We start from the raw sequence: 72,089 nt of genomic DNA, 5'->3' as shown, positions 1-72,089 counted from the left end.
GTACGTTATTACACTGACATATCAGAATTTATAAAGATAATTAATACGTACAACAGATTCACAAATTTACATATTTCTTATACTCGTGAGAGTAATACCTGTTTTATACGAGGTCTTCATAAAGACATAGATGTAGACGTTGCATTTTCACCAAGTGTTAATGCGATGTTGGGATTTGATCCAAACGTTGATTTAAAGGATATGCAACAATGCCAAAGCATTCTAAATTTACGTTTAGGACTTCCATCTACAATGTAGGTGTATTGTGATACAATTCAACCTGTATTTGTTGGAGATACAGTAGCACCATTATTACGTAATATAAATATGAATCCTGTGAATCATACATTTGGAAGTAGTGTTATAGAAATTTTTAATCTTCTACATTATGTACCTATAGAAAAGATGCATTTGAACACATCAAAATAGATATAAGAGATAGTACAGGCTCTCCGCTGGCATTCACTTTCGGAACTATATGCGTTAGACTACATTTTCTACTAGTGCGTCAACATCAACAAATATGAATAATCCATATTTACAACATTATCAAGCTCTTTCTGCAAATGGAAGGGTTTATGTTGGATCCCGTTTTCAAGTTGGACATGGTATTGCAAGTTTCCTGGAGGATTATTTCGCTCTGTCTTGCCATTAGTAAAACAAGGAGCTAAAACAGTAGGAAAGGAATTATTAAAATCTGGAACAAACGTTATTACTGACGTCATCGTCGATAAACAACCTATTAACGAATCCTTTCATCAACGAATAGTTGAAGCGAGATTCGTCTTGCAAGACAAAGAAAAAATATCTCTGACTGAAATCTATGCTAGGATCTGGATATCAACGAAGCAAAAGAAGAATTACACATCTCTCCATCTTTAACCCTTTGTCATTACACATCATCAAGCGCAAGAAGAAGGGAACGAGGAAACGTACACAGAAAACAAAAAAATCAGTCTTATAAGAAGTGGAAAGTATCACAGGATATCTTTGATTAAATCATCATCATCATGGCTTCTTACATCATCAATCCTGCGAGTGTGTAAAAAGTGAACTAGATATTTTTTCTACAAAACCAACGCAAACCAGTATATAGGATAATCATGTTGATATATACAAACCAATCAGTTCACTAGCTGGTATGCTTCCATAGAATTTGTCATCCCAGGAACAAGTGATGAATACATAGATCTACCACATACTCTTCTTTACATCGAAGCTCAAACCGTTAAGTCTGATGGATCAGCATTTGTTGAAAGTGATAAAGCTGTGGTTCATATTAATGACTTATTAAATTCTATGTTTAGTGAAGTGGAAGTGTATTTAAATAACAAACTGATTTCATTTCCATCTCATAATCATCCATATCGACCATACATTGAAAAAGCGTTAAATTATGATGATTCTCCTAAAAATACTCATCTTCAATGTGCGTTCTGGTTTCAAGATAAAGCTGGACATATGGATGCAACATCTAGTGGTAATAGAGGGTTTCAACAACGTTATGAATTAACAAAAAAAGGGCAAAATTCGACATGCTTGGACATCTTCATTGTGATATTTTTAATCAAGAAAAGTTTCTAATCAAAGGAGTAGAATTACGCATCAAGTTAATTCCTGCAAAGCCAAACTTTTGTCTCATCGCTAGTGATTCGTCTGTTGAGGCTAAAGTGAATATTTTAGACGCTGCTTTACATATTAAAAATATTAATGTTAGTCCTACAATAAAAGTAGCACATAACAAGCTTCTACAATCAACAACAACCAAATATACTCTCACAAGAGTGCAAATGAAGTCATTCGTCATTCCAAAGGATCTTCAATCAAAAACAATTGATAATTTACTTATGGGAGAATTACCAATTCGAGTGATTGTTGCGTTTACACAAAATGATGATTATACAGGAACAATAACTTCAAATCCATTTCATTTCAAACATTTTGACATCAATTTCTTCTTTCTATACATTGATGGAAAACCTGTACCTTCAAAACCATTACAACCAAATTTCGGAAACAACCTCTATGTTTCCTCATATTATACCTCATTCTGTGGGTCAGGTATTCACTTTTCCGATCATGGCAACAATATCCATCGTCTTGCCTTTCCTCAAGGATACACTATCTTTGTTTTCGACGTTACTCAAGATGGAGAAGCCAGCGCTGTACAGCATTGGAATTTAATCAAACATGGATGTGTTCGTCTGGAAGTTCATTTTAAGAATCTTCTACCAGCACCTGTCTCATGCATCACATATGACGAGTTCCAATCTCTCTTAGAAGTAGATCATCAGTGGAACATCATCATGGATTTTTAAAGGTACGTTATTTAAATACCATACCATATATGTACATGTCTGCATATTTATACATGATGTCCTCTACACTAGATTTATTGAATAGGTTTGTATTTATTCATGGTTATAGATAAAATAAATTTTAACTTACGTTTTTCAATTTTTTTAATTTCAGAGAGTAAAAGATCGTAACCGTGTGTATGGACATCATCATTATACATAATGTTTATCTACGTTTCATCACCATCAACAGCAATAGTATCATCTTTGAACTTATCATTAATTGAACTGTGTAAAAAAAGACAACACAACTGTGTACGTGTGTATGGACAACATCAGTGACCAGTATATGGCAAGTGTGGAGTTATCATCAACGGGGCAATGAAAAAAATCTAACGTACTGTCTTTTAAAAATGTATAATACTTACCGCCGCTTTAATTCTGTAAATATCATCAACATCAATAAATACGTTGTATTCTTCTTTCTTCTCTTTGAAAACAAATGTTTTATATTTATATTTCCATTTCCTAATAAATCTGTTTTATGATCAATTATGTAATTAAATACACATATCATAGAACATATTTTTTTAACTCATTGAATTAAAGAATTTCATACTGTTCTTTTTAAAAATATTCTAAAACTGAATTTTAATCCAATGATGTAATCACATATGTACATATTAATAATAATAATAATGAATTCATATACTTAATCAGTTATTCTTTCGTAAACTAAACCAAGTATGTGAATTCAATATTACTCTGATAGGACTTTTGTTTTTAAAAATTTAATATTAATTATTTTAGTTCCTTTTTTTAAAAATAGAAAAGTCCTATCATACTTAAGACAGAGTTGTATAATAATAATAATAATATGAAATACTAACTTTTATGTTAACATTAATTTCAAGAATTCGAATTCATTATTAATATTATTATTATTATTATTATTATTATTATTATTATTATTATTATTATTATTATACATATCACTTATAGTATACGAGAAAAATATGTTAGGATTTTTTATCATAAAAAAATAGTAAACTAATTAAAAGCATTATCATATTGTGGTGTATGGAACGAACACAAAACACACACAAATAAAACATTTCACTTTCACTATATATTTTATTACATTTGATATTACGTTGTTTAGTATACATGAAAAAACAAATCAATTTTCTTCTTCTTTGTGAAGAGACGTTCACTTGATCCATACCCTCCGAAGGTTGAGTATCGGTTTCCCCCCACCATGGCTGTGTCGGTACACTATGAAATAAATCAGCCATAATTGAATCTATGAGTTTTTCTTTGCAAAATACTTTCATTTCCAATTTTAATCGTTCACCATCAATGTTCACATCACTGTTCTTGTCAAGAGAGACACTTGGAAAACTGATGTTCATACCATTAATAATACTCTGTTCATCTATACAGGTATGGATTCCGGTAAGTCCTCTGCATGTAAGACACTGCGATTGTACATTATTACGAATAGTATCTGTACACAAGTCAAAATATTCAGTAGTACAACACTTCAAACTTTACTGTTTTTCACAGCATGTTCAATACACGGCAATATTTCCAAGAAATAAAGCCAATCACTTGAAGTTAAGTACACAGTGTTTTGAGTGCATAAAGTTTTCATTTCTTCTCTAACATCACTAACTTTTCACCCTTTAGTTTTCGCACCACCAGTTCGTTTTTTCGACCAAGTGATTTTATAAATGTAATTTCCACTTGAGAATTTAAATAGTCCATGACAAATGGGGTGAAATGTACAAGTTTCTCCCACTCTGCCACATTTAGCTCCACTCCAAACACAAGTCCTTTGCCAAGAAGAATCACTGGTTCAAATGAATCACTATCCAGTCCAATACAATTAATTTCGTTTTCATTGAATTAAGTCCATTTAACAAGAACTCCTTTTTGGTGTCCATAGTTGATGCACAAGCAGTCAAAGACATGTTACTGCTCAACACAGAATAACGACACTATGCATACAGATGCCTGTGTATGCATGAAGAGGAAGGGCGTACAGGAAAATTCATGTTTCATCTTGTTTGTACGTGCTACCATACACTTGCGATGAGAATGCCAGTTTAGTAAATACAAGATCGTGCATGTTACGCCCAGATACATTAATCTTCATTCCTTTATATATTAAACAGACATTCCCACTTTGTAAATACGTTAATAATGCACCATTATCTGCTTCCAATTTTTCAGTACGACGTCCTGGTAAAATCATTTTTCGCCTTCTTCAAATGTCACACATGCTTTCCTACCATATACCGTTGTAATTATCTCACAGTTTGCAATACGAAATGGTACTCCAATCTCCAAATCTCGCATTTTTGTAAAGGGTACCATTGACGGCTTATTAAGCTTATCTAATAAACTCATTGACAATGATATTTTTAAATTTGACGTTTTTCCTTTTTTTAACAGCTGCTAACAGAATGATCTACACAAGCACATACGTTTCCCTTACGTTCTTCGCAGGATGGGTGGGGGTTTGGGGATTCAAATTATTAGACAATACACGACAAGAACATGGAAAAGGCATGTTTCATCTTGTTTCTACATCTGGTAGGCGTCCAAGACTATGAGCATACGTATACCAACTTAGCAACAGCGTCCAGGAAACGTTAAAATGGGAAGAATTTTGAAAATTTTTCCACGCCTAACCGAAGTGAATTATTCACTACTATGATATCCACTGACAGAAATTACTTATATTCACACTCTGCTTCTTTTAAGAAAAGTGTTTCAGAATGGATTTTACTTGTAAATTTTGTTTTCGGTAGAACCGTCTAATCGAGTGAACCCAAATAGCTATAATTAATTATATCGAGTGGCACACCAAAAGTAAAACTCCAACCAGAATCATTATGACCCGTCATCAAAATGGTAATGTACGCACTTTTACCCTTTGGAAGCATCCCCTCGCTTCCGCTCGGCCCCCACCTTCGCCCTGACTTGACTCGCTTAGATGCATTGGTACTTTTTAATAGCCACCTGGTTCAGGTTGGTTTGTATATTTTACACCGTAGCTTTTATGCCATACATTGTCCCCGGATATATATATATATATATACGCAAATCATAAAAGATAATTGTAATTAATCGACAATTACCAGCGATGACCCGCTTGAGTTTTATTTATGCCATGTAAGATATTTCTAGTCGCCTACCGCAAATCATTTAGGAGACAAGTAGAAGGAAATCTGTAAAAGAATCATAATTTTCCAGCAATTAATTAGAGTGGTGACCTAAAAGAAAACCAGCACGAAATTTTATGTATACAGAAAAAGATAGAAATTTAAAAACTATAGGCATTTTATTCGAATTGAGAAGTCCCCCTCATATGGACAAGAAGAGATAGAATACTTTTCTAAATATGCAGCACCTTTCAAACAAGTTCAATATTTAATTCACACGCTATTCGCAGTACTATTACTGTATGGATAAAACACATGCACTCATTCATTTGTATCGCGGAGTTAAGCTAAACTAAACTATGACCTCGATACTTACCGAGCTTCCAATTTACGTTCTGTTAGCTTTTTTCTTTCTTCTTCACTAACTATTAATAAATTCAAAAGAATGTCCACGCTCTTTAAAAGTTTGTATCACACTAAAAATTGATTAAAAATAACATTTGCAGAAAAATAAAGATGTATTAAACTGGAGTTCGAGGGCATTTTCGCCGATCCCAAGAGGTTCATCCAATACATGGCTGAAGTAGCATGCTTATTGGCCACATACGGACGACGTCACAAGGATTCAAGTTCAACTTGCTACTATGCGTGTTGCTTTCCTTTGTCTGAATTTTCTACGTGCGTGTTTAAAAACAGAGAAAGAGATTATCAATATTATTACTGGTGAAATACATTGCATTATAATTCTTGATTTATGTTCACTTCTTACACGGTACAAATAAATTATCCTTAAATAAGTCTTCGTCCAAATAAAAGTGTTATAAAACGCACTGCACACGAATGTTATTATTGACTGTAATTTTAACATTTTCATTAAATCATAGAGACAATATTAAAAATGAAATCTTTAAGTTTTACGTCCCACGTCTATGCCGGTTAGGCTAAAGGAGACGGTGGTGATGAGAGATAAGTGAAATGGTGAAAATGAAGAAAGTGGGAGGAAACGGGAGAACCCCGAGAAAACCCACGAGCACGGTGTTTGTCCACCACAAAGTTCACTTGGAGGGGGCTGGGATCGAACCCGGGACCCCGGGCACCAGAGTTGAACGCTCTACCACTGAGCCAGAGACAATATTAGTTGATGGTGCTCACAATGAATACACTGGCTTTTGCAGAAATCGTGCACCTTGTTATGCCGCACCTTGTTTTGATTTGAAATTTACGTACAAAACTTGGGTTTCACTCACTTGCTGGTGTAAAATTGAAAACGTCTTGGCTTTGTTAATTTTACCATCTACGGAAATGTTTCTATGATTAACTTTACATTACACGCTCCAATTCGTCTATATTTCCGTCCAAAAATAGGTCTGGTTTAGAAGTATTTTGCCGCAAATAACGTGGTAGTGTCGTCTTTGATAAGTTATGATCGATTCTATTGCAAGAGAAATGCTCACCAACTTGAACTAATATTGTCATTATTAGCTAGAATTTTTTTTATGAACCACATAAGGCTACTGGAACATACAATGTAAATTGCATCATATTTCGTTGGAATTTAGCATCCCTTTCAACACCAAAGTTATAATGAGACATGGACCTATTGATTCACGTGGAATCCGAACCACATGGGATTACGCTGGGAATCGAATCCGGATCTCCTAGGCCAAAGACGCGTTTTAACGATATAGTCACAATATAGTTCCACATAATGTAAAGCTAAGCCTGCTTTTCTTTATAATGAATATACCAGGGTCAACTTTACATCGCCTTAGACTTTGAATCTGTGGTTTCCAAGGGCCAGCCTCCTGAAGGGGACTTGAAGAACAAGCAAGGGATTACAAACTGACTACCGAAATATACTATAAACTTGTCAAAAAGCTTAACAGATGTTACGTGTTTGATATTTTGTCTTTCTTATACCATTCGAGACTTTTAAGTAATTAAACACTTAACGAATATAAGCAGATGAAAAGGAGCAGGGCCGTGTCGTGGGGGGTGAGCGGGGCGACGGCCCCGGCCGCCGAATAAGGGGGCGAAAAAATCGGGGGGAAAATGTTCAGAAGAAAGGAAAAATTACTTGGAATATATGTATGCGGGCGCCGTGGTATACTCTCGCCCCGAACACTGATTTTCTACGGGACCCTGGTTTGCAGTCCCGTTCAGCAGCAAAGCTATATGAGACGTTAAACTACAGTTTAATGTAAAATCTTTACTACATAAGTTATCGCCGAAAATCAAACTTAGATCTCTCGCGTGAAAGACGTCTATGCTAATCATGTAGCTACGAGGAAACTAAAGATGAAAATATAGTTATGATTGCATTATCTGTATTATTATTATTATTATTATTATTATTATTATTATTGAAAACTTGAGATTTCAATGATGAATCTGAAATCAGTCAAAAAACACATATGGCCAATGAGTGGGAGGGAGCTTAGCGAGAAGTATACAGGGTTTAAGAAGGAGGCGCCAGGTAAACGGTTGGGAACCACTGCTTTAAACATTATCACTGACACTTTATAAGCTCGCATTTGTGCTTCCTGCTTTGCCCTGCTCTTGTGCGGATTTGATGTAAAACTAGCTTGTAGAGACCAGTCTTTTTTTTAGCATCTTTTCAGCATTTCATCGCTCAAATGCTGACGTTAAGGCAACTAACAGCAAAATATATTTAGAAAATTTATCCTGTAAGATGAAAGTTATTGCATTGTACATTCTAAGGTATAAGTATATACAAAACAAAATAATAGGTTCGAAATCGGTCTATATTTCAGTTTGACGGTAGCAAAATTATTAATATGACTTAATATTAAAATGAGTTGGAAGGAAGGTAATTAAATGATAGAGCTTACCTTTGCCCTGTGGACGTCGTTGCTTCGTTCCTTACCCAAGTAAATTTGTGATGAACAGCATCGTGTTTGTGGGTTTTCCGTTAGTGCTTCCGTACGTTTCTACGTCCGTTTGTAGAATGCTCAAATGTATTCGTTCACTTTTAAGTTGTACAAGAAGCGGTATGTACTTAAAGTGAGACGCAAACTAAGCGAAATATAGAACTTCAAAAGTAACTTGTTTGGTGATGTGCAATGCATACCATTATCGTATTACAGTGAACTGTATGTAACGTTTTGATAGACCTTTGTTACTATTTTAATGCAAGAATTGCCTCAAGCGATATGGAGACCATGTCGAAAATAAAAATGTATACATTATCTCTTCGCTTTCTTTATTGATTGTTCTTTATATGCATGTTTCTCGATTGCTATTTTTCTAGATAGTGTGCATACAAGGGGTTTGAAAGTAATTATTCTTTAAAAGTAAAGAAACCACCATGTATTTTCTCAGGTGGTAATAATGACTCGTTGAGGAATTTTTGTAGAGTGAAGCAGCGCTCCTCACCCATTGCTGGAAAGTAATTACCTTCAAATCGGAAGTCTAACATTGACCGAATCGAATGACTTCATTAAAAGTTTGAGATCTATTGTACACGTTCATCATCGCCATCTTTAAACACCGCAAGTTTCTATTTTAAAGAATGTACTCCTAACGTATGAAGATAAATATTAAATCGCTTGTGAAGACAAACACCAACAAAAGTGAGAAGCGAAAACTATGAACACATTAAGTGACATAATGCTGAACAGCAAAAGAGAAAATATATCTGAGGAAAGTAACACTGACCTATCCTATATACAGAAGATAACTTACATTCAAAGAAATACTGTCGCAAAAGCCAATGCAGATATATTGAATATATGTACAAATTTCTGATTCATTATCAATTTTTCTTTGATAACTCTAGAAGAATTAGACTAGACTACATGAGACGTAACTGAAACTACAGCTTAAAGTGAAATTGGAACTACATGCTATCTACAAATTTCTGATTTCATTATCAATTTTCCTCTGAAAAATCTGGTCTAAAAGGATTAAGCAAGGCAATGTGAGACGTGAATCTAGAGCCTAACGTTAAATTCAAACTACATGATTTATTGTCAGGAGTCGAACTCAAATCTCCCGCAACGTAGGCACGTATATTCGCCACAAGTGAAATAATTAATTCCCATATCAACACGATTAACGATACAACTAACTACATTACGAAAACAAGATTTAAGAAAGCACCGAAATAATAATCATTACTATACTTATAAAATTACCTCATTACGTAAAACCATACAACAAGAAATAAATCCCTACATATACTAATAGTAATAGTAACCTAATTAACTAGCTATAATATATGATAATAATAAAACAACAATGTTAAGTCTTATATTCAAGTATGTTACATTAAAATCAAAATATTTCCGAGGTTATATGAGACACTTATCTACAGCTTAACGTGGAATCCGACTCAAGCTTCCCACAACATAGACACGTAGACCCATATCCACGAAAACGAGATATTTCTGGTTTATTATCTATTTTGCATTGAAAAATCTAGTCTAGAAGGATTAGGCTTGGCTATATGAGACGTAAGTGAATCTACAGCGTTCGAAATTCGAACTACATGATATATGACGATGGGGCATCTCTGTACTTTCATCTTGCTAGTTTTCCCCATATATTGGAGAACTGCTCTCTCTAACACGTAGCGGTTGTCACAAGAGAAAAATATTGATATACACCAAGAGTTACTTGGGAATAATAGAAACTTAAGTCTAAGAGTTGAACAAAGGTTCTTGTTTACATTAATGGGACTTTATTTACATGATCGATTAGTAAACATACAGCTCGTTACTGTGAAAGTTAATGAGTATTTACTAGAATATTTATTATCTACATTTCTCAAATGATAGAAGAAAGCGAGGTGCTATTATACGACTGTTAATCTTAATCGTGAGAACTTTATCGTAGGGGACAAAACATAGTTGAATCTGGTATGGCATCCTCGATACAAGAAAATGATACTATAAGAATGTTTGTTACGTACTTGGCTGAATTCTCGTAAAGTTGAGTGAGTCGTTACTCCGATGGTCGTCGCACCGACTATGGAACACCTGATTTCTGACTCTCGAATGCCTCCAGGCTGGGGCCCCTAAGGCTTTTAAGTATATTGGGTCACACCCAAATCTAGTGGTGATCAGACCATAATTTGCGTCAGATTCCTAAATATGGAAACCTATTGTCCTTTTAGCCTTCAAATTGGTTGTAACCAACTGCCGCACCCAGGATACGATACTGATGACACATATACACGTGTACAATATCCGACGCATGATTCAATGTCACGCGTTCTAAAACTTTCCACGCATCCAGAAGCACTGACAAAATTTTCTACATTACTGCGTGCGAAGCTCCAGGGGCTTAGGAGATACAGCTACCAGAACATCACATGGAAGTACAGAATAATCTTCATAAAGTTGGAGGTAAAAGCTCTGTAAGACCTCTTGTATCGAAAAAAAAGTGAATAAAAAATGTATGGGTACATATTAGGACTAGGAGGAAGCCATATAGTAAGGGTATACCTCACGGCGGCCATCTTGAAATCCGCCATTTTGAATTAAGGTTAAGTTTTTAAAATAGGAATAGGGTCATGTGATACATGATTTAAGGCGCAAATTTAATCAGAAGAACAATTGTGACGTGAATGTTTATTTACGTGCGATTGGTAAAAAGTTAGAGGGAAATTAAATATTGTTGCAGCATATGTATTATTCCTTTACCCCACCTTGTAAATTTTGTGTTAATGATAATAATTAAATAAAAAGCAGGTGGATAAATGTTAGGCCTATGGTAACAGTTGTCTTGATGGCGGCCATGTTGAAATCCGCCATTTTGAATCAGACAAAAGTTTTAAACAAAACGCATAACAGTAACACCTTATTAATAGCAAATTTTACCATAACTCCAAAGGTATAACCAGTTCTGCTTTATCATTAACCAGAATTTGTTATCGCATAAATAAGTTGGTAATTTAAGCAAAAATGACCAAAGTGGAATTGAGTCATAATTGAACTTGGGTCTTTCTTCTAGAAAAGTCCTCAATTAGTACAATCAATATGTATTTCACAAAAGAGTGCATGACTTGCACAAATGCTTGCTCACAGTGAGCACAAATGACAAAGGCAATCGAGTTACACTTGACACATTTGTCGTTAACAATTCCGTCAAAGCAGTAGTCGTAAGGAGCGATCCATTTAATTTTGTGCTGGTTAATGATAAAGCAAAAATGGTTATACCTTTGGAGTTATGGTTAAATTTGCTATTAATAAAGTGTCACTGTTGTGCGTTTTGTTTAAAACTTTTGTCTGATTCAAAATGGCGGATTTGAACATGGCCGCCATCAAGGCAACTCTTACCATAGACCTAATATTTATCCATCTTCTTTTTATTTAATTATTATCATTAACACAAAATTTACAAGGTGGGGTAAAGGAATAATACATATGCTGCAACAATATTTAATTTCTCTGTAACTTTTTACTAATTGCGCGTAAATCAAAATTAAGGTCACCATTGTTCTTCTGATCAAATTTGCGCCTTAAATCATGTATCACATGACCCTATTCCTATTTTAAAAGCTTAACCTTAATTCAAAATGGCGGATTTCAAGATGGCCCCGTCAGGTATATCTTACTATATGACTTCCCCCTAGTCCTAATATGTATCCATATATTTGTTATTTATCTTTTGTCGTTACAAGAGGTCTTACAGGGCTTTTACCTCCAACTGTATGAAGAATATTCTGTACTTATATGTGATGTTCTGGTAGCTGTATCTCCTAAGCCCCTGGAGCTTCGCCCCTACAACTTCACTGAAATACTGACGAAATTTAGTACTACTTTCTCATATGTGTCTCAGTCAGCAAATCGATTCTCCCAAACGTAAGGTTTACTTGGGAGAGAATTAAAGGGTCTGAATAAACCCATCAACTCAACTTCACTCATTTAAGGGCAAAAGATAGCCATATTTTAAAGTATATCGCCACATTCTCACTCCTTCATAATTTTCGACTCTGATAATTACCAAGAAGTGAGCGCGATGCATAGTCTGAACATGGGGAACTTACTTTGTGAGTGACCCTCGTACGTGAGAATCTTACTACTATGTCGCTAATAATATGGATTGAAAAAGGGGGGATTCAATTGGTAAGCGCATATGATCATATAGTAAGGTAAAAGAACTTTACAGTTAAACCTAACATACGTATGGTTGCATGTCGTCCTTGCTAAAAGAACGATTAATATGTTTGTAAATCATATTTTCCAGACATATGAATGACATAATGACTCCTTAAATCTTAAGTACAAGTCATAACACACCGAATAAGACACAGGTGAAACACATTGAGGCACAGTTGAAACACTTTAAAAAATTCCGGTATAGTGAATGAAAGTTAAAGTTGAGAAAACTACACTGGTTTGTTAGTACATGAATTTGCACAAAGCAAAATAATCGCTATACGTAAGACTTCAGTATGCAGTAAGTAAAATCATAACAATACTCAATTGTAGTCATTTGTTATCATCAATTAGAAGTACTCATCATTAGTAGAATTTATGCAGAAAATTAAAATAACCCTTCAACAATTGAACATACCTATATTTACAAATGAGAATAAACCTCTATACAAACGTGACAGATCCATATGCATAACTAAAATTTGTCTAAATATGACTCAAGTCTAAATATAAACCATATTGTCTAAATATAATACAATAATTAATTGCTGCAAATATCGAACCTTTTCATGCTTTATTTATGAATTTTATTTTGGATAGTTACAATCTGAAACAGAGATTTTACAAGACTGGAGCACTGAATTAATTTGCCACATTAAATATTTACTTCACTCATTCAAATGTTATTACAGTTATACTACACTAATGATTTGAGTCTACATAAATCACAATAATTATTTTCAATGGTTTAAGGACAAGGTCGTATGATCAACAGCTATATGGAATGTTTGAACATTAAGAAGGTCGAATATCCAACGTCTAAATAATGTAGAGATTTGTTTCAAAGCATACGGTTTCATGTCGAAAGTGAAGATGTCACTTCTGTTGACCCTTAAGTGTTTAGGCTCAAAGAAAAAGCAATTCCGAAAAGAGTTTATATTATCCTTTTACTTTAGAAAAATTTTCTAGACAAAAACAAGGGAATTCTGCTGTTACCTTTGCATGGTCATTGAACAACACATATTTGTAATGATTATCGAAAGAAATAGATATCTCTGGCAAATTTAAGGTACAATCACCGGCCTCCGAATCGAGAGGGCGGTATTTCGCCTTCGAAAGGGTCTGCTGTTCATTTAGAATCTGGAAATCTATATGTAAATATAGTGACAGTTAATATTTATCGCTGAAACGTGTAACAGTAACATTTAGTTCCAATATATTCTTTTACATCCTCATAAGGTGTGTCTACAAATAACACAATGTCGTATTAATACACCACAGCGTGCACAAAAAGCCAAGTGGTTACAGGGTATCACGAATATATTTAGTTCATTCTGTAAACAAACCTTACATTTTAACCTATCAAAGTTGACATCTCTAATGATTCTAGTGATAACTTTTGTGTTGAAAGGGATGCTAAAATCCAACGAAATGTGATGCAATTCACATTGTATGTTCCAATTGGTAACCTTATGTGGTTCATAAAAAATATGCTAGCTAATAATGGCCATCTAGTTCAAGTTGGTGAGCATTTCTCGTGCAATTGAATCGATCATAACTTATCAATGACGACACCACCACGTTATTTGCCGCAAAATACTTCTAAACCAGCTATCAGAATCGTCATCGCTGCTAATTGTCGATTAATTACAATTATTCTTTTTATACTTTGCGTATATATATACGAGGCCAATGTATGGCATAAAAGCTATGGTGTAAGATATACAAACCAACCCGAACTAGGTGGCTATTAAAAAGTACCAACGCATCTAAGCGAGTCAGGTCAGGGCGAAGGTGGGGGCCGAGCGGAAGCGAGGGGATGCTTCCAAAGGGAAAAAGTGCGTACATTACCATTTTGATGACGGGTTATAATCATTCTGGTTGGAGTTTTACTTTTAGTGTGCCACTCGATATAATTAATTAAGTATTATAGATATTTGGGTTCGCTCGATTAGACAGTTCTACCGAGAACAAAATTTATAAGTAAAATCCAATGTCAAACACTTTTCGTAAAAGAAGCAGAGTGTGAATATAAGTAATTTCTGTCAGTGGACATCATATGGAAATACATTTTGAATCGTAGTGAACGTATTCTAAATGTAACTATATATTTACTGAAGCGGAAGGCGGAAGAATACAAAAATGCAAATAGGATAGAAGCAAACGCTGGGAATTTCCGGTTCATATGTCACTTATGGAGATATCCGACGGATGTAATGTTAACACTTTTTTTTCAGAAAAAAATATGTGAAAAAGAGAGAACGATTAACAAGTTTCTGTAGAGTCATGGTGTGAGAGAGCGTAAAATCAGCTGTGGAAAGTATGGAAAATAAGTGATTTACTATTTTCTGCCGTAGCCATGTTTCGTCTCCTTAAAATATTATTTCTCTATAATATTTTCTTTTTGTTTTTGTGAATGAAAGGGACGAGATATGTTAACAGATTTATTAGATAGATAATATACAAAGTCACATTCTGCTTCTTCGCTATTACCGGCACAGTTATGGAGAATACTTAATTAGTTATATATGTGCCATTAGCATTAGCAGATATCTTTTTAAAGAAACACATTAATAAATGGAAGCCAACTGAGATTTGCATTCTCAAAACAAATGTACTAGTCAATCATGATAATTACATAAATTATAAATTGGAATGCTCAGTAGTATAAGTGAAGCCTGTTGTTCGAAGACCTTCCAAAAATCTGGCATAGCTAATGTTATCACAACAATAAGCAGTTAGAAGAGAAACGACAACTTACTGGCCAGGAGAGTGTGCTGCCATCCTCGAAGAACCTATTCAAGATCTTGGTAGTTGAATTAACTCAAATTTTTAAATCATAACCTGTTGTTAAAGGTGAGTCCTTTTATATGATTGTGGCAGAACACTTTCCCTTTCACCAGAAGTTGTTTACAATGTTTTGTACGTCTGATGAAATACTTCTTTTCTAAAGAGTGTTCATATTGCCTTTATATTAAAAATTAATTTTTAAAAGTTTTAATTAAACTCAATATCATTACTAAATTTATATTAAACAACACATTAGCATTTAGGGCCAAATCCAGCCCGAGCTCGTGTGATAATAAAATGAGACCGAAGTAAGCTGGAATTACAAAAACTTATTAACACTAAACTGATTTTTGCTTACAGCAATTAGATGCATAATTTTGCAGTTGTTCTTTAAAATTTCTTCATAAAAAATGGTCTAATAAATATCGTTGTATAGTATATTTACAAAGTTAATACCGAGAAGTATAGTTGTATACTTAAAAATTGTGCGAGCCCGACCCAGACACGGAGTGATAAGAATTTTCAAGGTAAGAATTGTTACAAATATTTTAAATGTATTTCCACCATCCTCGTTTATAAGAATATCCCCCTCGCTGACATGCGTGCTACCTACGGTATTTTACGCTCGGGCCCCTCTGCTACGCTCCTGTCTTGACTCGTTTACAAAGCATTCGTGCTTTTTGGCTCGTTCGTGGTTTATGCACTGTAGACTCTAGAGATCCTCATTTAGTGCACGTTGTGCAAAATGAAACGGAAAAGTGCAAGAAATGTGTTAAAAAATTCGCAGAATCTTTTGGTCAAGTAATGCCAATTTCTGCGTGCAGGTCTACATTTGGCGTGCCGCTGGAAATAATTGTTGGAAAATTATAATAATTTCATTACTTTCCTTCTCATTGTCTCTTCAATGATTAGCGCTAGGCAACATGTAAATATTTTACCTGACATACATACAATTTAAGGTTTCCATTAGAAGAGATCGCCGAAAAATGACAAGTATTCTGTCCCGATTGTCTATATATGAAGTCCGGATATATGGCATAAAAGTACAGTGAACAAAATAAATAAACGTGTTCTAGGTGGCCACTGAAAAGCACCAACGCCATCTAATCGTGTCAACGCAGGGCGAAGGTGGAGTGACCAGGCTGGGGCGATGGAATGCTTTCAAAGGGAAAAGGTGCGTACATTATCATTTTACTGACGGGTTATAGTAATTCTGCGTTCAGTTTACTTTTGGCATGCCACTTCATAAAATTAATGAAGTATTATAATTATTTGTGTTGAATCGAGCAGATGGTTCTACCGTTAACAAATGGTATAGAAGTAAAGGGCGGAAACATCCGGTTTATACGTAAGTTGTGGATCTGCGATGGATGTAATACTGACGTACTTTTTTGAAAAAAAAAATGTTTGATAAAGATAGAAGGATTATAAAGTTTCTGCTGAGTCATGATATGATGAAGCGTATAATCAATTGTGGAAAGTGTTGGAAAGAGGGAAAAAATAAGCACAGAGGCAATAATCCTACACTCTCTATTTTCTGTCGTAAATATAAGAAAGGAAGACAGTGTAACATTTTAGTGGCAGCTGTGAAAGATATTTTGAATATCGAAATTAAGTATTTTTGAAGATAAGAATCGTTGCAGACATTTTAAGTGTTTTTCACCGTCCTTGTTTATGTGTATACCGCCGTCGCTGACGTGCATCCTCCCTACGGACGCACCCTCTCCCTGCCGCTCGGACACTCTGCTGTTCTCCTGCGTAGGCTCGGTTAGATAGCATTCGTGGTTTTTAGATGGTTTGAGGTTTATGCACTGTAGTCTTTAGGATTTCTCATTACTGCATGTTGCGCAAAAAGAAATCGGGAAGTGCAAGAGATATGTCAACATTTGTTAGTTCGTTTGCTTATAGTTATTCCAATATGTGGTGCGCCGAATGTGAACCAGCACCTGAAATTCAAAGTTCTGAGTGACGACTTAGTGATCCTCGCAGAAGCCGAAACGCTGAAATTAAAAACTTGAAAATTGGACAATACATAGGAGGTGCCACTAAGGAAGGATTACTGGAAATTCTAGAGGAAAGGTTGAATAAGGGATGGAAAAATATTTGGACACGTATTTCAGTATGTTTACATACAATCTGGAATGGAAGAAAAGGGGAGGGGACAGGGAAAGAGGTGAGAAGTATTTTAATAAGATTTCCGTATCTCTGAATCCCTTAAACTTAGAAAGTTCATTTTTTTGTATTTAGGCTCCGAATTTAAATTTATTTGAACGTGTTTAATTTTTTTTATATTTTAGTGAAAATCGGAAGAAAAGAGGGGAGAGGCAAAAATGATTTGGTTTGAATGTTAGAAATGTGGAATTTTATTGGACTTCTCAATTAAATGACTTGATACGTAATTAAGTGTTCTTCTTTAAATATGTCCTAGAAGGGAAGAAAAAGGGAGCTGAAGGTGATGAAGAGAAAAGAGGTGGTAAAATTAGCAGACACGTATTCGAGTTTTTAAAACTTCCGTCTCTTAGGATGAAAGGGGCTCAATTGTTGGTCGAACACAGCGAAGAGGGTATTTTCAGCTAGTTCTAAATGTTACCCTGATGGGCGCTTGGCCGAATAGTTGATTATAGATTCATAATAACCAACAGGGCATACGTTATGCAAATAAGTTTAATGTAAACGGCTCACTCAATTTTTGCTTTAAGTATTCTCTTGAATTAACCTGCTACTGTGGCCAGCACGGGACACTGGCAGAAGAACTGTATTCGAAATGAAGTGAAATGACACATAATTTACTAAGTTTGTTTTAGTTATTCTGTGTCACTCCAAGTCATATAAGGTGAAGTCATTATAACCAGTGGTGTTATTCAGCTGGTTCGTTAGAACCGGTTAAAATATTTCGAGTTCGCAGAAACTTCTTAATAATGGAAACCAATGGGTCATGAATTTATCTCCGTTACAGAGCGGTTACAGAAATTTAATTTTTCACAACGGTAATTATATGTAGTAATATACAGTAAATACATTATATATGAACGTCAAAACGTAAAAACGAATATGAAAATAGTCGGTTTACTACGTATTTAAATTGCTGGATTGTTAAAGGAGAATTTCATATGTGTTAAATAATATTATTGCTGGAGTATGTGTTTATAAATTCGTTCTTATACAGCATATCAACTGGTGGAAAATATCCAAACATTTTTGGGATATTTTTCTTCAATATGGAAGGAAAAATGCGGGAGGGAACGTGGTTTTCATTTATTTCAAATTCTCAGAACATTCGGAAAAGAGGAGTTCGAGAAAGATGCAAAGTACAGAGGAAGAAGGACTAAATTTGCTGGGGAAGGAAAGCTTTTTCACATAAAATCCTTGGCCATACAATTGACCCTACATGTGTGTTACTGGTTATTGAAGGTTTGTTAGAATGTTCATTAGAAGGCAGTTTATTGGCCAAGAAGAAAGAATCTCAAGTTCAGTTCGAAGCTGTTGTGTGTGATGGTTCACCAGATCTAGACTCAAATACACTTGTCGGGAGGATACTTTTCTATAAACTGTAATATGTCGCAGAACCAAGAATAATTCCTAAGGGTTTTGTTCCGTAGAACATATATTTTTGCCGGGACAATAAATCTGTCCGTATTATAGTGGTGCCCGTTAAGGTAGGTTTCACTCAACTACCAAATAATAGAAAATTTTGCTCACTTATACCAAGAAAGAATAAATTTTAGTTGAAATATATTAGTTTTTAGAAATCCATACAGGGGCCGCGGTTTCTCAGTAGTAGACGGTTGATCTGGAAGTTTCAAAGATCCCTCTATCACTCTATGCCTAAAGGGTTTGTCTGGTAAATATAGCTGTGCAGTTGGTAACATAAAATGAAAAGCATATGTAAAGTAGAATTACAAACTAAACCGACCTTCTTTATTAGCAGTAAAACTATCAAAAGGACCTGAAGGCTAAATATGACAGTTAATGAGTAAAGTTTTGACATCGATACAAGTTACCTGCGATTGTCAACAGCATACACAGGAAGCTTTATTTGCTCTTTCCGTTAAAAAAAGTTACTTCCATATTTTAGAGAATAAAATTGTTTTGTTTGTGTACATACTGTAGTACTTCTATGACATTTGGACGGATAATTTCAGATTGTGGATCATTCGTTCACGCCTAAAGTACATTTCAGCCCTTTACTGAACTGTTCTCCCATGTTAGTAGTTTTCTTGAGCATTCATTATTTATTCCTAAACTCGCGATTTCTTGTGTTCTTTGCAATGCAGCCTTATCAAAATTATTCATTTGTATAAGGCAAAGCATTATGTATGGCCTGCTCCAGGAAAAAGAAATCGAGGAAGGTAGCAGTCATCAAGGCCATAGTAACCATCTCGGCTTTCAAATGGTGCGACTGAGGAAAAAAAGTTGAGATCTCGGCTTTCGGAATTGGACGCTAGTCGTTCATCAATTGAAATGCTGCCACATGTTTTCAAATTATTATTATTTTTTAAATTTTTTTAATATTTTCAATGTTTTTTTCATTCTTTGCTGCTAATTGAGATCAGAATGAGCCTCAGTTGTAACATTCTCATTTTCGATTTACGTAGTACGACTGAGAGAGTGAACCAGAAGTTTAGTTAAAGCCAAAGTTAAATAAATATATTATGTAAGTGTAATATTTATAATAAGCTATACTTTCTAATAAATACAAATGTGACTGCTTCAATATGTTACAATGTTCGTAATTAAGCTACAAACTGAGGTATGTCATTTTCAGCTGTAGCTTTAGTCTACCTTGCCTTTCCATTTTCTTCAGTATGTTACGTTGGTAACACAATATTGTTTGCACAAGGTAATGCAGGTTCTACGTAAACATTTAAAATATTTTTGTAAGGTAAAATGTAATAGTTGATTCTTGATAAAACTATTTTTTATTTTCAGAAACTGTGAACCAACACAAGAGAAACGTAACTATCGAAATTATTAAGAATTGGCTTCAATATGCCAAACAGAAAGGAACAAGAAGATCAGTTAAGAATTCAGCTGCAGATCCGCAGAACCTTAACTGACAATTCGCAGCGTCGAAATTAGAGTTAGTAATAAAAATTGGCATTAAAAGAAGCAAATAAGTATTTCTTGTTATTTACCAATGTAATATTTCTAGAAAGTGATAAGATGTGGCATTTCTTGAAAAGATCTTTTCGCAATGCTCCGTAGATTTGTAGAACATATTTTCAGCAAGATACGTAAATATTGTTGTTGCATTTTTAAATTTAATTAGCGTGTCAGCGTAATTTTCTAGAACATCTGTTTACAAGTTAGAAGGTGACTTTTTGATATTTGTAAACATTATTCTTAATGTACAGAAACATTACTTTGAGAATTGTTCTGTATAGAAACAAATAATACGAGCAGCAAAAGAAGATGCTGCTGAAGAAAATGTAAAAAATAAAAAGAGAACAGTGTACATTAATATTTTTGTTTAACTACTAACCGAGATAACTTGATATATATGAATAAATGTTATAGTAGACAGTGTAAATTATGACTACATAATGATCGGTTGCTCTCATAATTTTTTACTCATTTTTTTACTCAAAATCTTATTTACGTACGGAATGTGTCTGATGTTCTACTGCTACTGCTGGTGCGTGGATACACCGTCCATGTATGTTGGGGTGTCTTATGTGATGTTACGAGATTCAAACTGCATATTAGTGTCTTCACAATCAACGCTGCCAGTCTTGAAAGCAGCTATATTGGATGTATTATTTTTAAAATAGTAAAAGGATTGTTAATAATTGTTCCTTAAATTTGATGTCTAAACTTAAATCCTTTTCCTATATATTTTTTAAAAATGAATCCAATATAGCCGCTTTCAAAACTTACAGGTGACGATTATAAACAGACTGAAATGAAGATTGAATCTCGCAACGTCACATAAGACAAACACACATGTACGACGTGGCCACACACCAATAGTAACAATGCAAAATCATTGGGAGATGTCACAATTTATGTTCTAATGAGGTAAAGTGGATATCGCAGGGACATCGCATCGATTATCCCAGCAACATCGCATGGGATGTAACCAGAGCGGACATTTGTAGTCTCTGTGATGTTGCATTTGCGACGCGTGGCCTTTCTGTACCAGGCATTTTCTTTTATTTTATGCAATATCCTTTCTAAAAAAGCTGTTCTCAGGTGATTGAGAGATAATTAAGCACGCTATTTCAAAACATTGACTTCTCCTCAATACGATTTCGAGTATGTAAGATGTCCTCACTGGACTGTTATATGCGGATGTACACTCATGTCCAAAATGATTGTCGCATATCTATAACTGTCTTCTTGTAAGAATATAATTTGATAAGGATTTTGCAGGGTACTTTTAATACTGATATTATGTGTATAATCGGGAAATGTATATTTGAGGTAAATTTCATAGGAAAATAATTATAAATAAGAAACTTAGAATGAGTGAAACAAAATGTTGCTAAATAGAAAAGAAAGTCTTATTTTCGTTCTCTTGTTCTTATTTACTGCTCTTTTGACATGAAATTTGCCAAATGCATGTCTTTGCCGATTATACACATACTAACAGTATAAAAAATACCAGGCGAATTCGTTGTCAAATTATATTCCTACAACAACATATTTATAGACATGCGACAATAATTTTGGACATGAGTGTACCTTGTATAAGTAACTCTACCGCATTTTCATTAGAGGCTCTGGGCTTCAATGGTTCCTCGTGATGAAGACAGAGTGAGCCAAAAGCGCCTAAGCAGGTAACATTCTACAGAATAATCTTGTTTTGTTCCAACTGCTATGTGGCAGAGTGTTCTCATCCTCCTATTTGTTCCCAGCAAGGAGGCGATATATATATAAAGTGACGCAAAAGTCCGAAGCCTATAGACCAACTTGGTAAATATTGCAGATATGAAAACAAGGTAAGATATGTAAGGACACTTTTAAATTCCAGCAACAGCTTTGTTTCAGTACTAGCGTACCACCCAATAAAGAAAATATGTCATTTTGGACTACATGAGAGAAATAATGTGTGGCCTGAAATTCGCTACACCGAGAAGAATTGAAAGGAGATAAAATGAAGGACAGACATGCGACTTCAATATCTACACCAGTAGCGTAGCAACTACGGTGTTGATGGAGAGAAGAAATACGAAAGACACAAAATTGAACCCTGCATTATATCTTTTCATTGTGTCTTTCTTTCTATTCTCTTTGTCCTAAAGAATTTCAAACCGCACTTTCTTTCATTCAGTGTCGCCCAACAGCGGCAGCGTTGTACCTTTCGTTACTATTGGGCAGTATACTAATATAACAACAAAACTGTTTCCGGAATTTAAAAATATCCTTATGTATCTTACATTGTTTTCATATCTGTAATAGTAACCGAGTTGGCCTACTGGCTGCGTGTTCTATCATGTACAGAAAATATTCTCTTAATATTTTCTGTGATGTATAAAAAAATAGTCACTAAATAAGTTCATATAAAGAAAATATTTTTTCATATGTAGGAAAATATTGGCTAAATACTTTTTGTCATGTACAAAAAATATTTTTTGTCATGTATGGAAAATATTTAAAATTATTATTTTATAGAACGTTAATCTTTGTTAAAAATTAATTAGAAATCTTCAGAAAAGATTTCAACTAATATAACCAATACATAGTAAGATATTTAGAAAAAATTCTCTTCATTCTCAACAAATTATTTTCTGTTATTGGTAAATAACTTTGAAATATTCCATTCGAAACATTTTAAAAAACATTCCGTAAACATTGTGTAAAGCATTTAAAATACATTTTCAATAATGTTTGGAATTCGTACAGGAGACAATTTTGCAAAACGTTTCTAACCTCATATAAAATATTTCTACAACGTTTCTGAGTGTATTCTGAGAATATTTTCAGTATTATTTGGAAAATGTTTTCAAGAACATTCTGGAATATGTAGAATACATTTTTGAAGGAAAATGATGGGACATTTTAAAAACGTTTCGAAATTATTTCATTGCTGTGTGGGTGTACTTGTCTGTGTGTTGATAATTTTTAATGTATTTAATACGGTATCTTGATCTGCAGCTATGGTTCCATCATCTAAATACCAAACATTCAAATGTTTGTTGATGTTATTGACTATGGACTGTAAGGATATTGCGAATAATGCTGGACCAAAAGGATCCCTCTGCTGTACTCCTCTTTGTGAAAAAGAAATGATGTGTTTACCATAATATAAACTGCTCGACTGAGCATAACTTTTATGTGCATAGGGATAGATCGACGGATTTTTTCTTTTATGACTAACAGCATTGCATTCTTGTTTATCTCATTTAAGAGATTCCTGAAAACAATTTTTATAAAAAGGTTTTTAAAATTTTAAATAAGGTTTTCGAGTTTAATTCTTTTGTATTTTTATGAATTTTATGCTTGGCGCTACTGTCAGATATGTTTGGAAGTACCAACCTGTCAGTTTGACTGCTTCCAATATTAACATGCATTGAAGCTTGTTTCATGGTTGTTATGGCTCACAGATGGCACGATTTTATTTTAGGCTTACACTATCATAACTGCTAATATTTCCAAAGATTTGAATTATGTACTCAATATTGCAAATAATCGAATCTACTTCTATAATACATAACAGTAAAAAATGCTTATATACGTCTTATAAGTATTTTTTTCTTTAAGGAACACTGCTCTCACCTCTGGAGCAGAGGGTCCTTGATTCGATCCCAGCCGGTGAAACGAGAAATTTGTGCTGAGCGAACACCTTGAGCGAAGGGTTTCCCAAGGTTCTTATTTCCTCCCACTTTCTTCATTCCATCATCTTCATTTACTTCTCATCCTTATCGTCTCCTTTAGGCTAATTGGCATAAACGAGTAACGTAAGTCATAAAGACTTTTTTGTCATGCTGCATTAATTTGTAATAAAACCGGAAGACATTCTTATAATCTTGCAAGATTTGCCTGATGATGGGTCTGGTACAGAAAAAGATAACGAATAATTGAAAGAAGATTGGAATTCTGGTGTAAACAGCGTTAGAGTAAAAAGTTTCGTTATTTTCGCAAAGCGAGTGTGAAAAATACATCAGTGAGGAAAATGCTTATAACGAGTTTGATGTATTTGTAGCTCAAGACGGGACTAAGTGCACAAGAAATGACACAGGACAATGTGACGTAGGTCGTGCACCCAAGCAGAACGTTATTCGAGAGGTACCGGACCAAGCAATATATACCAGTGTTACGTTGTTGAAGATGAATTTATTAGTGCTTTTCGTCTCTTATTTGATGAGAAAATTCTTCGACATATACAAAAATGTATAAGGGTCTTCCTTGGTAAGATAGTGAAATCGGCCCTTGATCCAAATTGGGTAGCTATTGGCAAAAAAGGTTACCCTTGACCTGAAACTACCTCAAAAAATTGACCCTCTACCCCCTCGCCTTACAGAATTATCGTATCATGCATGCTCAAAATTGAACTTTTCTTTAAAAAAAAAATTGGTGGAGGTGGTCCAAACATTTTGAACGTTTCACAGATTGTAGATACTATTTAGGTGGAAATGTGCAACTTTTTTCATAACTATCGATTAATATTTTCTCAATTTTTTGCGTGTTGAAAATTTCAAAAAATATTTGAAAAGATTTGGGGGTCACACATTCCTGATTTTTAAGTTAAAAAAATTGTTATACCCTTATGTATAACATATTTTTGGGGGGGCCTGAAAGTAATGGCGAGATTGTCAAAAGGAAAGAAAACTGAAAACAATCATGCTTTTCGCACAGTTTTCCCACCATTTTAAGGCCCTCAAGGTGATCCTTTCAAAAGATCCTTTGACAAAGTTCACAATTTTCCTTTCTCTTGCGTCCCTTCTGCTTCTGTCGTTTTTCGATGTTCATTTCGAAACAGAAACACACAATATATCTCTGTAACAGTGCTTCCACTTCACCCGACTCTTGCACAACAAAGTTACACACAGCTCGCGGCAGAGAGTGCTACCGGTAGAGAGCGTCACTCTGTGCGACCACTGAGGGAAGCACTGATAGATACGAGGAACCGACGCGAGCTTTTAATTTTGCAAGTGTCGGTTGAAGTTCATGTACTGTAACAAAGATATAGTTGGTGTTTTTGTTCCGAAATGGACAGAATCGAAGCAGGCAAAGAACGACACAAGCTGGAGGAATGCAGGAGAATGGAAAATTGTGAACGTTGGCAAAGAATTGCTTGAAGAGGTTTTCACCCTGAGGGCACTAAAATGGTGGGAAAACTGTGCGAAAAACTCGTTTCTCTTCAGTTTTTTTTTGATAGTGTTGCCATCACTTTCAGGCAGCGAAAAAATATATGTTGTATATAGGGTATAACAATTTTTTTAACCAAAAAATCAGGAACGTGTCCACCTAAATTCCTTTCTACATTTGTTTTAAAACTTTCGACAAGCAAAAGATAAGAACAAAATACTAATCGATAGTTTTGAAAAAATGCACAATTGCATGTAGAGAGCATCTACAATCTGTGAAACATAAATTTGGGGACCAGCCCCACCAAAATTAAAAACTGTTCAATTTTGAGCATGTATAATACGATAATTTGGAAAGGGGAGGGGGTTAAAAATTTTTTTGAGGTAGTTTTATGTGAAGGATAATCTTTTGGCTGAATAGCAAACCAAATTGGATCAAGGGTCGATTTTTATATCTTACTAGGAAAGACCCTTACCGAAGCTCATAGGAAAAATGAATTCGTGAAGGTTTCCTAGGTTTTCTTGATTACCGTGACATCACTGATGCTACTGAATTAGCTACGGAATGAGAGTCAAGGACCAGTATTCTACAGAGAAGAATGTCTAGGAAAAGATTTTATAAAATCCAAAGACTTTTACCATTTGATGAGAAATGAACGAGGACAGCGAGATTCAAAGTAATAAATTTACTTTGGCCTCAGATATATGGAACTCATTTACTGAAAACACCAAAAGGGTGTTTTAATGCCAACATTCCCTAGTGATGTTAGCCTCTTGTCATATTGGCCTTGGTGTGCAATGGCGTCACCACTTTTCACCCAGGTTTCAAATAAATAATCTAGGTTTCTAATAATATAAACTAGGATATTGTTCTCCTTATTCTGATATTAAAAACTTAAAAATGTGTGCTGCTGTATCTAGTGATAACTTAAAATGTATAGCAGGTTCCTCTGTTTTCGAAAGTTTTAATAAAGTCCAGTGAATTAAGTTTATGGCAGACAAAGTAGATAACAACACAAGAACAATACACATGATTATATGTATGGTACGAACTTTTTAACACCATTCACGGAATGGGTATTGTTAGTGTGTTAGATCCTGCACTTACGAGTACATGCAATAAAGCTCTACCAAGGCAACATGTGGCTCTCGATGATGTGAAAAACACGAAATCCGAGAAAGTGATTTTTTTCAAAGGAAATACAGCGTCTTTTCACTCGTTCCAATTTTCTAAATTGACACATATACCTCTGAATCAGTTTACATCATTTGAGGTTTTGTGGAAATGTCGTGCCGCGTAACTCCACCATATCTATTCTGGTCAGGCATGATGCACTCTGTTCAAGAAGATTCATTTCCTGGACGATCTTCTGTAGTCTTTGTTCTGATGATTTTCATGAACTCTTCCGATTTATCGTGTGTGCTTTCAACGTTCCAATTTGTTTGTCAAAAAACAGCTCATCATAGTGTTACACCTATACTAACTCTTTATCAGCCTCTTTGGTGGAAAGCACAGCTGATAAAGCATGACAATTCTGAAGACACTTCCCTGAGTTACATAGTGTTGTGTTTAGAAAGTTTTCACTTACTGATGAGTTTCTTGGTTTGCATTGTCTCTCTCATGAGTTGAACAGGATTAGGAAAGATATAAGAGTTAGTGTACGCACCAAACACTGCAGTTCATATGCTAAGTGGTAAAACAGTTTTAAGTGCAGTGCTAGGTCATTTCTCAATAGATGCACTTCTAAATATACTTCTATCTGAGAACATCTTTCCGGAAGTTCACATGAGCTTATTCAGAGCACCTTGATAAGTGACTCGTTCTTATTTGCTAATGAATATAATGATCAGGAATGTGGTTTGCTGTAGAGGGACTTTATCACATGGTTATGAGTAAAGAGATTAAACACTTCGAACTCCATTCACATGAACTACTGAAGGAAATTCACAGTCATATCAAGGATAAGAAAACATCTTTGGCAGCCGAAAGTCTTACCAGCAATCTGTGGATTCAGAACAGGAATCTTGTAGACATCCTTCGTAGCTTTCTTATGGTCGAAAAGACAGGGGATTGGAATTTGTATTAGAGAACTTCTGTGCCGTGCGAGTGACCATCAGTCTGTAGCTCAGTATATTATCTCTAAATACTTATAAAAGGCATTCAACATGGAGGGTTGAAACCGATGCCCAACACGGCATTATACTGTATAAGGTATGTTTGAACTGAAATAAATTCGAATGTTTCAATTTGTAAAAGACGATTAGTTGAGGGAAAGGTAATAGAGAGAGAGAGAGGTTTAAATTATAAAACAAAATAAGAGCGCTAGCTTGAATAATTAATATTAGACTGGCGTTGTCCTCGTCATCTGGAACGATGAATGGGTCTCTCTGGAGGAATCTGGAAACACTGGAGCCAGCTGGCAACTGGAACCTAATCCTGTCGAGCTGCTAGGGGCGTTGTGTTCTCTTCTGTAGTGAATCTTCAATGATGTACTCCATTTCTACTTCACTAATCACGTTTCTTTGTAATCAAAGTAGATCTGCGTTAATGAAGCCACCGAAATGATATTACAAAGACATGGAGTTGGTAGATCTCCAATAGTGGGTAGTGCTTCTTCTTACGATCCTGCACCTATTCAAACTTCATGGTGTATACTCCTGTGTACGTGTCCTCGGTAGTTTTATTCAACAGAAAAATATGGGTCTTGCGATCAGTGAACTAGGACACATCAGGATAGGCGGAAGGGAATGTACGAAAGAAGGAAGGGAAACCAGTCTACTTTATTAGCTGTTTTTGTAACACCTATCAAGATGCTTATTTAATCTGTCAGCGAATGCGCGTCATGAATAAAAGTTTTGCCTTTATGGATTATAAGAGTTCAACGATTTTGTTGAAATTTAGTTGTAGATAGAACATAATCTGATAAAATTATAAACATTAAATCTAACAAATTAAGTTAAAAGTACACACAATTATAGGTTTGTTCACACACGTAATAAAATGCTTTCATATTTTGCTGCGTGTGACCACAATCTCTATAAGAAATCAGTGTACCTGTATCTACAGAAAATGACCCGACTACAAAACGATCATCGAGACTATATACATGTTGTTCTGTGAGGGCCACCACGTTACCCGGCGAAGTGATTGTTACTGGGCAGGACGTTTTGATGATCTCGTGATTGAACAGATTCTAATGCGAAACTACATGAGGATTAACAAGAGATAGAGGTATTGGGAACTCCCAAAGGCAACTGTGGATTTGGTCTATGCCAGCATGCATTGAAATTAACTACGCTTTACAAGAGCTAATAAGACTGGAATGTTACACAATTGATCAACATAAGGTTAGCACATCTGCTAGAGTGAAAAGAGATCAGAGGTATATTTCAATTATTTTGCAGTACCTTCGTGACCAAACCCTTTCTACTTCCAATTTGGAGAGACTATACTGCAGAATATTATAAATGGAAGTGAGATAGAAATGAATGTTAGTGTTGATATTGCAAAAGAAGTAGGAGATAAAATTCTGAGTTCGTTGGCCAAGAAATCACTGTGAATGATAAAAGTAATATTGTTATTGATGCTGAAAGTGTTCAGTGGATGAACAAGTTCTCTTTCAGCTATTAGCTCCATCAAATAATGAAAATACGGAAGGGGTGTTCAAGTACTAATTATCACTATACCTTCATTAATGTTTGACCACTACCAACTTACTAGAAGGAAAAAGTGTAACTTAGCAGATGCGTTTTGGAAGATGGTACGAAATGAAACAAATGAGTCAAGTGAAATATCACTAGCAGGACAAGTAGTTGTGGACAGCGGCTCTCTTTTCTATCGCATTCCGTGGCAAGAAGGTGATAATTTAAATTCTGCATATGCTAGTTATGTGCAGTTTGCCTTTAAAAGCTACCCCAAAGCTGTTATTGGTCTTGACTATAGTTCTGGACCCAGCATAAAAGACACAAAGTACGTTCGTTGATCGTTGGGAATAAAGTTTTATTTACTGAGGACATGATATTTCACTCCAAGAAGGAATTATTATTCGCAAACTTAAACAATAAGTTGTATTTCATAAACATGCTGATTAATAAAATACGAGCAGAGGGCTTCTAAACATGAATGCTACTATGACCGAGGATGTCTACATTGTAAAAACTTCTGTTAACTCTGTCACAAAAATGAAGAGTCTTGTGTATACAGGAGATACTGATATTTTGATATTACTTTGTTATTTTGCAAGAGCAGGTAAATTACCATTGTAACTCAGATCACACGGCCAAAGCGGTTTCAGAGCAAACTTTTTTTTTTTTTTTTTTTTTTACATAGAATGTGTATGCTCTATTCTTGGTGAAGAAATTTATAGTCAACTTCCATTTATTCATGCGATTCCTGGATGTGATATGATATCGTATTTGTTTGGTATACGTAAACTGTGCGATCGGAGAAAATCAAAATGAACTCTTTCTTCACCAAGCAAGAGTATTTCAAGATTCTTCGTCCACCAAAATGAACATCATCCCTGCAAGTGAGAAAACTATAGTTTGTTCAATGGTAAATCTATTGACACGTTACAGAAGTTACGTTACTAAACTTTTTCTCACAAATGTCAGTGCAATCGTCTGTAGTGAAGCTAAATGCCCCCCACCCACTAGTAATGCAGCAGCGTTCCATTCGATGCGTGGGTATATGCAAGTACAACAACGGATTGAATCAAATAAGCAATTAAAGCCAGAGGAATGCGGATGGAAAGAGGTTGAAAATAGTTTCTTCTGATTCCAAGGTTCATCAGTGCAGTTCCTTCAAATAAAAGCAGTCAACAAGATTTTGACACAAAAATGAAAATATCTGATTGTAGTAGAAATTGTCAAGTAAAATTCGAATCTGCAATTGGTTTTTCTCCATCACCTTCACTTTCCCCATGACCGAGGGATTTTCTGGAAATTTCCCGTCAAATTTTCTTCTTTTATCTTTACAATATTTTTTTACCTGTAGCTCGGGCACCCTTAGGTATATAAACACAGAAATTATATTGTGTGTTTGCTTGATTTACACTTAGTAAGCCCTCTAAGTTTACCAGGAATCGCATTATTCTTTCTAAATTTGTTTATAAGAAATTTTGTCTCAACTTGCTATTTGTATCTAGTGATACAGAAACAGGAACTGCACTAAAACATAGTTTTAGGTCTACTTAATAAATAATGTTAATTTCATGTGAATTGCATTATTCTGTCTAGAGATATAAATTGTGTCTATTTATAGGTAATAAAGTATATACTATGCAAGACTATTACCAAAAAAAAAACTAACGTTGATTTATTATTGTTGGCACACAGATGGATATTCAAATACAACCACAAATACACGCATGCTTTCTGTGGAAAATAAGTCACTTTCTAATATTTTGATCTGGCAACATTGCATAAAAAATTGATGACTCACGTAGTCTGGTGATTGTTAGTAGCGTTGAGTGACGGTCCAAGCTGAACGTGTTTTAGATGTGGCCGCGTTTAAGTTGAAGTGCTTGTGCATTGTGGAGTTCGAATAGATTGTGTTGTGTGGTGATGCACTGAGTTAGATTACGTTTCTGCTGCTTCATAATAGATTCAGTGTAGATTAGTGTGTGCATGTGTGTGTGATACCTTGCAGCATACAAGACGCAAAAAAGCGTGTAAATCACCCGGACAATTTCTTTTATGTATGTGGGGAGCTGACATTTAAATCGCAACGTCGATGTTTTACTCCTCTTGTGAGGAACTGTTATCAGTTATATTTTGGTTGCTGTGTTGGAGACCAATATAAGAATTGGGCTCCTCACTACATTTGTTGTACTTGTGTGAAACGTCTGACGGGGTGGGCAAATGGTGAACGAAACATGAACTTCGCAGTACCGATGATCTGGAAACAACCGAAAAATAATTCTTCAGACTGCTGTTTTTGTATGACACAGATAAAAGGAATAATCAGTGAATCTAAGCACACAGTACAGTGCCCTAATTTGCCATCAGCAATTAGGCCAGTTACACACAGTGCAGAATTACCTGTACCAGTACCTCCTGCTCATCTTACGGTAAACGAGGATTACGTACTTGAGGTAACTACTGACGTTCCAAAAGAATAAGATGATCCTACTTATGTAAGAAGCATATCTACATTGGATCCCCATATGATAACTCAGGGTGAACTAAATGACGTGGTACGGGATTTAAAACTCTCCAAGATACAGACAGAACTTCTTGCTTCTAGTCTTAAAGACTGGAATCTGCTCCGTCGTGACACTAAAGTGTTTATTCTTCGAAACCGCCATACAGAGTTTCAAAACTACTATTCGCAAGAAAATGATTAAGTGTATTGTAATAATGTCTGTGCTTTGATGAATACACTCGGACATGCACATATAAGTACAGAGTGAAGATTGATTATTGACTCTTCCGAAACTAGTTTGAAGGCCGTCCTTTTGTACAATGGCAACAAATTTCCTGCAGTGCCTTTGGCTTATGCAACTAATATGAAGGAAATCTATGAAAACATCAAAACAGTGTCAGAAAGAATTCAGTATGACAAATACAAGTGAACCGTTTGCTGTGATTTAAAAGTTATTTCTTTGTAAATAGGTTTCCAGCTTGGGACGAAATATTGTTTCCACTGCGAATGGGACAGCAGGAACAAAGCGGAACATTACGAAATGAATGAATGGCCAAAGCGTGTATTACTTCCTGGACAGAAGAATGTTGTTTATTCCTCACTGGTGAACCTTGATAATTCTACCTCCTCTTCACACAAATTTGGCTCTCTTGAAAAACTTTGTTAAGGCAATGGACAAAAGTGATGAAGGATTTTGTTACCTCAAAAAAAATCCTCGAGTTAGTGACGCTAAAATAAAGGAACGGCTTTTTGTAGGCCCCCAAATAAGATGTTTGATTCGTGACCAAAAATTTGAGGATCTCTTAACTCCGGTTGAGAAAGCAGCTTGGTGTTCATTTAAATGTTTAACAGAGATTTTTTTAGGAAACCAGAAAGCCTCAAATTACCGTAAAATTGTGAGTGATTTCCTGCAATCATTCAAAGAAATGGGTTGCAACATGTCCCTTAAAGTTTAGTTTCTAGACTCCCACCTGGATTTCTTTCTTGAAAACCTTGGTGCTGTTAGTGATGAGCATGGGGAACGTTTTCATCAAGATATTTCCTCCATGGAGAAGAGATACCAGGGACAGTGGCGTTCAAAAATGCTAGCTGATTACTGTTGGACACTCAAAAGAGATGTTCCAGAAGCCAAACACAGAAGAAAGTTGACAACTAAAACAGGTTATTTAAGGTAAGTAAGTGCTCATTTATTAAGAAGATACAACTCACTTCTTTTGTATTATTTATTAAGTAGGCCTAAAACTATGTTTTATTGCAGTTTCTGTTTCTTTATTACTATATACAAATAGCAAGTTAAGACAAAAGATCATATAATCTTCTTTTTGGAGGGAATTTACCCCAAAATCCCTCTTGATATTCCCTCATACAAAAAATTGTGACACGCTGTACACATAATTGAAAATATGTTTTACTTCAAATACAATGATGTATAAACTGTGCTTATATTGTAATTTTCATGGACGTTATATGTGATTTTATCTGCACTAATGAATATGGTAAAATGAACAGAACCATAGCATGTTTTTATATAAATATGTTTATTTCTCTAGAAAGAATAATGCGATTCTTATGAAAGTTAGAGGGCTTACTAACTATAAGTCAAAGTAACATACAATGTAATTCGTGTATTTATATACCTAAGAGTAGCCGAGCTACAGGTATGAAAATGGAAGAAAAAAGGGAAATTTGAGGGGACATTTCCCGAAAATCCCTCTTTCACGGGGAATCGGAGGTGATGGAGAAAGACTGATTGCAGATTCGTATTCTATGTAAAAAGTTCTATTAAAATCAGGTATTTTCTTCCGTGTGCCAGAGAAGTTTTTTTTTGTCGACTAGTGTAATCTAAAGGCCATCAGATGTAATTGTCTACTGAATTGTGATTCTAAAAGTAATGTGATTACGTTGGTTTCGTTTAAAGCAATTGGCGTTGGTTTCATTCCTTTTGCAATTCGTCCTACACTAAACCCTTTTTTTCACTAGTTTTAGTTTACTAGTAGACTACGCAAGAGGGCGATGATGAGAAATAAATTAAATTGTAAAATGAATAAAGTGGAATGAAACGGGAAAACCCCGAAGAAACCCACTCGCATGGTGTTTGTCCAGTACAATGTTCACTTGCCCTTTGCTGGGATGGAAACAGGGTCCTATGTGCCAGAGGCGAACGCTCTAGCACTCAGGAACCCCGGCAGGCCAACTTTGGATCGGATTGAGTCTAATGAAATTTCAGGTACGAAACACTGGCAATAAATTAGTTTTCAAAGTGATTAGAAAAAATACTTCTAAAAAGGCTTAGGTGTATTCCTAACTTGTAAGGATTTGAAAAACATTTTTCTTTTAATCACCGGGCAGAGAAATAAATTAGCAAGAAATCGGTTAGCTAAGTCATTATATATACAGCATTGAGCTACATAATTTTAAGAGTATTTCTTGCAGTCAGAAAGAGAGAGTATTTTCTAGTGTGTAAATCTATGTTATTACGATTATTAGTGCTACGAAAAAATTGTCAAGAGTATATTAAGAAATAACACGTATGAATATTAGGGTGCAACGGTTTGCACTTTTGTTGGAAATTCGATGACGGCTAGTGCGGAAAAGGTGACATTCGCGGCACCGACCTTACTGAAGTCTTTTTTTATTTTTTACAACCCTTACCCTGCCCCAATGGACTTAAATTTTTTTAAAGGTTTTAGTTAAGCAACAGGCACAACACAATTGACGGAAAAGGTAATTGGGGCTGTATTTTAGAGTTATCTGATGGCTATAATACAATAATTTTCTTAAAAGAAACTTGTAGCAATACCAATAAACAATTTTAAAATGTTTATGAGACACAGTACAGCCATATTAGCTCAGTTGCTGGAATTAATGTCCAGATTTTTTTAGGAATGCCACGTTAACGATGATTATAGGCGTAGCTCTTGATATAACACAATTTTTTGGCAACACTTTGATTGTTATGTACACTGACAGTAAATGCCATGTAGCGGCAGGCTACGGAATTTCGTGGTTGATTACTTTTGCTACGTTCTTCAAGCGCCGTCGCAACGTCCGGCTCCGTCAAGAAGATTTACGCACCTCCCGCTCGCCTTGTTGACTCCAGAACCTACGCCGAAGTTTCTAAAATATTCTCGCTCGGCGTTTCGCGGTGGTATACATATTGCGTACTTTGGCCAACCAATCCAACAGGCCAGTTTATTGCAGCTCTAACGGTTTTAGTTCGCTACTGTTTCTGTTAAGACAGAGAGTTAGTGCTTTGTACCTAAAGTTAAACTTTCTTAGTGTAATATGATTCAGAGACATTTTGTATTATTTGGTTTCCAAGTTCGGAAGCAACGGAAAGCAAGATGAAGAAAAACCCTCATAGTAGGGCAATGCGGGAAAGTGTGAAACGAGGCTTCTTTGGCACTCCAAGTGAAATGAGTGAAGTGCAGTTACCCACGTACGCTGACGTTATGCGACATTATCATTGGTTTCGAAGTGTTTAAGTGGTGACGAAAGTGTAACTAAATGATCAGTGACTGACATTTGTAAGCTAGCTGGACAAAGAGTTGTACATATTTCGCGTAAAGCAAGCATTCTTGTGGTTTCAGAAAAGAGAGTTTTTGACATCTGAAATATTTTATAATAAGTGCCGCACCATGGGAAAACAGTTCAGTCTACAAGGACAAGAACCAACACATCGTGCAGGTGTTATTGCACACTCGGAAAAGTTTCTTTTTGATATTGCGTCTTGCAAATGTAAAAGCGCCGAAGATTGCAACTGGGAGAGGACACGCAAAAATACAAAAGAGAACTCAAGGTTCTTTTGGGCCAGAGAACATCACGGAAAATGAGCACTGGTAACATTTACATCCGAACAAACAAATCTCTCTCAAAGATGTTTTCCCGGTAAGTTAGCAGATTTGATAGGCAGACAGCCAAGAAAGACACTGGAAGTGTTGAAGCAAATCCATCAACTAGTGGGATTAGGCATAGGCGCAGGTCAAAGATACTGGCGTCGTCAGGGAAATTCAGCGAAGCTGTTGAATCGCGAAGCACGTCGGGATCTGACTTCGAGGCGCGACGAAGAAGGAAACATAGCCTAAATACAGCGGAGGCAGTGTTTTGAACTGGAGCATCAAATAGACAGTTTGCTCTTATTGCTTCTACCGTACTTGAGGAGGCGAGACTCACAACGCCAGAACACAAAAATCTTGTTGTTGACAGATCTAAGGTACAAAGAAGAAAATATAAACTGGGTGAGAAGATTCAGAATTAAAAGGTTAACCTAGGCCGGGCGATTATAAGTATCTACCTCGAGGGAAAAATGATTCAACTTTTATGCAAAAAATTTAACGGCAAACTACGAAGACGAGAAGTTATAGAAAAGCATATCGCAGTTCTATCGGAGCCTGGTTCAGAATACTTGGGTCATGCCAGAACTAAGTCAGGCACTGGCAAGGATAATGCCGACTCGGAGCTTTTAGATGAGAACCAGTACGACGTGTCAAGTCTTGAGGTAGTCGAAAGCGATGGTGAAGCAACGAACAGAGGATGAAATTACGGCGTGATAAGTTAGATACAAAGATCCTTAGGAAAGGAACTGCAGCATCCCATTTGCCTTCATACCAACACGTTGCCATTGCGACACCTTGTTACCGAATTGGATGGTGGGACGACCGGACCCAACAGTTTTTCCGGCCCCATCGGGAAGAAGTTAAAGGATTGTGAAAGTTCACCGATAGTCTCCTTTATACACATTCCCGTCAATGGGTGTCTGAAATGAAAAATGCGACTAGAATTATCTCTTTGAAAATTGTAAGGCTGTTGCCACAGGAATGTGTACTACCGATCTAGCGAACAGAAAACCAGGACCATTATGACATTCACTATGGCTTACATTGACCTGTAGGATGCTTCGCCACTACATCTGTAGTGATAAACCTACGTCATGTTTGTGTCTACTTTGGCATTACATTGTTAAAGTATACGAACAATGGATTTGAATACAGCGAAATCCTTCGTGCATCGCCATGGGCGCCATGCATCTGTTTAGCATACTTAAGCCATCACGTTTTCTGCCAGAAAATCTACACATAGTTCATTCTGTTCTACTAACAAACGGATACTACGCTCATCATGAAAACCTACGGATAGCGATGACAGCAGATGAAAATCCTCATATTCGAACGTTAGGCTGGTGAAGGATAAAAAATGCCGCTACCAGAAGACTCCGAGATCAAGCCGCCCACGTGACTTCATTGTTCCAAAATTAGACTTTACATCTGAAAATTAGTAGGACATGATTAATTGGTCTAAATGCCTGACAGAGCCGCCAATCACACGAAACATAACGGATCAGCAGCTTGAAGAAAACATCCGAACTTCAGCTACTCTAACAACAACATTCCATTGCCATAAGCAAACTGTGGAACGCACGGTGAAGCTGGTGTCCGAAAAACTATGGCCAGAACGCAAGATATATCTATGTTAGAGCCAAACTGAAGTATAGAATAAGAATGCCCCGCTTGGAGACCAAGAAGAACTACGGAACCTAAGGTCAAATGTCAACGTATGCCTTCTGCTGGGTGGGTGAGCGGAACTCGACGTGCAACCACCTACCCGTAGTGAGTTCTGGGTTATTTTACATACAGAGCAAAATAAGCGAAGAGTTGCACAAAGAAAATCTTGTTATATCAATTGCTATGCTTATAATCATCGTTAATGTGGCATTCCAAACAAAATCTGTACTTTAATTCCAACAACTGAGCTAATATGGTTGTACTTTGACTCATAATCTTTTTAAAATTATTTACTGCCATTGCTACAAGTTCCTTTTAATAAAATAATTGGATTATAGCCATCATTTAACTCTGAAAACGACCACAAGTAGCTTTTCTGTCATTGCTGTTGTGCGTAATACCTAAACAAACACTTAAAAAACTTGGGGCAGGGTAAGGGGTTGTCAAAATTTTTTTTTAAAAACATTCATTAAGGTAGGTGCCACTAATGGCACCTTTTCCGCACTAGCCGTCATCGAATTTAAATTTAAAAAAATAAGTGAAAAACGCTCCACCTTAATGAACATATAAAGAATCGTTTCAAATGGTTAGAAGCTGTTCATGACTTTTCAAATCCTTATTTTAGTAAACGAGCTCGTTTTAAAAAACACTTTCTAAAAAAGGGTGGCTTATTCGTTTATTCTTTTGTTATAAAGTTTCCTTTAGAATGTGTAAAAGACTAAAGAAGTTTCACATTTTATTCACATTTTTGCAGGTACCTCTTAACGGTCTATTTGAAACAGAGATTTTATTTTTTAAGTAATAGATATTCACGATTTAACAAGACATTTATACTTAGTTATTAATTGTGAAATCCACATTTAAAAAAGTGTGTACTTAGTATATTATCGCGTTCAATTTCATTAATTTAACTCGAAAAACTGAAGTTTGTATTTTCTCCTTTGCACTCTTACAAGTAGATGAGTTGTTTTAGTTAGTTCCCATGACATTGATAAAACCTCATGGAAAAAATGCATTATCATCAAGAAGTTTCTCATCTGCATCTAAGTACAGATAAAAAAGTATTAGATATGTTAATTTTTAATATAAAGGTATAGAAATAAGGAATACAATAACCAGCAACAGGGATGAGTCTGAGATCAGTAATGGAAACCTACGGTTGTTTCTCCTTCTATATACACTTTCTATATATACTTTCTATATTTGTTTTATACAAACCCAATTTTTGTAATCTAAGAGATGAAGAGATCTAAGAAATCTATTTCCCTTGTATTTTTCATTTTAGTTCTATGTAGATAAACATATTTCGATTTTTGTTTTCCGATTTTTGTAAATAGGTTTGATTTATGTTTGTAATTGTGATAAATGGACTTAAAATTTCCAATAAAAAACGATTACATTTATATCTTATAATTATTTATTTTGCTTTTGTTCTCCTTTCCATTCTATAAAGAAATGAATAATTTCTAAAAAATATCTCCGACACGCTAAAGAGAACAAAGGCATATTCAACAGAAAATCAATTGCACTGTGATGCAGTCTGTCTTCAATTCGTTCAAAGAAATGGCTGGTACAGGGAATACGGAATTTCGAAAAATAATTACTTAGGTTGAGTAGTGCGAATGTCGTTCTTTTCTGTCTTTGGTTCTATACCCAAGTAAGGAATCAAATTCTTAAGAGTCTTCATCCCGGCGAAATTAAAATACCGGTAATTTTACAGTAATTATGTGATATCTTCAAATAGATAAAAGATAATCGAAATGTGGAACAAGAGCGCCCTAGACAATATCATTCTACAGGAGAAACCGTTATCACGACTCACTTATCTGTTTTTGATTTTGAGCCATTTTGAAAATCGGCATTTATTTTCGCGTTCCTAAACAGCTGAAAACGGAAAACCGCTAGGTGACTTGTGATAACGGTACCGCACGCAAAATAATGTTTGTGCTCAATCTAAAAGTCTATGTTTTACCATTCCCTGTTATCGGTGAAACGAACTGTAGAATGGAAGTTGAAATATAGTATAGTTGAGAATCCTCTAAATACTAATAGTACATTCGTTTCGCTAGTACTAGTAAATTCTGAAACATTGACATTTAGACGGAACGCATACCAGTTCCTTTGTAATTAATTAAACAGCTGGGGATAGGCCCTAGTTTCGAAGCCAGGGCGTTTCGAAACATCATTCCCCGAATATTCGGTGGTTCATAAATCTGAAAGGAGAAAGCTTTTCAACCCATGTTTATTAGGGCTTTTCTCTTTCATTTCCTGTAAGAAATCACCTCCCAAAGTTTTCCGGTGTTGTTAGCTTCCACTCTGTACAACATTTAAAACATATTAGTAAGAAAATATAATCGGAGAGCTCCACTATCTAGGACTTGCTGGCGTTTAATTTTTTACATTTCGTATCAAATATTTCATACCTGTAGTTAAATACGGAGAGATAAAACTCATTTAGAATTAAATTTTGCAACTTTTCCCTCTTTTCTTATAAGAAAAAAAACGAAAACAAACCTTCTACTAGCGTTTTCGTTATAAGCAGATAAATGTTTCAATGTTAAAGATCACCGATATCTATTTCTACACAATGTTATTTTGCTATTGCAAGTAGTACAAAATTATTATTCTCATTTGTTATTAAGTCTGAAATGTGAATGTTAAATATTTAAAGGCAATAATATCCGCAGATTTAGTATGCCTTTAAAGTTTTTTCTCCGTTTTTCTTAAACACTCAGCATCTGTTCCGCAATTCTCAAACAACTTTTCCAATGTTTTATAGGCAATCAATTTTAAAATGGCGAATTTGTCAATATTTACTATGCCCATTCAAAATTGCCAGTTCAAAAAAGAATCAAAACATTGTTGTGGCTTACAAAAGTGTGTACAATAGTTATAAATCGTAGATTCAAATTTATTAATCCCAAATGTCTCTGCAAGATTAAAAGACAGCGTTTTTCGTTACCTTGGGTAAAGGCAGCATCCACTATTAAATGATTTCGAATTCCTTTCGGGAAATTGGGTGATGTTTCTTGAGTGACGAATTGGTTATATATTTTAACAGAACAGTTTCTATAATGCCTGCGACGATAATCAATTTGGATAATACATTCATTTTCAAATAATTGTAATTTTAAAATTATCTCTATTTTTGTCTGATTTCTGGATCAATGTCGCTAAGATCATTACTCTATATCTCTACTTCCCTTCTAAAGAAAAAGTAAATTCTCTTTAAGAAATAAGTAATTTCGTGCATAATAACCGCATCCACGAAATTTTGTTTAGTCTAACAGAAAGTAGCTTCCCCTTATGAACGATTCTGAAATCTTCCAATTTTAATTCCTGTATCTACTCTTACAATTTTATATTAGTAAGGTCAATTTTCTATGATAAAACAACTGGTTTTGGGAGTTAGCGAATTTTTGTAAAATTAACGTCCACATGTTGTCTAACAAGTAAAGGGTCCAAATATATGAATCGAGTTCCGGGATGAGACATAGTGAGCCTAAAAGAAGATGTGAAAATATGTGTATGTTCAAAGATATGAGAACGGAGGGGGTCAAATGTGGTAGAAGAAAGGCTATGCTATTTATAGAAATACATAAAATAAACTTCTGTCTTAAGAGCAGTGAAAGATAGACAATGCAAATGGTGGTAGTATCACATGTTGTAAAAGAAGAGTGGACAGAGTAGATTACCAACCTCTGCAGCCATCTTGAAATACGCCATTTTGAAATATGTTATATCTTTTGAAATGGAAGGTAGCCATGTGATATATCAATTACGACCAACACTTTCCTACGAAGTGAATTATGAACTTTATTCATCGTTATCTCTACTTATTTGGAAGATTAAGAATCATCTTTATAGTTATTTGGGAAACTTTAGGGGACTAATTCACGTATGTGGAAAGTTTGGATTATCACGAAAACACATTCGACTGCAGTAATTTACTTTCCATCTAGATATCATATGCTACGCTCCTTCTAAGTTGCAATTGCTTAAGAAGATGGACAAGGAAAGTTGAGTGAAAAATATGGCAAGTGATGAAAAAATAGCGGTTTACGTACAGTACATAATAATCGCATCCAAGCTATCATATTTTATTGTGTTTTATGGTCTATATTAGTATGTCATTTAACAAAAGTTAGCTATACAAACTAAACATTGTTACCGATCAAAAGCGCAAAAAGGAGGAAAACCGCAACAGTTCTCTTCGGTACTATATGATGCAAATTGGAAGTAATGTCATAATTAATAATGCAATAATATTGAACTTGGGTATCAAATTTCACTGTTAGTTTGGTTTGCTTGTAGATATGTTTAACTTACATTTGTTTTCGTCATAATCTAAGCTTGCAATATACAAGTATCAGTTTACCAGCTTTTCGAAAATAACTATAAAGATTATCCTATTTTTTCCAAATAAATACACATAACGATCAAGAAAGTTCATACTTTACTTTTTTATGAACGGTCCTAATTGATACACCAAATGACTACCTTTCCATTTCAAAAAATATTACATATTTCAAAATGGCGGATTTCAATATGACGTCACAGGTTCGTGATCTACTCTGCCCATTCTTCTTTTTCAATATGTGAAACTACCACTATTTGCATTGATTAACTTTCACTAATTTTACTATTCAACAGTTTATTTTATGTATTTCTATACCTTAGCATAGCACTTCTTTCACTAACTTCGACTCCCTCCCCTTCGTTTCTTAAGGCATTCAAACGCTATACTTTTGCACATACACCTATTTTCAGATATCTATCAAGTGCACTATGTCTCATCCCATAGCTAGATTCATCCACTTGGACCCTTTACTTTTAACTTCATTCCATCTGACCAATTGTCGTGTTAAAAGAAATAGTTTTCTGGCTTTAATACCAGATAAATTGAGAGAAAATATAGATTGAAATGTTTAATGGAACTACCACAAACATCTGATATTAAAAGAACTAATTTGAATCTTTATTCATTCAAACATAAAAATCGCTTTTTTTATCTCATAATACTGGTGAAGAAATTATCAAAAATTGGTTTCAAATTATCAAAAAAGTCAGCATACCAATTTGAAAATAACTGATCAATTATGAGAAAACTTAGAATAACAAAGACTAGGGAAAGAGACTCGAATGCAATTGAAACTTAGTGGAAAATTGGAAGGAAACCAGTATGAAGACTTATGTGAGTACTGCAACAATTCTGTATAAGGCTAGCAAGGATAACATTATGCAATAATAGTAATAGAAATTTTTGAAAGAGTTATGCGTAAACGTTCTAAGACAAACTTGTGTTTTTGAGAATTGTGTGTGATAATTGTCACATAAACTATTGTAGTTATACACAGGAATACTAAGTGCTTTTGTACCTAAGAATAATGTATAAAAGTTTCAGTAGAGTCAAATGTAATTGCATGTAACATTTTTAAGAGTGCCTCTCCTCTTTAATATTTTCGTGTAACGATTTTGAGAGTAATTCTCCCTCGAGATTTTTTTAAAAAGTTTACTGTATGTATTGTAACCGCAATTTCTACCTATATTAATACCTTTGTGAAGTAGTGACGCAATGGTGTAGTGTAGGTGCGAGTTCTTTAGGATAATATGCTATAAAGATGAGTGCTGTGTAGAATATGGTCATTAATATTGTATCTTCCGTAACATATGAAATAATCTGTTTATAACAAGAAAATTAAGACTTCTATATAAGAAATATTTAAACAGAAAATACTTGAGTAATTTATAATTTAATAGAACTTGGCAATTCGTCTTCAGCGTTGTTTTCTTCGTAACATGCGTATGCTTAATTTTCATGTACAAATTCACATACAACATGCTAACGCGCGAGAAACAAACTATCTAATGTACTTGTGTCTGTAAAAGTGGAAAATTTCATTCACTTCTACCGTAATCTTACCTTTTGAGGAACACTTCCTCCTCAAGATTGAAAAAGTGTAGCCAAAAGGTGGAAAGCATTGTTTTGAAATTATGATCCACATAATAACAATATAAATATGGGGATAATGTTATAGGAATAAACACTGATATAACACAATATCCGAAAATTTGTCTGGATCCTAATGTTGAGCTTTAGAGACAACTTAAAGCATCAAATAAGCTTTAAGGACAACTTAAGAGCATCGAATAATGCCTTCCTGAATGTGAAAATATTCAAAATTTAAATCAGAATCAGGAAACAAAAACATATCAGAGTGAAATAAAACGACAAGGGAAAGACAGGGCATTCGAGTTCATAATCAATCTAAAAACTCGTATGTCTTCGCAAACTTTGTAGTATGAAGTAGATTAGAAAAACATAAACCGATAAGTTTGCGTGTTTTCTGTAAAGTTGAGAAATCCAGTTCCTTATTTTGAGGGAAGGTGGGATACTAAACTATTTTAATCTAAATGCTGTTGCTAATATTCGACTGCAGGAGGTACGAAATAAGAAGTTTTGGAAACATCATAACGATGAACATCAAACATAGCTATTAAGTTAGAAAGGAAAGGTGACTAGATCAATGTAGCTAAAGTGTAAAATGAAGACAATACAAGAGTGAAAACAAGACTCTGTTACACAGAACTATAAACAATGGAGAGTTTTGATAATGTTACACAAAATCCAATATAATTAGTTAGTTACTTAGTAAAATATTTTGTTGTGTTCTTTTCTTGTTTCTTTGTGCAATAGTATGGTCAAAACAAATCACGTTTGTTGCAACAAAATATTCTATTTTATTGCTCATTTACTTTGAATTAAATAGTTTCTGCATATCAGAAAAAATGTCTTTTCGGGTGTTTACCTTCCTTCATTGATGGTACATTTATCAGTTTGTTCCTAAAAAATATATTGTAAACTCATAAAATTATTAATTATATAGGTTTTGCAGAGATCTAGAATAGATTATGTAAATAATGATAAATATTTACTTGTACTTACTATTATTTGAACGAAAGAGAGATTCATGTCTTTAAATTCATTCGCATGTTCGTATTCTAGGAATTTACTTAAAGTAGTTTCATTTACATTTGCAACAAGATTTAAGAACTCCTTGTAATAATGTTTCTTGTCTTTCGGGTAGTCTCCAAACAACCTGTGAGAAAATAAAAAAAGTACTACAGCTTACACATCCTTACTCTTTAGCTTTTCTAATATATTGTGTTCATACTACCATTACGCTTTACAGATATTAAAGTCGTATGCAGTAAGAATCGCGCTACTTCGGATATCTCAGGTTAGATTTGACGGCACTTGATAAAATTACGGGCTTTAACACCATAGGTCTCCACGTAATTTTGATTTTGGCAGGTTACATTGGCTGAACCTTTATTTATTGAGAGGAGTATATAATACGACCCATAGTTATTTTCAAAACTTAAATTTTCGTAAGGTATTAATGGTCTGGGGTATTTAGCTGATAAAATTTAATGAACTATCTCATTCCCTTTTCTGAGTAAGATGTTGCCAAATTGTTAAATTAGGGAGGGTTGTATTCTTTGATGAGGTTTATTCACTTTATATAATCTTATTGATGTTTAAATTCTCATCCATAAGACATGGTCGCATCCTTGTAGTCGGTAGGAAATGCTGGTAGACTTGAAACTGCTATGTATTGAAACTTGCTTCTCAAATAAAGCATTATAGGAAACGTAAGTGGTTCACTATTATTATTGTTTACATTATAAGATGTGTTAATTATTGACAACAAAAGCACTGAAAATCTCTCAATGGTTGTGTTTAAGTATTTTCAAGATATCTATTTAACACCAAAAAGCTTAGTTAGTTATGTGATACTAGCAAAAAGTCGGTACCACAACAGAGGAGCTGAATTAAGTAACGGAAAACGACAAATAGACGGAAAAAAGGCAAATTCTGTACAAGGATCTCCCAATATACGACTGTTATAAAATGATCACTCAGTAACTTAATTTGCTCAATACTGGAGTTGCATTGTCACTTATGATCAAAATTACTTAAATACTAGTAGTTTCTCAGATGATCTTCGCATAATATGGATGAATCTGTACTGACAAGTTAATGTGGTAAACACCATCCAAGATTATAATTATCACTTATCCCTGATGTTCATACGTAAATTAGGTTCATTGACTTATAGATGGTCATCTTTGCGTAGATATACTTAGGAAACAACTCAAAGTATTCCAAATAGTTATGAAGTACATATAGAAAATCTCTTCGTTCTTACTTACGAAAGAAGAAAATATGGTAAATTTTATAATTAAAAAATCATTTATATATTAACAACGTACTTTGAAACTTTGAAGTTTTCACTTTGTACTTTGCAATTTGCCACATAATTTCTGCTCCACGAGAAATAAATTGTGCAAACTGAAAAGTGTAAAACAAAAGCTTGCATAGTATTTGCAGACATTTTTTATATATGTGCTTCCTATGATCTTAAAACTAAAAAATCCAAAGCAAGAATGTTCAGTGTAAGTCATGTTTTGCGAAGAAAAGTTTGCAAATGGTGTGTGTGGTGCTAATGTTTTTTGGTCAGTGTGATCACCGCTAGTACTTTCGTACTAGATCTAGTACCTTTTATATTATTTTAGTGTTCTAGTCCGTTCACCAACAAATCTAGTACTTTTCTCTTACTCTTCTCTTCTCTTAAATACATTTGGTAGAGAAAAAGAAACTTCTTGAAAATTGTCGGTTTTGTTCTGTAACTTATAGTTCATGCTATTGGGGAAAATAGGAAGTAGAAAAGTGTCAAACAACAAAGGGTTAAAACTAATAAATGACCACAATAAACAATAATACATATTTGGTGATCCGCTTAAACAGCAGGATATTGAGGATTTAAAACTCGATTTTCCCAATAACTCATTTTATGACATTTCTAGTTTTTTCCCGATATCCTCCATTTTTGTCATGCTTGTATTATTTTAGTACATTTACAGTAAGATCTAGTATAACAATTAAGAAGCATTTCCGACAGGACTTTTAGTTTGGGTATGTGAAGTAAAAGTTGGGAGGGCATAAATGGTTTGACGGTTGATATCGAATTTTGACTATAAAATGTTTAAAGTTGGGTGGTCTTTCTAGAATGTAGGAGTTCACTCCCCTCACCCAGGGAAGGGTAGCTGCTGGAAACCTTCTAGTAAAATACTAATATTGTAAAATCAGTGTCGGCTTTACCGGGTAGGCACTGGCCTACCCACAGATATATAAATGCTATAATAATATATAAAAGCTAAAACATACAAGAAAGAGTGAATATATTTTCCACTATTCATGTCAGTGGTAGATAATTAACAAATAGCATCAACCACTACTGTAAAAATAATTTCCTACTGTCATTAATCAATCAAATATGTGTATGTATCCATCAGCGAGAGAGCGGGCCTACCTCAAATAAAAAAATGTCCTAAAGCTGGTCCTGCCTAAAATGTCATAAATAGGGTGGAACGGGGGCATATAAAATTTTATTGCTTTTCCCCAGATCTAGTACTTTTTTTTCATAAGATACTACGAAATTCTTTTGCTGGGTGGCCAAACTGTTCTTAGTTTAACTCATAGCGCTTCTGAAATGTTTCTGGTTAATATATTCACTTAGTGCTGCTATCATTCTATAATGACTCGTGAAGGGAGAAACAACTTCTACCGTGTGAATTTAGTACAAGATAAAAAGTTTGTGGACATGTAAAACTTTAATTGGTGTGTATTTGCTTAGCTTCACAAAGAACAAAACAAAGAAAAATTCTTGAAGAATGAAAAGTATCTGTTTATCTTTATAGTTTAGAAATTTCGCTCTATATATAATGTGTTAAAGATAACTGTAGAACGACATGTGGAGATGACTTACAGGCATATTTCAGCAACGGTTTGTTCCGGGAGTTAAGAAATTAAATTATTTTTGCATGTCATTCTTACGAGCGTACATGCTTTAGAAAACAGTGCGTCATTGCAGCCCTCGTTTCCCCAGATTAATTTTCTGGACCTTGCCTGAGTTTGTACTATAAGTGAATGTAGAGGAATTAGGAATAACATTATCTGAGTTTTCGAAATCTTGGCGATTTAGATTGTCATATAGGGGTTGAAGTTTCTTCACAGTCACGCTGCTTGAATTATTGGGAAAGAAGAAATAGTGGATAAGAAAGTGGCTTGGGTGTTCCGCCTTAGGTAATATCCTGGCATTTACCTGGTATGAATAAGGTAAACCAATGAGAAACTTTACCCGGAATGACTATCCTTAAAAGGTTTCTTGTCGAATATCCCAGCAGGAGCCGAAACCGTGATCGTTCGCACATAAGGCAATATCGTCACCGACCTAGGCTATTGTAGTGAAATCTGATATCAACATATCTTTTTTTTTTGTAGTAAACTACAATGGGCCTATAGTGTAACACAACTTCCTCTCGAATTGACATCCTTACGTTGACACGAACAAAGATACTTTTCAAGAATGAGTACAAAAGTGATATTCGCTATACTTTTGTCTACATTGTAACAATTATCTAGTACATATCGGTGGGTGTTTCTGCTCATTAGCATTGGAGAAATATGCAACAACCTCCTTCGTTGTTAAATACTTATACAATCGATCTCTTTTCCATGTCTGTTTAAGGATACTAAATGAAAGGTAACCCCATTTTATTCATATACATATAAAGCCGTAGTAGCCCGATGGTAGAGTTTCCACAATTTTGCGTGGAGTCTGGTTCGATCCCAGTCAGTGAGTAGTAGGGACCCCTCTTGGCGCGAATGACTCACAATGACACCATAAATCAAAGGTCAATGACCTCTGCCCGGGGCCAATGGCTTAGGGGTACTGGGGACCACCACTCCTAGATTTTAGCACGGGTACCTTGGCTCACACCATAAATTTTGCCAGAGGTAAATAGGACCACCCCCAAAGTTTGGAAATTGCCAAATCTAAAAATTGGGTATGGTAGCCGAGGACCATGGTATGTATCTCTATTAGAATTGGAGGTAAATCTCGTTCCCTTTCATGGGTTAAAAAATGCCAGAAATTCAAATTTCGGGTTTTTTTGCCCAAATTTATTCATTTTAGCGAGATTTCATTACCTTATATAGTTATATGGGCGTATACAGGGGTCCATTCGCTTTCATAAGACATGGTTATATTGATGCACCCTAAAAATTTTGGGAGCGGAATCTTGGCCCACCTCTTCAATTTTAGAAATTGCACAATTTAAACATTTGGTATCAGAGTTCTGGACCCTCTCACTATAAATTTGGGTGGTCCACCTAGTTCCTTTTAGGGGTACAAAATTGCCAAAATATAAATGTAAGCAATACGTTGTACTACGTATTTGGTTTTTGCCCCATTTATCCCCTTTGTTGAAGTTCTATTATCTTATGTGGTTATATGGTCATGTATAGGTGTTCATCCCCTATCATAAAGCATATGTACATTGATGCACCCCTTTAAATTTTTGGGACGGGTACATTGGCCCGCCCCTTAAATTTTGGAAATTGCCCAATTTAAACATTCGGTATTATAGTATAGGACACTAATATATATTATTATAAATCTGGGTGGTCCACCTTGTTCCCTTTTAAGATACAAAATTATCAAATTTTAGTACAACCACGTATTTGGCTTCCTATCATTTCCTATTATATCACATAGGTATATTGATGCCCCTTTGACATTTTTGGGAGGGGTACTTTGGCCACCCCTTAAATTTTGGAAATTCTCCAATTTAAGCATTCGGTATTATAGTACAGGGCCTCAATATGCATCATGATAAATTTGGACGGTATACCTCGTTTCCTTTCATGGATAAAGAAATACAAAAATATCACATTTCGGAGGTTGTTCACCCATTTTATTTCATTTGATGAGGTCTTATTACCTTATATGATTATATGCACATTTATAGGGTTCTATTCTATTTCTTAAAATATAGATACATTGGTGCATCAGTTGAACACTATTTAGGAGTGCATTGGCCCCACCTTAACTTTTGAAAATTGACAAATCTAAACATTTAATATAGTACTATAGGACCCTAATATGTATTAGTATAAATATGGGTGGTCAAGATTTTGTACCCTTTTATGAATAAAAAATGATAAAAATTCAAATTTTAAAGGTTATTGACCCCCTTGTGATGCGGGTTTATTAAAATATATGAACATATGAATGTGTTCAGGGGTTTATTTTCTTATTTAAGGCATGAGAATATCGATGCTTTCATCTTAAAATTTGGTAGAGGTACATTGGCTCACCTTTAAAGTTAGAAAATTGTACAATTTGGTATAATAATAAAAGTTATTATAAATTTCGTTAAGTTAGGTTTTTTTGAATTTTTGAATTCTTGAATTTTTCCAATTTGGTAAAATACTATAGGTTATTATAAATCTCGTTCCCTTTCATGGGTAAAAATTACCAGAAATTAGTATGACTGCGTGTTCGATTATTGACTCAATTTATTCCCTTTGTTAAGGATTTAGCACGTTATATGGATATGTACAGATGTTTATTACGGTTATATTTTTGTGTTCCTTTTTAAATTTTGTTGGGGTACATAGAACCATTCCTTATATTTGGGAATTATCAAATAACAAAATTCGGTAAAGGTTGTCTAGAACCCTTTGAAAAATGTTGATGTTCCTTTTATGGCCAAATATTCAAATTTCTAAGGTAATTGACCTATTTCGTCGCTTTCAATACATAAGGGCGTAACTAACACATTCATAATTTTACAGGAGAAGCGAAACAAGAATTTGTGGCATGTTCTAGTCAACATAACTTCTTGACCATTTTCAGGAAAGCTTTAATTTTTTGGACGCTTTTTGGCGAGGGGCAAATGTTCCTTTCCGTTTAGATTTGACTTTTCAACTGTTCGTATGTCTTGAGAAAATTGCAAAGTTTTAAACTTACGCCCTTATGCTGTGAACAGATATATGTTAAATTCTAGTTCCTAAATAACAATAATGGCGTATGTTTTAGCAACTTTATTTTTCACATATTTTACTGTTTTGTACATAATGAGTATTGATACTACAGTTAATGTTTTTTTCTTTTGTTATAATTATAAGAGTGTTTATTATGTTGTATATAATATTTTTGTATGAAAGTGTAACTTTAGCTATAGATTATAGAATATTTAAAAAATATCTTTTTAGGTAAGCATTATGGCTGTATTGACACAAAAGAAAGTCCTTTTAACAATGGACCTCAACAAAATCTTCGACATTTTCATCACTTTGTAGATTTCGGAAGTATGCGCGGTAGTCTCGCAGTATTACTCCTAGGCCTATATCGCAGAAATTTTCCAAGTCTTTCTTCTTTTGCTTAGAAATAGATCGAACAGAAGAAAACCGGTGTAAGAGTGTAGGCTGGTTTAGTATACAGCTTCTCGGGGAACCTTTGCGTACCGAAAATCTGGAAAAAATATTTCTCATTCGGGTTTTGAACAAAACTGTCCCCAAATCGTCTTGACTGAATCTTATCCATCACAAATTTTGCCATCTAATTTCATTGCCTTTTTGATCTTCGCTGCATGGTGGAAAAGTTTTCCGTGCTTCCTCGAAGTCAAAGGAATCATCTATTGTCATCGAGTGTACCTCGTATGGAAACGGCTTTTTGCGGGACATTCGAGCAACAGTTAACCACTCTGTTGGAACGAACATATCTACATTTATTTTCGCATGCTCAATGGCACTACGCATGGAGTCAACTTCCATTTCCGTATGTCCTGGCTCAAGAAATTTATGATCAATCGTTTTTCTATGAGTACTCTTCATCGCATATACACACATTGATGCGAATTTCTTGTTTAAATTTTGCCCTCCGCAGCAGTCGGAATACATGGTCACGTGTTCAACTTCTGTTGATAATTCGCGTAAGTATTTAAGAACACATGATGCAATTTCATCTGGGCCTTTCTTTGCCTTTGTTTCGTCCCAAAAATATCAGTAGTCATCATGAGTAGCAATATCGTAAATAGTAAGATTGTAAACGTTTAGTTTCCTCGCGTAATACGAAATTCCTGTTTTGCAGTACGGCGTTGTTAACACTTTCTGAAGATCAAAACAAATCACCTTCTGAGTTATATCCTTCAATGCATTCTCCTTATCTAGTCTCTTTTCTTTTCTTGCTTCATACTTTTTTGTTTGTGCTCCTCGTAATTTTGCAGTTCTGCTCTTTTTCTATCTTCGGTCAACTTACTAAACTTGACACAAACTTTATTGAAACTCTGTTCGATTATTGAGGCTCTATCCTACTGTACAGCAGTTTTACTCTCAACATCTTAAAAGCATATTATAGATATTATTTATTAGTACTAATTAAACTTAATGGCACTCCTTTGTTATAAAGATTTTAAAGGGTGTACTTAATCGATAAACCCTTATTATTATATTCCTAATTTAAAATATTCATCTGTAGAAAAATTATTAAATTAAGAAAAATATACTATACCTTTTTCAGGCAAATATTCTGGATCCCCATCACAGTCATCTTCCAGCACTGTACACTCTGAAGCACTATCATCGTCATTGTATGTCAGTAACCGGCAAATATCTTCTTTAGCAATAATTTTGCTTCGCCTGTTCATTTTTATGACTTCCTTGCTCTCCTGATTTTGACACAATAATTGTGATGCTTCATTTCTATTCAGTGCTTTTGAACTCTTTCGCAAAACATAGAAAAGAAAAATCTTCTTTGTACGCCAATAACCAAGTCTCTTTTAACAATCAAACCCCTAAACAAATCCAAATCAACAATCGTAAACAATCCATGACGGCATTTACATACAAAGAGACCAAAAATGCGGTACTCATTGTGGCGTATGAGCACCAGGCCATATTACTGTGTACACAGATCGTCTAATACAGAAGGGCGTAGTGTCATTTAAGCCCTTATGCTTTGAACAACTTGCTTTTATATCTCTTAAGGCCCTTATGAAAATGACCCCCACAGCTTAACGGTTCCCCGTACAGCCACAAAAATTTCCCCGCAGCTAGACAGATTGACATTTATCGGAAGAATTAGAAATCTCAAAATCCCAAAAAATGTAAGGTACGCCCTTATGTATTTAAAGCGACGATTTTATCTTCTTTTATACGGCTTTATCATTGAATGAGTACAGGATTTATTACTTGTTAATAAGACACAGGTGTATTTGTGTACTAATCTTAAATTTTAGGAGCGGTACATTTCTTATTGTCTTATCAATACTTGGTAGTTGTTCTTAAAATTGGGTGGTATCCCATTCTTCCGGGAAATCATTGTCAAATATTAGTATGATCACTTGGTCAGTTATTGACCTATGATGGGATTACGAGTCCAGGAGATTGGTACATTGAAACTTTGTAGGATGATTTGAGAATTGTCAGAATGAAATTAAGTCATTAGTTTCGAGTTTTCCCGCCTATGGACGAAATATAAACGTAAGCAATACGATGTATCACGTGATTGATCTTGAGGTAGTGTACATGCATTCATTTCCTTTGTTGTTTATTACTTCTTAAGTTTGAGTACACACTTCTAGAAACCAGTTGGTTCCTCTAAGGTAAACAATTGACGGACATGATTGACTTTATTGAACATATAATAATGTTGTTAATTTTAGGACAGGTATATCGACAAGACCATTCTTTAAATTTGGAAATTGTGATAAACAGAATTTTAACATAAGGCGCGAAATTTGAAACAATACTTTGCACTTTAGTCACAGCCCATAGTCTAAGATCATTGGTGGTTGTTGATTTGCCCTTGAGCTTTAGAAATCTGATAGCTAATCTTATTGAATCTTATGACTCATAGTTTAAAGGCAATACATGCTATAACACTGACATTTAAAAGTTATTGTTGATGCAATTTGATTGGATGATCAGTATCTTTCGTGCAATCTGATTGGTTAATGATTTTCAAATCTTTTCTGCATTGAAGTTTCGTTTAACATTTATCGATTACTGTTTCAAAATCTTGGTTTGAATATTTTCGTTCAACATTTTGAACTCACTGATAAATATGATGAAAACCGTTTATTTGTTAATCGAATAGTTAAAAACCGGACAAAGTTTGGCGGTTAAACGTGAAAAGTAAAGTTATTTTTAGCTTAAAGTTCTTTTATTTGAAAGTTTTTATGAAATGTTTTTCGTTTCAAAATATTTTTTGGTTAAATCTTTTCGTTTCAAAATTTTGTTTGTAATTTTTTTTGAAAATTTTGTTTGGATTTTTTAAAAATTTTTGCATTTGCAAATTTTGTTGAAAAATTTTTGTTCGATTTTTTTATTTTTTTTGCTTCAAAATTTTGTTCAGAATTTTTGTTTGACATTTCTGTTTGTAATTTTTTGTTTCAAACTTTTGTTTGGAAAATTTTGGTTTCAAATTTTTAAGTTTGTTCACTCTTGATAAAGGACCGTGTTAAACATGTAGTGGAAGTGTACAACAAAACAAGTAAATACCTGAAAAAGTACTATTTTGAGAAATGTGTCATGCATATTGTACAACATGTATCTAGATATTGTGATGGTTGTCAACATCGTTGGTGGCTGCATACCTGTATTGATAAACAGTTTATTTGTGATCAAATGGAGATTGAGTTTCTACCAATTGACATTGCAGTAGACCTTAAAAGACTTCAGTTGGAAATAAAATTATACGCTAAAGACAAACTAGTGCAAGAAGTTCAAAATACATTGTATCGACAATATCCAGACCCTTTATCTGGTATGATTGTATGCGATTAATCAGTGCAGTGTAATAAAATGATCCATTTCAATGATTTGTGTTGTTCATTTCAAGTACAACCCCATGTTCTGACGTGTACTACTGCATTATTATAAAGCGTGCTACAAAATGGTTTAATTCTAAAAGTTCCGGTTCTTTATCAATGACTGCACAAATGTAAAAAATTGAAAACAAAATCTTCCAAACAAAAATTTCAAACAATAATTTTCAAACAAAAATTACAAATCCAAATTTTCAAAAAATCAAAAAAATTGAAATAAAATTTTCAAACAAAAGAAATTTTAAAAATCGAGCCAATTTTTTTAACTGAAAATTTGGAAATGAAAAATTTTCAAACAACATTTTGAAATAATAAAATTTGGAACAGCAAAAATTAACAAAAAAATTTTAAAACGAAAACATTTCCATAAAATTTTCAAAAAAATTAAGCTAAAAATTTTCAAAAAATATTTTTACGTCTCGCGGTTAACCGTCAAACTTTGTCCGGTTTTTACCTATCCGATTAGCAAATAAACGGTTTTGATCATATTTATCAATGAGTGCAAAACGTTAACGAAGATTTTAAAACCAATATTTTTAAACAGTAATCGATAAATGTTAAACAAAATTTCAATGCAGCACAGGTTTGAAAATCATTAACCAATCAGATTGTGTGAAAGATAGTGATCAACCAATAGGATTGCAGGAAAGATAGTGATCACCCAATAAAATTGCATCAACAATAACTTTGCCAGAGTCAGATTACATAACCCTGTGACTAAATGTCAGTGTTGTAGCATGTATTGCCTTTAAACTATGAGTCATAGGATTCAATAAGGTTAGCTATCAGATTTCTAAAGCACAAGGGCAAATCAACCACTACCAATAATCTTAGACTATGAGCTGTGACTAAAGTTCAAATTATTGTTTCAAATTTCGCGCCTTATGTTAAAATTCTGTTTATCACAATTTCCAAATTTAAAGAATGGTCTTCTCGATATACCTGTCCTAAAATTAACCACATTTTCATATGTTCAATAAAGTCAATGATGTCCGTCAATTGTTTACATTAGAGGAACCAACTGGTTTCTAGAAGTGTGTACTCAAACTTAAGAAGTAATAAACAACAAAGGAAATGAATGCATGTACACTGCCTCATCAAGGTCAATCACGTGATACATCATATTACCTACGTTTATATTTGGTCCATAGGCGGTAAAATCGTAACTAATGACGTAATTTCATTTTGACAATTCTCAAATCATCCTACCAAGTTTCAATGTACCAATCTCCTGGACTCGTATTCCCATCATAGGTCAATAACTGACCAAGTGATCATACTAATATTTGACAATGATTTCCCGGAAGAATGGGATACCATCCAATTTTAAGAAAAACTACCAATTATTGATAAGACAATAAGAAATGTACCGCTCCTAAAATTTAAGATTAGTACACAAGTACACCTGTGTCTTACGAACAAGTAATAAATCCTGTACTCATTCAATGATAAAGCCGTATGAAAGAAGATAAAATAGGTGAATTACCTTCCAAATTTGAATATTTGGCCGAAAAGGGAGCCCAACATTTTTCAAAGGGTCCTAGTCAACCCTTACAGAATTTTGAAATTTCATAATTCCGAAATATGAGGAATAGTTCTGTGCACCCCAGCAAAATTTAAAAGGAACATAAAAATATAAACGTAATAAACATCTGTACATATTCATATAAAGGGCTAAATCCTTATCAAAGGGAATAAACTGAGTCAATAATCGAACACGTGGTCATACTAATTTCTGGTAATTTTTACCCATGAAATGGAACGAGATTTATAATAACCTATATTATTTTACCAAATTGGAAACATTCAAGAATTCAAAAATTCAAAAATTCCTAACTTAACGAGATTTATAATAACTTATATTATTATACCAAATTGGACAATTTTCTAACTTTAAAGGTAAGCCAATGTACCTCTACCAAATTTTAAGATGAAAGCATCGATATACTCATGCCTTAAACAAGAAAATAAACACCTGAACACATTCATATATTCATATGTGGTAATAAAACCGCGTCACAAGGGGGTCAATGACCTTCAAATTTGAATTTTTAACAATTTTTATCCATAAAAGGGTACAAAACATTGACCACCCATATTTATACTAATACATATTAGGGTCCTATAGTACTATATTAAATGTTTACATTTAGCAATTTCCAAAATTTAAGGTGGGGGGCCAATGTACTCCAAAGTGTTCAACTGTGCACCAATGTATCTATATCTTAAAAAATAGAATAGATCCCTATAAATGCGCATAATCATATAAGGTAATAAGACTTCATCAAATGAAATAAAATGGGTCAACAACCTCCGAAATATGATTTTTTCTATTTCTTTACCCATGAAAGGGAACGTAATGAATCACCCTAATTAATAGTGATACATATTTATGTCCTATACTATAATACCAAATGCTTATATTAAACAATTTCCAAAATTTAAGGGGTAGGTCAAGGTACCCCTCCCAAATTTAGAAAGATGCAGTAATATACTTATGCCTTGTGTAAGATAATTGACTCTATACATAACCATGTAATCATATGTGATTATAGGATCTCATCAAGAGGAATAAGTTAGGTCAAAACCAAACATGGGGTCTTACTAATTTTCGACAATCTTTACCCATAAAAGTAAACGAGGTGGACCTTCCAAATTTATCATGATGTATATTGAGGCCCGTATAATACCGAATACTTAAATTGGAGATTTTCCAAAATTTAAGGGGTGGGCCAAAGTACATCTCCCAAAAATGTAATGGGGGCATCAATATACCCATGTCATATGATAGGAAAAGAACCCGTGAATACGCCAATAAAACTATATAAGGTAACAGAACCTCATCAAAGGGGATAAAATGGGCGTAAAACCAAACAAGTGGTTGTACTAAAATTTGACAATTTTGTATTATCTGTCAGGAAAAAAGTAAATACACACCTGTTTTTTTTTTTGAGTCTGGCATTCCTGCGCTCCATCCGTGGAGAGTATGAGAATTAAATCCATCAAATGTTTACTGAGGGACCAGAAGAAAAGTCTAATATGAATAAGACATTGCAGAGGGGCACAAGCTGTGAATACGAATAGTGCATATCGTAAATAAACAGCAACACCGAAAGAGAAATCCAGAAACAGCTGCTAAACCAAGAAAAAAAGAGTAAAAATTGTCGAAGTGGGATCATAAAATACCAATACAACAAATATGCCAACAACTAATCATATACCACACAACGATCTTGGTGTAGTGGTTAAGGCTCTAGATTACATAATCCAAACAACGGCGGTTCAAATCTGCTATAAGTAATATACTTCTTATTTTTTTTCTTAAAAAATAATGCATGCAGCACATGAAAGGTGGTAAAAGAGAGCGTATTACCCGTTTAATATGTTAAGTGAAAACGAGTTAAAAATTTCGGTGAAATTTATTAGAGGAGTGACAATGAAAATGAGGAAGCAAGTATATTTAATCAGGGGTTTATAAGAGGGTAATTACCGGAAAACGAAATTTTCCCGAATTTCGCTCATTTGAGTCTCTACGATAGGCGAACATCTTCAGAAATGTGCGTATTGCAGAGAGAGAGAGAAAGAAAGAGAAAGAAAGTGATAGATGTTTAAGGAACTGAGAATGTAGTGCTTCCATTCAAATCAACGAGATGACAAATAGACGCTTATAAGAATGTCGAATACAAACAGCCATAAAAGAGCAAAGTAATGATTGCAAGCTTATCACCTAAGGTTCCAATATCCGAACAACATATAACTAATATCCCGATTTGACAAAATATTGTGACTTACATAACACTCTCTCTCCGCAAATGTGTCCTCTGGAAACAATCACAAGTTTTGGGATGAAGCGCCATATTGTGACTACAATATTAAACTATATAAGTAAACTTTTAGCAGATTCATATTCAGTTATTTTTTTCCACAACCAGTTTTATTTATATTCAAGACAGCAAAAGCACTATATTTGTTAGCGACAAAGCAAAGTTATTGTAACACTACGTTACACAGTGAATCATGCATATTACACTCGTGAGTTTTTGGCAGAATTTAGCTACCGAGGCATGCTGAATAACGCCTGAAGGAAGCAGCGAGGACAGATAGCGATACAGTAAAGGGAATAAGCAATGCATTACAGACATTTCAAGGGAAAAAAAGAAAGATCCTCTTTCCACACTTCATGCTGTAGTTCTATCTTCCATTTCCCCAGCATAGTTACATGCCTAGACTATTGTACAATTCCATTACATTTAATCCAGAGCCTTCAAACAACTTTATTCCTCGAAGGGAAACGTAGAACACTACACTTATAGATATACCATACATAGACAGTTAAGCAGTAATAGATGAATGCAAATAACCCCACATAATATCGATTGTATAAATATACACTGGTTTCAAACAATTAGATACATAACAAACATTCACAACACCATTATAACCTATCATATGTTAATTCCACTTCACAAGTAGTAGAACGAAAGCCGTAGACTGACCGGGGAATGAAAACCGTAGAAAATTGAATGATTTTTTTTAATTACAATTATGAACACATGATAGTGAATGAAACGAAGACGATGACGGTCAATGAAAAGATGATGATCCGAGGACGGATTTCGAGAAATAACTTGATAATGAGATGAAAACAGAATTTTATAAATGGAATGGTTATGACACAACATGGTTGTCTGTTTCGTCTCATCATGTGAAAATTTCTCGTTTTAAGAGAAGAGAACAAGCCTGTGTTTCGTCTTGTGCAGTGGCGGATCTAGCTGAGGGGCGGGGGTCTAGGTCCCCACTTTCAGATTGAGAAAATAATTTAAGTTATTATTTATATAGTTTTGAAAATTTATAGTAAAGTCATGATATATTTTATCATAGTATAAATTCAGGGAACCTCCTCCTCCAGTTTTTACCTTCTACACGAAGATCGTTGCTTGGTAAACGTTTAGTTGTTGGAATATATGTTCATATTTGTATTTTGTTCCCACTTCGACAATTTCTACTTTCGTTTTCTCCGCTTTCTCTGTATTGATTTAATTCTCATATTCTAGATGGTTAGAGCGCATGAATGTAGTGGATAAGACGCTAGATTGAAAATAAGAGGGACATAAGTTCGAATCCGCTACAAGTAGAATGATTTTTTAATAATGCGTACAGCACGTGAGAGGTGGTAAAAGGGAGAGTATTACCCGTTTGAGATGTTAAGTGAAAACTTGGTAAAAATTCCACTGACATTTATTAGAGAAATGATAGAATGAAAATATGGAAGCAAGTATATCTAATCAGGGGTATGAATCTGATGGCGGTGATCGATAAAACGAAATTTTTCCGAATTTCACAAAATGTGAGTCTGTAAAATAGGCAAACTTCTACATAAATGTGCCTATTACAGAGACCATTATATTCCACCGATTGCGCTAGCCAAAGTTAGTTTAACAATAACAAATGGTGTAGTGTTTTTTTCCTTAGAACAATAAGTTAAAAAATGTATACTGCGGATGAACGAAGTGTTTCGAATGTCCTAGTAATTTCCTTTTCCCTTCCCAATTAACATGCGTAAATCGTCTCTATCATGATACAAGTGTTTGAGTCCACTTTCTTAAGGATTGCTAATTTAGTATGAGAAGTTACTCTTTGATTCTTCGAATCGAGTCAAAGGTAATTTTCTTGAGTTGAGTTCCGAGTCAAGTCGCTGTTTTCGAGGTCGGGTTTCGAGTTGAGTCGAGTTTGATAATGGCTCGCAGGCTCGTTCAGCTCGTTTTGAAATAATATCCTGATTAAACTGGAAAGCGAAAGCCATGAGAAATGTAAACAGTATTGTGGAATACTTTTAGTGTTGCTCATGACATCGGTGCATCTCGTGGGCAATTTTAGTGTATCTCGTCTCGTCTAGATAACGAGAGGACAAGAGTATTATTATTATTATTATTATTATTATTATTATTATTATTATTATTATTATTATTATTATTATTATTATTATTATTACCAGACAGTCTCAAATGTCGTAATCACCTATGTGAGTATATACTCTACTTCTTAAAATCAAGGCTGAGACCAGCACGGTCGAATTGTTGAGCCCAAGCAGAAGACCAACCCGGGTAGTGATATCAACCTGCTTGGCCCGTATCAACTGAGCGAACAGCTCGAGTCGGCTCGATTGGGATGAGTAGTAGGCTCGTCCCAATTGAGCCGATGACCTGAGCCGGCTCAGTTGGAACGAGCCATCGAGTCGGCTCAATTGAGCCGATGGCTCGAGCTTTTTCGGTTGGGATGAGTCACCTACTCGGCTCACGTGAACCGGTTCGAGGCAGCCAAGTTGAAACTAGTCCATAGGCACGTTCGATTCAGCTCAACTAAGTCGATGGCTAAAATCGGCTCGGTTGGCTGAGATGTTGGTCGGCTCACTTCTCAGTTCGGTTCGGTAGTGAATGAGCTGTAAGCCGAGCTGCTCGAGCTGTTGAGGGGCCTAAACACGGTCCCAGCTGTTTTGAACATGTTTGGCTGAAGCCTATAACTTTCAACAATTTTTGGCTCCAGCCGTATACTTGCCCATTCGGAACTCAAACCATGAACGTGACCAATGTCCTTGCATCCTGAAGACTTCTCGACGAACGAGATCGACAGTCAACTGGCTTTTACCATTCAGATGCAAACCGCTTATTTTGTAAAGAGTATACACGTTCTTAATATAATAATAATAATAATAATAATAATAATAATAATAATAATAATAATAAGAAGAAGAAGAAGAAGAAGAAGAAGAAGAATGGCATTAAAATTTGAACTTGCCCTAAAATTTGGCAAAACTCACTTAAAAGTACAGATTTCGGGGAAAAGGTTCCGCACCCTCAAAACAAACCCCTGCAACTACCAAAATTTTAAAGTAGAGCGTTCCACTGAAGTTTTCTACTGTATGTAGAAAGTATTCTACTGTATGTTTTAAGGAAAAAACCTGTAATAAAAATAACTGAATATCACGCAACAGTAAGGTATATAATAAACTAGTTTTTAGGATATGCAGAGGTAAATATAAAAGCTTTGCTTAAAAAATACCTACACATACCATAATTCAATGAGCTCTCATATACAATTTAACGAAATAGCCTATGAGATTCAGTCTACAGAGCAATTGTTACTTAAAGAATGGACACATACTATTTCGAGAATAAAGACAAGACGGGAAATGTTTACGATACTTTTCGTCTCGTCTCGATTCTCATCTCCATAGCCAGACGAAAATTTTGAGTTAGCCTTGTCCCGTCTCGAATGTAAAATGTTAATTATCATGTTATTTTGTTTGTTTTATAAACGAGATGACAAATTACTCTTCACGTGGGTAACATTAAACCAAACTGAAGTACTCTTTCCAAATGTCACGTTTCTTCTTGTAATGGTATGAACTGAGCGATAATTAGCTCCTATCTTTTAATCTTCTACGAGATAATAATAATTAGTAGTAGTATATTATTATTACTATTTTTATTTTTGAAGATTTGATAGTTCAAGTATTAAAACATATGAGTATTCAAATATATGAATATAATAAAACGTATGTCATCGCCGATCAATCGCCATCAAAAACCCTAAAGTAAAAAAATGAAAAAGAAAAAATGCGACGTGAATTCGAACAAGCACCTTGACCACGGATCCGCGATCGCTACACGGTAAACGATTCGTCCTTAGTCTGGTTACGTTAGGTTTCTTTGTCTCCGCTTGTAAACGTGTGTGTTATATTTCTTCCATTCAAATATCTTTCGTATTTCTTTTATGATGTCGGCAAAGTTTATATTAATAACTTGAGTTGTTCTGAATCCGTTGGTTCACAAGTTTGTTTTTTCTCTACATGAAACTACAGATATGACAGATTGAATTCTCATACTCTTCATTTCTTTCAAAGCAGTCGCTATTACCTGGTGAAAGACTTATTTCCGCCCCGATTTATATTAACCAAAATAAATTCATTTTTCCGAAGCAGAACTTTCACTTTCCGGATTTTGGAAAATTATGGAATTCAGTTAAACTCCTAAATTCAGAAGAATTCCGGAACTCGGAAAGAATCCGGAATTTAGAAAATTCCGGAATTGAGAAGAACTCCGGAGTTCTTCTCAATTCCGGATTTTCAGAATTACGGAATGTTAACGAAATCAGAAATTTCTAATTTCGGATTTTCCCGAATTCCGGAATTATTCCAAAATCGAAATTTTCCGAATTCCGGAAGTTGTCTGATTTTACTTTTGGGAGTCCGTAAAGTAAAAATTCCGGAATTCGGCATCCTTAGTTTATATACAACCTTTCAGTAGCTAAGCTAGTAGCTGTCTACAATCAAACAAGTAATGCAAAGCATTTTGTATCCCCCAATCCGTCATGTAATAAAATCCGACAGGAGTTTCATTATCTGACCAGAAATTGCACGTATTTAACTACTGAAAGCTGAGGAATGAAGAATTGTATTGTCTTATCTTTTGTGTCTTATACAACCCTGCAAACCACTGAATATCTACACGGCTTTCGTTAAACCAAAGTTGTATTACTCACAGTTATATCCATTTGTGTCTGTATGATCGTGTTACTAAAGCTTACTATATGATAGCGTTAGTAACTCTTTCTCTGCTCTCCCGTAAAGTTTTGATACGATCTACTACAGGATACAGAACAAATTATTAATTTAAGCAAGCTGTATTACTACACATCTGCTTCCGCCTCTGTCAACTCTGCTCGATCTCGTTGACGCGACATATTTGCTCTTTATACCCCTTTCTTCGTTTACTGAACTAAACAGTAACTTTTCTGAATTATACCACTGCGGATGCCTCGTAGATAAATATTTCTGATGACAATAGTTTCCGTTTTGTCCAAGGAATGTTCTTTTTCTTATTCCCAGCATGACCCTTTTATTACATTATATGAACAGCATGTAGGTCTAAATACCTCATGTATCACATGTATCACATACAATCATTATATGTATCACATATAATGTAGGTTTACTATTCCAGCAAAGAAGGAACATGTGATCATAGTATACAACCCACAGAAGTGATAGTTGGCAATACAGTGGTTGTAATCCCTTACACAGGGAGAGACCGGTGCCCTCCCCGCTGGTCTAGAGACTAGCACGTGCGCCTTTGGTATATGGTGTCCCGGGTTCGATTCCCGGCGTGAGAGCATTGATAATTTTCAGTTGTCCTCAATGTTTCTGTGTTCTTGTCCCTCTCGTTATAAGTTATTAGAAAAAGCAAGTTAAACGAGTGAAGCAAGTAAAATTAGCAATAAAAAGTTACTGAAACACGTTCGGTGAGTCAGTTAAAGAAAAGTGGACAAAGCACTGGATTTTCGCGCCGTCCATGCGAATTCGAATCGATCTCGGCTTGACTTTTTATCCATTTGAAAGAAAGTATTGTTTCTTTTCGCTACAGGTTGTCACTCCTTTCGTATTTTTCGCCGTCCTTAACAGTTAAAGTAACTAGCAATTCTTATTCTTTCTACGAATGATGGATCTTCTCTTTGGTTTCATGTCAAACATGCAAGACGCTGTTGATAATAATAATAATAATAATAATAATAATAATAATAATAATAATAATAATAATAATAATAATAATATGAAATATTACTAGCTAACACGTGTGCGTATTTCGACAATGCAATTTTATATTATTATGTGGAAATAAGTAGGGCTGGCTGGCGCCCCCCTAATTTTCTCGATGCGCCTTATGGGTCCACAGTGTCCAACGTTTGTCCTATCCCACTATCACTTCCTGTTCTCTCGATATAAGTTATCTACATTTACCTAAAGAGGGCTCTACCGTGGCCCCATGGCTCTGCATGACAATGACTCTTCGTTCATTTTGCATTGAAGTCGCTTATTTTTCTGAGTACTATGAGTGCATACTGTCCAACGTTGCTCCCATCACTATACAATTTCCCGTTCTCTCGATATAAAATGCTAATATTTTGTTTGTAAGGGAGATATGGCGTTACAATCATTACGTTTGAAGAAGAATTGAGAAAGATATTGCCTTGCCACAAACAGCACCTATTATTATTATTATTATTATTATTATTATTATTATTATTATTATTATTATTATTATTATTATTATTATTATTATTATTATTATTATTATTTTACTTACCACTAATATTGCCTACCTTTATTGGCAATGCAATGTGTTACTAAAAAGCAAATCAAATAAAACTCCTTGCCATCCGCGCTCCCCAACTCTAAATACATGATTTACAGTTGTCTGTGTTAGGGGAAAGCACATTTATTATAATATTCTTTCAAATAACACGTTTCACAAGTTACTTCACTTTCAATGTGTAACTTCATATCATCACTAAGAATCATCTTGTTCCGATAAGAAAATATCCCCTCCTGCAAAAAAAAAAAAAAAAAAAAAAAGCCTGGCCGTAGGAAAAGGGCATGAACCTTATTTAGGCGATTAATCGGGTCCAATATTTCAGTAAAAGATGATAAGTCCCTGCACACAAATATTTCAGTAAAAGAGGAAAAGTTACTAAAACTTTCTGAATACCTATTTATGGGCGAAATTTGGTTCCTTTAGGGCCGCCATTTTGAACATTTTTATCTGATTATTCTGGTTAAACAATTTCATCAATTGAGGCCTATTCCGGAAGAAGGGTACATAGGCCTATGTGCCCTTTTTTCCGGAAATCATTTAAAGCGATCCACAATGTTATACTGTAGGTGCTGTGAAAATTTCATCTCGATATCTTTATTTGTGGCCGCCTGGCAAAATAGTTTTCGTAAGCCTTTGCACAACGGTCCTGACGCACAGCTTACATTCAGGCTTTAGCAGCCGTTATTACTGTGCTCCTTACTATATTATTAAGCTAAAAATGTGGCAGTAATTTAAATTGGATACTGAAAATAAACCTGTGTATAAGACGCGTGTAGTTTATAGTAACATGAATTTGAAACGTGAAGAATCAAAGAAGCAATATCTAACAAGTGATAGAGAGTCACCTGCAGTTATTTCCAAGTGATTACAGTCATTATTGTGGACATAAATCAAAACTGAAATATTTTGAAAACTCATCTTAACAATACGGCATTGTATACACGACTCCAAAAGTGCATTACCACCTGCAATTCTCCTTTTCCTGCAATAGCAGGCAACCCAAAAAGCTCGGCGCTTCTGTTGGTTGCGAATTCGAAAGACGTTGGACCAAACCTCAATTTTGTAACAAATATATTAATGTGGCAAACTGCAAATAAGAGAATAAAAAAAAATGTTAAGAATGGACACTTTATTATTGTGACGAAGTTGGATGACATCAAAAGTTAGAAAATGATCTTACTTAAGCAGTTCAAACAAGATGAATGGCAAGAAACAGATATCAGAGAAAACTATTTCCATCTTTCCATCCGGAAGAAGAATTTCATAAAAAAGAAAAAATACATAATGTAAAGGCTTAACATAAAAGACAATCCCAAAATTTTCAAAGCTGACACCCGAAAGGCAAGAACAACTGAAACGAAATGACTGAAATTGTGCACAGATATTTCAGAAGTAAAATGAAGGAATACGGGTTTCGTATTTTAATGAAAAAACGGTTGGGTGGGGCATGGGACCTTCCAAACATTTGATCACGAAACTCAAAAGTACTGGTAACAGGATGTCAGATGTGTGAAAAGAACATAAAGAATTGATGCGAAACTTCACGTATGGACAATACGAAAAAACAAACGAATACGTTTTTTTTTATTTTCTGTGGAATAACGGTTTTAGGGGGGAAAAGCCCCAACCCAAAATTTTGAAAGTTGACTCCCAAAAGGCAAAAAGAAGTGAACCGAAGTAAAAGATATTGTGGATAGAAATTGTAGACATATAATGACAAAAAAGGGTTTTGAATTTTCCTTGAAAAAACGGTTGGGTGGGGGGCGAACCAATCCAAACTTTGATCACAAAATATCAAAAGTGCTAGTAACAGTATGTCAGATCTTTTTAAAGGATATGAAGAATTGCAACATAATTTTGTGTATGGACAATACGCAAAAATAAACGAACACGGGTTTTTTATGTTCTGCGGAAAAAAACATTTTAGGGGGCAAGATTCCCAACACAAAATTTTGAAAGATGACACCCGAAAGGCAAAAACAAGTTAACCAAAGTGAATTAAATTGTGCACAGATATTGTAGAAGTAAAATGACAAAAAACGGCGTTCGTATACTCCTGTAAAAAAGGGTTGGGTGGGGCAAAGACCCCTCCAAACCTTTGATCACGAATTTCGAAAGTACTAGTAACAGCACGTCAGATGTGTGTGTAAAGGACATGAAAAATTGCAACATAACATTGTGTATTGACAAGACGCCAAATATAAACGCATACAGTTTTTTTTTTATTTTCTGCGGAGAAACGGTTTTATGGTTGCAAAAAAACTCCCAAAATTTTGAAATATGTTGCTGAATGCTAGAAGAAAGTGAACCAAAGTGTATGTAATTTTGCACAGACATTGTAGACGTGAAAAGATTATATGGGTTTCGTATTTTCCATCAGAAAACGATTGGGTGGGGCATCGAACCGACCAAACCTTTAATCAGAAACAATCAAAAGTGCTAGTAACAGTTTTTCAGATGTGTGTTAAGGACATGAAGAATTTCAACATTGTGTATGAACAATACGCAAAAAGTAAACATACACTGTTTTTTATTTTCTGCGGAAAATTTCTTTTAGCGGCAACCCCCCCCCCCCACCGAAAAATTTTGAAAGTTGACACCCGAAAGGCTAAAAGAATGAACAAAAGTAAATGAAGTTGTACACAGATTTTGTAGACATAAAATGAGGGAATACGGGTTAAGTATATTCGTGGAAAAAAGGGTTGTTTGGGGCACCGACCTCTCCAAACCTTTGATCACGAAATATCGAAAGTGCTAGTAACAGTATGTCAGATGTGTGTAAAGGACATGAAGAATTGCAAGATAACTTTGTGTATGGACAATACGCCAAAAATAAACGAATACTGTTGCTTTTATTTTCTGCGGAAAAACGGTTTTAGGGGGCTAAAGAGCCCACCTCAAACTTTTTAAATTTGACTCCCGAAAGGTAAGAAGAAGTGAACCAAAATGAATGAAATTTTGCAGATATTGCAGATATAAACTGAGGGAATATGAGTTTCGTATTTTCCTGTAAGAAACGGTTAGGTGGGACACGGACCCCTTCAAACCTTTGATCGTGAAACATCAAAAGTCCTAGTAATAGTATGAATGAAATGTGCACAAGTATTGTAGAGGTAAGATGAGGGAATATGTGTTTCGTATTCTTCCTGAAAGAAAAACTATTGAGTGGACCGAGGCTTTGAGGGGCGAGAGGTGTGGACCAAAGCGAATGAAATTGTATGTAGATATTGGGTGTGTAAACTATGGCCCTTCGTGTTTCACATGTGTCGTGTCTCCATCCGATTCCTTTAAATTTTTCAGATCAACTACAAGCCCAAACAGTATAGAGTGTTTAATAAAATTTCAGGAGGCACTTTTAACCCTTATAATATTTTTCGCATAAACAAAAGTACGTGTCGATTTATTTCCAGATTGATCTTGATCTGCCAAATTTGAAGCAAAACGGATAGGGAAACTTGAGAAACACTAAAGGGCTTATTTCACATAGGGTGTATATAATATCTACACACAATTTCATTTGCTTCGCTCCATTCCTTCTTGCGCTATTACGGAAATATCTACTTTTTTTCAGATGGGGCCTAGGCCCCAACAGTGTTTTTCCACTGAAGGTGAAACACGTTTCATTTATTGTTTTGGAATATGCGAAGTTTCGTTGCAATTCGAAATATTTAAGAACGTCTGAAATATGCTTATTTGCAATTTTGATATTTAGTAATCAACGGTGTAGAAGGTCCGTGCCTCACTTAACCGCTTTTTTCCAGGATAATACGAAACGCAATTATCTCATCTTACGTCTACAATATCTGTGCGCAATGTAATTCAATTTGGTGCAGTTTTTTTTTTTGCCTTTTGGGCCTCAAATTTAAAAATTTTGGGTGTGACTTTTGCCCTCTTAAAACGGTTTTTCCGCAGAATAAGAAAACATATTCGTTTCTTTTGCGTATTGTCCCTACACAATGTTTTATTCCAATTCTCCATGTTTTTCAAGTACTTGTGACATACTGTTATTAGCACTTTTGATATTTTACGATTAGAGTTTTGGAGGGGTTTGTGCATAATCTAAACGGTTTCTTTTCTGGACATTAACAAACCTGTATTCCCTAATTTTATATCTACAGCAACAATGAACAATTTCATTCACTTCAGTTCACTTCCTCTGGCCATTCGGCCTCAATTTTCAAAATTTTGGGTGGGAGCTTTCGCCCCTAATACCTTTTTTTAGCAGAAAGTAGAAAACCCGTATTCCTAAATTTTTTCATACTGTCCCTACACAATGTGTTGTTTCAATTTTTTATGTCCTTCAAGCACTTCTGACATACTGTTATTAGCACTTTTGATATTTCACGATCAAAGTTTTGGAGGGGTCTTTGTCCCACCTAAACGGTTTTCTTTTTTTTCAAGAAAATCAAGAACCCGTATTTCCTCATTTTATGTCTACAATATCTTTCACAATTTCATTGACTTCGGTTAACTTCCTTTGGCCTTTCGGGCCTTCATTCGAAAACAATTTGGGTGGGGGCATTTACCCCTTAAAACCGATTTTTCCGCAGAATATAAAAACCCGTATTCCTTTATTTTTTGCGTACTGTTCTTACACAAAGTTTCCTTGCAATTCTTCATGTCCAGTATACACATCTTACATACTGTTACTAGCATTTTCAATATTTCGTGATGAAAGTTTTGAGGGTTCCGTGCCCCACCTAACCGTTTTTTTAAGGAAAATATGGAGCATGCATTCCCTAACTTTGTCTGCAATAAGTGTGTAAAATTTCGTTTACTTCTGTTCACTTCCTTTGCCTTTCGGGCGTCAACTTTCAAAATTTTGCGTGGGGGCTTTTGCCCCTTAAAACTGTTTTTCGCCAGAAAGTAGGAGACACGTATTCGTTTATTTCATGTGTGATATCTACCTGCCAAATTTTATCAAAATCGAAGTGTTACATATCGGAAGTGTTACTTGTTAGTAACTAATATTTCTTTAAAATTGTGGAGGCGCGGTGGCTCAGTGGTAGAGCGTTTACCTCCGGTGCTTGGTGTTCCATGTTCAATCTCAGCTCGCGCTGTGTGGAATTTGTGGTGGACAAACATCGTGCTCGTGTGTTTGTCGGAGTTCTCCCGTTTCCTCCCACATTTTTAATTCCACCATTTCACTCATCTCTCATCATCACCGTCTCCTTTAACCTAACGGCATAAACGTGAGATGTAAAACTTAAAGATTTCATTTGATTTTTTTCTTTTAAATTTTATGAACAAATAGTGGGAATTAAAGATTATACAAGCGAAAAATTGAGATCTATTGCAAGTTTCGGCTCCTTTCAACATTGAAGGAAATGACGGCACAGTTATTTGGATTCAAGGTAGACATAAAATTTGAAACTGAGATTTCACTATATTTCTGTCATCATTTTAATGCAGACTGTAAATTGCTTAAATTCTAATTAAATCAGGATTTTGTATCCAAATTAAGTTGCAACATAATAATTGTTAGAAAACCCGAATTGGCAATGCAAATTTAAGATTAGTCGATGCTTTAGATAGAATGGGAATAAGATGAAGAGTGTAACCTAAGTGTGCGGCCAAGTAGGTTGCGAGGCGACGTAATAAATTGCATATCTTCTACTTGCCAGAGTCCATCTCAACCGTTTCATTTTGTTTTAAAACAAAACACTTTTATCATGAGTTACATTAGCATACAGTACATGAGTGACAATTTATATTATGATAGAATATACTATGAGTTTTAATAGAAAAAGTGCGGATACTCGATAATTATTACGTACTAAGATTTCAATAGATTCAGTGCTTGATCGTGCCGTGTGTGAAGTTATGAAATAATTATCGCCTTTCCCTTAACCCTCTGGTATACACGGGATAAAATGGGTTTCGATCCTACTTTATTTACATTGGATAAAGTTGGAAACTATGCTTTAGTCCCTACCTTGATCATATCCTGGTTCGGAGGGTAGGTTTTCGAGACGAGACGAGACGTCTCTTGAAATGTCCCGTCTCGTCTCATGTCTCAAAAATGCAAACACAGTTTTTGAAGTTGTTTAAAATTTTATTAACTCGGAATAAATTATTGCCTTCGAAAGTATACCAGCGTTTATTATTTCAAATGAGACCGTTTATTATTTCAAATCCGTTCTGTATCTTTCTAAAGTAATAAATACTGGAATTGGTTTCAAGGCTGTTTCTGAGTGAATACTTTCTTCAAAATAATATTGAAAATTATAAAAATATTTTCGAGACATTCGAGTCGAGAAATACGTTTGTCTCGACACGTCTCGAATTTTACAAAGTGTGTCTCGACTCGAATTCCAGTCGAGATTCGACACATGTCGACTCGTGAGCATCCCTAAATATTCATATTTTAAATGTGCAATACTACCTCGCGAAAAATGACACCGAAGTTAATTTACCAAAGTCTACTTTCTTCTATTTAGATTAGTGATCGTTGTTTAGGATAGATTATACAAAGTCAGATATGGTTATGTATGTTTACACTTTCGTCTCTTTCCTTCAAGGGGGCGCGGTGGCTCAGTGATAGAGCGTTTACCTCCGGTGCTTGGTGTTCCTGGTTCGAACCCAGCTCTCGCCGTGTGGACTTTGTGGTGAACAAACACCGTGCTCGTGGGTTTTCTCGGGGCTCTCCCGTATCCTCCCACTTTCTTCATTCCACCATTTCAATTATTTTTCATAATCACCGTCTCCTTTAGCCTAACCGGCATAACCGTGGGACGTAAAACTCAAAGATTTCATTTTTTCTTTCTCTCAAAATGTATTCCTATCTATTCCCATTTATTATTAATAAATTATTTCCTGCCTTTATTAATAACTATCTGAAAAACCCATTATTCGCATGGTGGCTGTATTTGGAAGTCAACGCCTGTAGTAGTATCACCGTTGACTTCAGCGAGTGCGAAAACTATGGATTTGACATGTATATTGGTCATTTTGGATTATTTTTACATGTTAGGGTATACCCTCCGGTACCCCGACCCGCAACCAAATGAGGAGAATTTGGAAGTTAATGCAATCGGAGTTTCACCATTGATCTCAGAGACCGCCAAAACTATGAATTCGACACTAATATCGGTCATTTTCTATTACTTTTACATGTCCCTGTAAACGTCTCCTGAAACCCTCTGGTTTGATTAAAAAAAAAAGAACGCTTCATCTTGATCTGGGACCTGGACCAAGATACCCGAGATCAAAATTTGGTAACTCTCGGTCCTCTCGTCTGGTCTCCAGGCAGCACACAGATACATATATGGATGCGCACGAGACGAGTCGAGACAGGATTTTCCTGACAAAATTCGAGTCGAGACACGGCTCTTCCAATAGTGAAATATACATTTTTCGAGTCGAGTCATGACTGTTACAGCACATTTTCGAGACCAGACAGCCACAAATGTTGTCTAGTGAGCATCCCTAGATACATACATACAGACAGACACATAAACACACTTTTTATTTTATTTAAATTAGAAAAAATTAAATCTTTGAGTTTACGTCAAACGGTTATGCAGGTTAGGCTTAAGGACATGGAGATGATGAATAATGAATGAAATTGGTGGAAACGGGAGGACCTCGAGAAAACCCACGCAGACAGTGTTTGTCCACCACAAGGTTCACTTGGTGGGGGCTCGGATCGAACCCGGGACCCCAAGTACCAGACGTGAACGCTCTACCACTGAGCCACCGAGACCCCTTATTTATATTAGATTAGGTGTATTTCAAACTGTGTTTCTTCCAGAAATGTTTTTAGGGGGCACTGCCCGCCCGGAGCTCTGGGAGTACCCCCGGAAGAGACCAAAATAATACGTGTAAAATATAATAATAAATGGAATAATATCAACAGTGTCCCCCGGAATACGAAATGTGCCCCCCGGGAACATAGTTTCTGAAAGAAACACTGATTTCA

This window comes from Thermobia domestica, chromosome 7, assembly GCF_964235325.1.
Source record: "Thermobia domestica chromosome 7, izTheDome1.hap1.1, whole genome shotgun sequence".
In the NCBI taxonomy this organism is placed as follows: domain Eukaryota; kingdom Metazoa; phylum Arthropoda; class Insecta; order Zygentoma; family Lepismatidae; genus Thermobia; species Thermobia domestica.
This window is presented reverse-complemented; position numbering follows the sequence as displayed.